Here is a 72,089-nt window from a genome sequence, read left to right as displayed (position 1 = left end):
TGCCTCCACAGTGCTGGGCTACAGGCAGAGGTCGCAAACGGGTTTTGATTCCTTACCCGTACCCGTACCCGGCCGCACCAGGGTCGCAAACGGGTACCCGTACCCTACCCGATACCCGGCTACCTGTACCCGGCCGGGTATCGGGTAGGGTACCCGGCTACCCGTACCCGGCCGGGTATCAGGTAGGGTACGGGTATCGGGTACCCGATTGCGACCTCTGGGATGAAGCCAGGTGTTGCAGGCGCGGGTGGGTTGATTCTAGGAACTTTAATTGTGAGAAGAGACAAGACGTTGGGAAATGAGTGACAAACGGTGACTCACCAGTGACTCACGGCCTGCCCGTACCCGTACCCGGCCGCACCAGGGTCGCAAACGGGTACCCGTACCCGGCCGGGTACGGGTAGCCGGGAATCGGGTAGGGTACGGTTATCGGGTACCCGGTTGCGACCTCTGGCTACAGGCGTGCGCCGCCACTGCCCGGTGAAGCACACAGGGGCACTTCTGATCACTTTGCAAGAGCTGTCATGCACAACCACCACCCCTCTCTCCCCCGACGACGCTCCCCCATGCCCCAGACCGAAGGGCAACACGGACCGACGCGGCTGATGCATTGACGCTTTGGGGCCGTCCATAAATGACGTCACGCACCGAGGGGGGTGTTCGGGGGGTGGGGGGGTCAGACATTTGTGACGATGTGTGACGAGGAGGGGGGGGGTGAGAAATGTGACGTCACATCAAAATGTGCAACTTAAAATAAATATAGACAACACGTTCTACTTAATTAAATATACTTTTTCATAAATGTTTTCTCCTACAACATCAGAGTGCAGCGCCACATTAAATACGCACTACAATAGTTAAAAGCGATTTGAAGCATATTTTATTTGGGGGGGGGGGGGTGCAGAGCTTTGTGACGTCATATTTGAGGGGGGGGGGTTGACTTTTCGTGACGCCGTGTGACGAGGGGGGGGGGGGGTCAAAAATCGTCCAAAATCGCGTGACGTCATTTATGGACGGCCCCTTTCGACACAAGAAAGACATTTATTATGAAGCTCGCAAGTCAACACGAAAATCCTCCCAGGCTCTCTCTGCTCAGGATGACGGCGACCTGAAGTGTTCGACCGCCACCACGTGGTTTAAATATAAACTATTTTTTTTTAAAAATTCGATTTAAAGCTTTCGTGACTTCCAGGGATTAATCTTCTTGGTTCTTTCGGTAAAGTCACGGAGAAGGGAAATAATAAAATAATAAAAAAAAACATAATAAAATACAATTCTCACGAATTTTTGGCTGCTTGCGTTGTGGCCGAAACGCAGTACACAAACAGTACACACACAGTACACACACACAGAACACACACACAGTACACACACGCAGCACACATACGCAGTACACACACACAGCACACACACACAGTACACACACAGTACACACACACAGTACACACAGTACACACACACACGCAGTACACACACACAGTACACACACACGCAGTACACACACAGCACACACACAGTACACACACACAGTACACACACACACGCAGTACACACACAGTACACACACGCAGTACACACACACACACAGTACACACACACAGTACACACACACACAGTACACACACACACACAGTACACACGCACAGTACACACACAGTACACACACACAGTACACACACGCAGTACACACACACAGTACACACACACGCAGTACACACATACGCAGTACACACACAGTACACACACACACAGTACACACGCACACACAGTACACACACACACGCAGCACACACACAGTACACACGCAGTACACACACACACGCAGTACACACACACAGTACACACACACGCAGCACACACACACAGTACGCACGCAGTACACACACACGCAGTACACACACACAGTACACACACACAGTACACACACACAGTACACACACAGTACACACACACAGTACACACACAGTACACACACACAGTACACACACACACAGTACACACACACAGTACACACAGTACACACACGCAGTACACACACAGTACACACACGCAGTACACACACACACAGTACACACACACGCAGTACACACACACACGCAGTACACACACACCCAGTACACACACACACGCAGTACACACACATTCAGTACACACACACACACACACACACGCAGTACACACACACAGTACACACACACAGTACACACACAGTACACACACACAGTACACACACACACACTACACACACAGTACACACACACGCAGTACACACACAGTACACACACGCAGTACACACACACACAGTACACACACACGCAGTACACACACACACGCAGTACACACACACCCAGTACAACACACACGCAGTACACGCACACAGTACACACACACACACGCAGTACACACACACAGTACACACACACAGTACACACACACGCAGTACACGCACACAGTACACACACACACACGCAGTACACACACACAGTACACACACGCAGTACACACACACACGCAGTACACACACACACAGTACACACACACAGTACACACACACACGGTGCATACACGCAGTACACACACACACGGTGCACACAGCACACTGCAGTACACACGCAGTACACACACAGTACACACGCAATACACACACACACGCAGTACACACAGCACACTGCAGTGTCACAGTTTCGCCGAGCGAGTTGTGATCTCGTAGTGCACGCAAGTGCACGCTGTTGCGCCGCTACGTATGCGCTCTTTGTGACGTCATATTGCACGTTGTGACGTCATGCACAGACGACGCTGTTGCGACCGAGCACGCTGCGATGTCACCGAGACCTTGAACTCTCTGCGCTAAAGAACCCGGTTCAATCACGGGCGGCTCAAACCTGGATTCGAACCCAGGTTCGCCTGTTATTCAGGTGTCGTGGGTTCGATCCCGATCCCGACGCCTGTTGCATATTTTAAGTTTGCGTGTCTCTCCCCCGTGGTCCCGTGGATTTAGTTTATCCGGGTCCTCCGGTTTTTCCCTCCACATTTGTGGATTATTTATAGTATTGGGCTGCTATAAATGTTCACGTGATAAGACACTTCTGTGAGCTATCATTTGTGGCCAAATCGCTTAAAAAATATATATATATAATCGAATAGCTCCAATGGGCTTTACCAGGTAATATGTAATATTTTAGAAAACTTTTTTTAAAAACACGCTTTAATGAAATGTACCGTACTCGTCATGGAAGAACTCCACGACTCCAGGAAGTGGCCCCGAAGTTTGCCATAACGTAAGGGACCCGTGGTGATTTACAGCCATCGTGAGTTGAGCATGGACAATTATAATACCCAAGCCGAAACACAACATGTAAAATAATGTTTAAAATATTTTATTTGAATTTCTAATGACAGAATATAGTATTGTCATCAGTATGACATAAGTATACCAGGTTTCCAGTCGATACCACATTGGGAAGTGGGTAAAAATTTAGTTACAAGATTTGAGGATACAACAACGACAAGAGAGTGAGTTAAAAGAAAGCGTGTAAAATGAAAATAGTTTAGTTGCATTTGTCACTGCGATCGTGTTTTTGTTTTGGTTGTTGTTGTAACCCTTTGACCCGCCCCGACTGGACATTTGTGAAAAAATGAGCTTCATAGCTCATCGGATTCCTCTAGTATGAATACATATTCCGTTTCTGATACCTAAACTAACCTGCATCGTGGGTATAACAATAACGGAGGCTTGCGGTGTGACCGTGGTGGACAGTGGTGGAGAATGGTTGACTATATAGCAGTATGCTATTGTTTAAAAAGCATATGGTGATGTATATTCATACATCAACCATCTCAATGCATGCATTCTTGAAATCAAAACCATTTTTTGTGCTCTGTAATGTGGTTTGAAGTGTCAAATACCCCCCCGCCCCACCCGTCCTTCCCCATTCGGCATCCGCCGCCAAATGTGTGGAAACTGTTTAATAAAATATGAATTAAAGCAGTCCACCACAGACGGGACATCATGCCATAAGGAGGGTTTAAGCACAGAAAGGATATGGAGAGCATTTTTTCAAAACGAATCCGCTTCTTCATAGGAAACTGTCAGAATGTTTGATGGAAAGGCTTTCAAAACAAATATCTTGTTTCCTTCATGGAACCTCCTTTGCCAGTACCAAAATATACTAATAGGGTTTTTCACCCTTTTTCTGGCAACAAAACTGACACCTTTTGCAAGGAATCATGCTTACATTAACCACAATACTTGCAGTCAAATGCAAACAAAAAACAATACTCTGGTAATTTATGCATTGTCTTTGAAACGGATTGGTCCACACCAGAGACAGCTTTCCTTAGAGCCTAGTCTCATATGGTGTTCGACCAGATGACGCCAAAAGGACCAATCAGTTTCAAAGACATAGCATAAATTATCATAGCATTGTTTTTTGTTTGCATTTGACTGCAAGTATTGTGGTTAATGTAAGCACGATCCCTTGCAAAAGGTGTCAGTTTTGTTGCCAGAAAAAAAGGGGAAAAACCCTATTACTAAATATCTTGTTGAAAACACTTTATTAAAAAAAAACATTAACTAAGGAATACACACGAAACTAATGTCTGAACCCGTCATCCAAGAATGTTATGCCCAGCCATGTGCCAGTAACACGAACCAAAGTGCTTTCCTGCTCAAATGAGCATCGGGGCAGTGTTGGAAATTCCATCTTCCCATGGTGAGTGCGACTCTATCCGTAGTTGACTTCCCCGCAAAGTAGTGCTCAGTTTTATCGACCCCAAATAAACGATGGGCAGTGCCAACCCTCTCAACCAGGATTTGAACTTACAACCTTCCAATTCGAGCCGCCTAGAAAGTAAAACCAAAATCTCGCCCGTCACAGGTTCTCCCACCAGCCGAGTTTGACCATTTTCGCCCAATGTATTGAGGTGCAGAGTTTCGCCGATCTTGTCGCCCCCGTGGCTCGACTATTTTCGGTCGACCGCGAGATTCCCTGTACAGCACGCATCGTAAAGAAGCAGTGTGCCCGAACAACTCGCGATGCTGCTTCCGTTTGCGGATCGCGGATTTTCCGATTGCAGCTTTTTTCAAGAACGCAACGCCCGCGATGGACAGGGGTTCGGTGTGCAATGCAAACGTATGTTCATTGGCAATGGGGACACTGGCTGTAAAGTAGACTCCACTGATTACTTAGGAATTCACCTTGAGCCTAGAATACATCTAATCCCGCTATCAGTTAAGGGATTACGAAGATTCCAATCATCCACACTTTGATGGGTCCAGTCTCCGTCATGCGTCTCATCCCCAAGACACTGTGCAAGATAATCACAAAAATCCGTAAAAAAAGGTATACCAGTATTAACATTATTTAAAACACTTTAACATCGTTTAACGTGAATTTACTGCGAACACACGGTCACAAAAATGTAGAAACATTAAAGCCCATGTAGGCCAAGTTGTATATCAACTGGGATGCTTTCGTGATGTAATGGTTAACATCTCCGTCATTCCAGATTTCAACTCGAGATCTCGGCGCCGCAGTTAAAACAAAATCGCCAGTTTCTGAATCCCCAAAAACCAGCCAACTCCCCGTCTCTCATCTATCCGCCCAGTCGTGCAAAAAATAAACACAAAACACGAAAGTCGATCGGCAGGTCGGTCTCGTGTCGTGGGGTACAACGTGGGCACTCCCTGCTCCTCCAAGACGTCCGGCCGGCGTGGAAGAGTCGGGCCAAAGCCCTCTCGAGAAGGCTTCTCTCGAGAGTTCCCCCCTACCTACGTCTCTATGTTGAACTTCTTTTGCACCGTAACGTAGCCCAACCGTGCTAATCGGAGGTTCAAGTTCAAGGTCAATTATTAGGTATAGCCCTGTGAGCCATTCGGCTCTCGAATCGGGTGCAACCGCAACAAACAAAAAACCAAAACATGAACAAAAACATCTTAAAGTGAATATGTGACTAAGTGCAAACAGAAAATCCAATAAAAGACAGCAAAATATTGCAGAAAAAAACACCGTACACCAACGCTGTGTGCAAAAATCCCAGTGGGATGCAAGTCAAACAACAACAACCATTAGACAACTTAGATTAAGGCCATCAGTCTTAATTGCAGGGCTGCACCTCTACCGTTATATTCACTGACCCCTTGCAATGGGAATGGGAAATTTCCATCACTGACTACTAAAGGTGTTCTTTTCGTAGCTCTGATTCTGACTTTTGAGGCATCATTGACAACATTGCCTTCGCGACTGTCTGTAGGGGGCAGCCCCTACCCACAGGAGCGAGCGTTAAACATCGCCACGATCTCCCAGGCGAAGTGAACAACTCGGGCACGAGCCAGCCTCTGCCACGTGTGCAAGGCAGACTCGTAACGGGATGCGTTTACGAGATGTGCACTTCAAAGTGTTGTCAGCATAGTCGTCGTCGTCATCATCATCATCGCAGCATAACATGTGACACGCAAAACCGCAGTCGGAATGCCCCGTGTTGATCGTAGCTTAAAAAGCATTGAAGGGTTGATTTTGACATTCCAGTAGCGTAACATTTACATTAGAGCCAGCAGGAGCCAGGACTAAAATTAGAGATGCGTCAATGGCTTGCAGATGGGTGGAGACTGCATGTCTGCCATTTCACACAACACGGTGGTGGGGGGAGGTGGTGGTGGTGGTGGTGGCTCTGCAAATTTCCGTTTATTGTAGACGCGGTACCCATCGGCTGGCCACTCGTTGGCTGTATTCAAACGTGCAGGCCGCGTGGTGCGTCCACGAAGACGGACACGCTTTCTATTAACTCACTTTGTCTGTTGTATCCTCAAATCTTGTAACGCAATTTCAACCCACTTCCCAATGTGGTATCGACTGCAAACTTGGTGCACTTATGTCATACTGACGACAATACTATATTCTATCATTAAAAATAAAAATAAATATATTTTTAAACTATATTTTTTATATGTTATGTTTCGGCTTGGGTCTAATTGTCCACGGTAAACTGACGTTGGCTGTAAATGGCCACGGTCCCTTATGTTATGGCAAGCTTCGGGGCCACTTCCTGGAGTCGTGGAGTTCTGCCATTACTAGCACATTTCAATAAAGCGTGTTTAAAAAAAAGAAAAAAAAAATATTTATTTAATTTGCGCGTTGTCCATTACACACTTCTTCACCAATTGCGAAAATGTCACCCTGCTTACGGAAGGCACCCGTGGGGTTTGTGGGCTTGAACCGGCGGTGACAGATTCTGGTGTTCCTATGGCAGGGATCGGTCTCTCCGTGACTTTTATTTCGTGTTGTGCGCGGTGCATTTAGCGCCACAGCGCGTGGATTAATAGCGTTTGTTTTCATTTGTTTGCTGGTGACTTCGTGTATTTCACATCGGAATCGCCTCCAGTGCTGTTGCTGCTGGCGGCAATAAAAGTTGTTTAAAAGTCAAAAGTTTCCGTCGGATGACGATTATTGACTTCCCCGCAAAAGTGGTGGGATCCATGTTTCTCAAGTCAGTCATCGTCACCATCGAATCCATCTGTCAACTGCACACGAGCTGATGTCACACACACAACGTTAGGCAAATTACCGCCAAGTGGCATCAGCTGTACCCTGGGCCATACCTACAGCTTGAATCATCCGAATCTCAGGAGTTACCCTCGAGCCATTGTGAATGTGACTTATGCGGAAATGTGTGTTGTTCAAACGTTGGTCTTGCTCGTCACAAGCGAACTCACAGGAATCGAACACAACAACCGCGTAAGATGACGAAGGGTGACTGACTCCCGATGCAAGAGAGGTTATCGCCCTTGGGGCACGGACTGGATTTTGATGACTTACAGCCGTGACACGTCCATCGTTATCATAATCGTTCAACAGGATCTATCCGCTGAAGGATGAAGGCCTACCCACCCCCCTCCCTGCAAATCGTTGCTGTATCTGACGATATAGCGACGGATCAGTTCGCCTGGTCCCTGTTGAAGGCGAGGAGCTGATTTCGTCGCTCCATCTCTGCGGTTGACGTCCTTCCAGCTGCCTTCCTTCCTGCCTTTGGCTGCCACTCCTTGGTTGTTCTCGCCCACTGGTCACTTTTGTTGTTGTTGTTGTTGTAATTATCAAAGCAGAATTTGAGTAAGCAAGCAGATTGCATGATTCTGCACCCATCTGATCTCAATGTCATCCGTGTGCATTTTGACTACTCCCAGATGCATCATGTCAGACCCTTACGGGGAAATGCGTATTGGAAAAATCTTGCGCTCCAAAAATAGGATGCTGATGATGATAATAAACATAAGCGTATGTTTGTATACATGGCAGAACGATTAAACCCCTGATAACGAAGTCTCGTGTTTGCGTGCATCTGAATAGAGGCGGATAATTTAATACAATTAATGTTGGGAATAATCGTTCCCTGATATCATTCATCATTCTGTGAATTCACTCTCTCATTTAGCCTCTCTATCTATTTGTACAATTTCCCTCTTCCTCAGCACCCCCTTTGCGGTTTCGGATAATTTGCCCTCTGCTTTTGAGCATTTCCCTCCACATTCAACGAGCCGCCCATCACAATGCTAGGTTATTGTATTCGTATGAAGCGGCGACGGACATTCCTTCACGTTTGCTCCCCCTTGTGAGCATCGGAATCTGTTGTTTTTGAGTGTAATCAGTCTCAGAGTTAGACGTCATGTTAAGTGGTAAGTAGGATTGGGCAGGGCATGTCGCTTATACGTCAGGATGACCGGTGGTCACGCAAAAAGTCGTTCCAAAAAAATATCGTTTTCAATCTAGATTTAAAAGTGCATGGCTACTTACAGCTTATACAGTGGATTTCATCGTTATATCTCAAGGCAATTTGGCATGAATGACAATAGGGGTTGATAGGTGATACGTTGCTAAGGTCAAATGGGAAATGCTTTCTGAAGAACGAATGGGTTATAGACCGGGACTTGCAGATCCCAGCCGAACCGGACTGCCCCCAGACGGCCTTCGTCAGAGAGTTCCACAGTCCAGGTGCCACGGAAGTGAAGTTCCGATCGCCCGTGATGGACCTGCGCTTCGTTCCGGGGGTGAGATAGCAGATCGAAGTCCCGCACCTCCGATAAGCGTGATTGGCTACGTACGGCAGAGGTCGCAATCGGGTACCCGATACCCGTACCCTACCCGATACCCGTACCCTACCCGATACCCGGCTACCCGTACCCGGCCGAGTACGGGTACGGGTACGGATAGGCCGTGAGTCACTGGTGAGTAACCGTTTGTCACTCATTTCCCAACGTCTTGTCTCTTCTCACAATTCAAGTGCCTAGAATCAACCCACCCGCGCCTGCAACATGGCTTCATCCCAGAGGTCGCAATCGGGTACCCGTATCCGTACCCTACCCGATACCCGGCCGGTTACGGGTAGGGTACGGGTACCCGTTTTGGACCCTGGTGTGGCCGGGTACGGGTAAGGAATCAAAACCCGTTTGCGACCTCTGATGTACGGTGTGAAAGAGTGTCCGTCGATCTCAACGTCCTTGTTGGAACGTAGGGACGGCAGCGGCAGCTCCCGAACAAACGGCGGTGCGAGATCATTCAGGGACTTGACTGTGAGAATGGGGGCGGGGGGCGGGGGGGGGACAGGCAGGCTTGAATTCAATGCGAAATTTAACCGGCAGCCCGTGAAGTGATGCGAGCAGAGGGATGTTTTTTTTTTTCTTTTCTTTCTGGACGTGGAGTTCGGGTCAGGACCCGAGCAGCGGCATTCTGAGTGGACTGGAGTCGACAGAGCGCCTTCCTGGAGGTTCCAGATAGCAGCAAAAATGTTGATGAGTGATGAAATAAAAGCGTGAACCAACGTCAATCGCCAGATGTTAACTACCTCGCCTGGTATACAGGAGGCCGTGGGTTCTATCCCGACCCTGACACCTGTATGCTTGGAGTTTGCATGTTTTTTTTCTGTGGTCGCGTGGATTTTTCATCCGGTTTTTCTCTCCACATTTAGAAGCAACATGCTTTTAGAGTATTTTTCTGCTTTAAATTTCCACATGAAACACATTCCTCCTGCGGAGGGAGCTGGTAGTAACGTTGGGTTGCTCGGTCAATGGCCAGGGTCAACGGCGGCGTGGTGTATTCCGCAAATATGCCCGACTGTGAGGGCGGGCACCAGCCGGCGTGAGTAGGTTAAACGTTGATAAGGGCACCACGGGGTGAGCAGCCCCCCCACCCAGCCCCACCCTCACTACCCAGCCCCTCCCCACCAGCCCTGTGGGCTGGTGTAACCGAGAAGTTACTACCAGTATAAGCCAATTCGTTGAGCTATCATTTGTGGCCAGGTCGCTTCTGAAAAAAAGCTATATAGCTCAGTGGGCCTTACCTGGTAAAATAGAACAAAATTACTGAGTTAATTGATAACGGATAGCCGTGACATCTTTGGTCATCATTTTGCCCTTCTGGGGGGTTGGTTAAAATCAGGCTATATACTCACTACATGTAGGTAAATAGAATGTTGAATGTTTTAACCCTCTTGTTTTCTTGCCTGCAAATGAGTGTTGCCCTCGTGTCTTTGGCAACGTTGAATGTAGCGACTCCAACGTCTCTCCAGCCAGTGGATCGCATCCCCTGCAGTTTCATCCGATGCTCCCGCAAGTCAACAAGGCCCTCACGCTGTCTGCGTCATTTCAAGGGCAGTATACCCTGTTGAGATTTAGAAAGATATCTATTACAGTATGGTATTGCATTACCGGATTGATAAATACAACTTTTATTTTTTGTTATCATCCACATTTTTGATTTCTCTTTTATCTCACATTGCCTTCCAATTTGTAATCACACTAAGGCATACGTACTTTTTTGTCGTATGCCCTGTCACTGCACGTGTTGCATCAAGCTACGTGATCAATGCATCTCAAACAACCACTTGCTGATTATACAGCAGGCGCGGTGAATAAATATGCGGAGTCGTTGCAGAAACCTGGCATCTTCCACTCAAAACGATCACAATTGTTTTGCGTGTGGAATGCGTGCAGGAGGTTCCCTGCCGGTCAGATGAATTAATCGTTCGTGAAAGCAGTCTATCGCTCAATCACTTAACAATTTGTCAATGTACAAAAGTGTACTCATACTTCTAGATTTGAAGCTTTCGTGACTGCAAGGATTCATACTCTTAGTTCTTTCGGTAGAGTCACGTAGGTAAAAAATGAAATAAAAATTAATACCAATAAAATAAAAAAATAAAAAATCACGACGTTTCGGAGGCAACACAAGTCTCCGTCATCAGGTGGGACCGTCACACCCAGATTTGCTGCATCAAGTGATAGGTAAAAAAAACATGTTTTTTTCTTTGCTGTCACGAAAGATTCAAATCTAAAGTGTACTCCCCAAACTCTAGGCCGTCCTTGCAGAGCGCCGCCGTTTCTGGGCATCGACAGCAGCGATCATCATCATCATCCAGTCCTCCCGAATGGCGAAACGGAACTACTATAAGTGTTGCTGGTCGCTTGGCGTCCCTCGGGGGCTTTGGTGCACGTGATCGGAAACTGATACGAAAAAAGCGCACGCTTTTATCGTATACACTCACGTGTTGTATACGTATATATATAAACACACACACAGATGCGCTTCTGCGGCCGTCTGGAACGTTTTTTCTCCCCAAATTAGGAAGCCTCTGGAGCTATGCACTGTTAAAACATCTGTATTGATTACTAATTTCTTTCGAATTGATGTTCGTGTTTAGTGTGTTGTCCTTCACCTCCACGCACCAATCCTTTAACTATAATACAATTGTGGTTAAAGGATTGGAAAGTGCCAAAAGTCTATTTGCTGACCAACAGGAAGGGCGTCATTAGTCTTTGAAGGATGATGAAAGCCGCGTAGGCAACAATGGAAGCAAACAATACGGCTTGAAATTAGAAAATTAAGAACGCAGCGCTGGCGGGGGTAGGGGGTGTTAATTCTAGATTTGAAGCTTTCGTGACTGCAAGGATTCATATTCTTAGGTTTTTTCGGTAAAGTCACGTAGGTAAAAAATGTAACCTGAAGACGGAAGCTTGTGTTGCCTCCGAAACGTCGTGATTTTAATTTTAATTTAATTTAACTTTTATTAATTATTTTTTTTACCTACCTGGTGACTTTACCGAAAAAACCTAAGAATAGGGGGGAGGGTGGTTACGAATCCAGACGTCGCCGACCCACTGACGTCTCGCCGTGGTCGGGAATCGAACTCGCCGGCTGTAAGTACAGCAGTGCGCTAACCACTGCCCCACGGCCACCCCCGCGTAATTTGTAAAAAACAAAAAAATTCCACGAGACAACGAGCGGCATGCACAGCAACACAGCTCATTGAGTCCCATTGCCTCATTAGATTGTATCGAGTTACCGTCGCCTAACGAGCGGCGCTCATTCGGTGATGCAACTCGCCACGAGCTCGCGTCCGCTGTGAGCTCACGTGGCAGGGACGCCGCCGAGGCAGGCGAGGCGATGTGCGGCTCGAACGAGCATCGCTCCACGCGGTGTCCAAATCGCCACCGTGCCACAAACCCCCCCCAGAGCCATTGGTGGAAATTTCGCATCGGGGTGTCCGATTCGCTCGGACCGGGTGCATCGCACGAAATCATTGACGGAAGCCTTGTTGACGACGCGTGGCGGGGGGGAGGGGTGATCACGTGACCATACTTCACCACTCTGGTGAAGGTGGGGAGCGCAGACAGACATGGGGAGCATTGTGTATTACAAGATTCGATGAGACTCCAATGCTAGCTGCTCGTCCACAACGTAGCCCTCGCAGTTACCTGTACGGCACTACATCACCTGCGCTATTTGTATTGTATCTGTACAAGGTGGAGCTACAACACCTGGGCTGTTTGTATTGTATCTGTACAAGGTAGAACTACAGCACCTGGGCTGTTTGTATTGTATCTGTACAAGGTGGAACTACATCACCTGGGCTGTTTGTATTGTATCTGTACAAGGTGGAACTACATCACCTGGGCTGTTTGTATTGTATCTGTACAAGGTGGAGCTACAACACCTGGGCTGTTTGTATTGTATCTGTACATGGTAGAACTACAACACCTGGGCTGTTTGTATTGTATCTGTACAAGGTAGAACTACAACACCTGGGCTGTTTGTATTGTATCTGTACAAGGTGGAGCTACAACACCTGGGCTGTTTGTATTGTATCTGTACAAGGTAGAACTACAACACCTGGGCTGTTTGTATTGTATCTGTACAAGGTGGAGCTACATCATCTGGGCTGTTTGTATTGTATCTGTACAAGGTGGAGCTACATCACCTGGGCTGTTTGTATTGTATCTGTACAAGGTAGAACTACAACACCTGGGCTGTTTGTATTGTATCTGTACAAGGTGGAGCTTCAACACCTGGGCTGTTTGTATTGTATATGTACAAGGTAGAACTACAACACCTGGGCTGTTTGTATTGTATCTGTACAAGGTGGAGCTACAGCACCTGGGCTGTTTGTATTGTATCTGTACAAGGTGGAACTACATAACCAACCCAAACACCATCCAGACCCAAGCCTGCTTTGCTTTCGGGATGCGGCGGGTGACTTGCGATTAGGATCCGTAGTCGTGTACTCCTTACTGCCCGGCAGTTAAAGCTTTCTTCTATGACGCGATTAGCATAGTTGGTTACGTACGTTGCCAAAAAAGTCCAACATATACGTGATACACATAACGCAAATACAAATACAAAGATCCCCCGCGTAGCCTTAACAGATTGTGGAGGCAAGTGCTGTTAACGAGTAGCGCCTATGAAGGCCGGGACGAGAGTGGGTGGCCAGCACCACGCCCGGCCGCCTTTGTCTCCCTCGTGGCGATGATTTAAACCACCGCACCAGGTACTCATTCGAGGCTGAGTCGACCTAAAGCAGCCGCTCACGCACCTGGGACAAACACTAGGGCCTCACGCCCGTACACGTGGCGCGCTGCAGCCCTCTTCAGGTGCAAGCAAGGGTGGTACAGTCGGGGTTTTTACAATCGGGTTTAATTGTCTTTTTATATTAAACCCGATCATCTGAGATTGGGAGAAATCCGGTTTAATTGGTTCTAATTGCAGAACCGCACTTCTCAACGACGGGCTTCATCGATTCCAAGCTAAGGAACTCACTGGCGCCCACGATTGTGGATGAGAAGCTCGTGTTCATCAAGACCAACCTGCCCGCCGCATTCTACGACTACCCCGTGCCCGACGCCCCCCCCCCCCCCCGAGTACGATAGCAGCACCGACGAGGAAGCAGCCTAAGCCTTGGATCAGAGTTTCGTATTCATTAAACCAGGTTTTAATTCCCCGAAATCGGGTTTAATTGTATTAAAGAAAAAACCCGATGCCTGCCGCTGGAAAAATCGGGGTTTTTCCACCCATGGGTGCAAGTCACGTGTTGAACTCACGACTCTGGTGCCACGGCCAGTGGCGGGAATGGCATCGCAAAGCGCGCCGTTGCGGCAACGTCACGAGCGTTGGACAGGCAGGGGGAGAGGTCGCGTAGTGGTTAGCGCTACGCTGTGCTATGAACCCGGCGACCCTGGTTCGATTCCCACTCACGGCCAACACCAGTGACGATGATCGGAACCGGTCCTGGGCCTCCCCTAGGTCGACTCAGCCTCAACATGAGTACCTGGTCGCCACGAGGGAGACAAAGGCGGGCGGGCGGGCGTGGTGCTGGCAACCCACCCCCTCGTGTGCCGTGCCGGCCTTCATAGGTGTTCGCTAACAGCACTTGCCCCAACAGTCTGTTACATGCTATACGGGGGATCTTTGTCTTTGCCTTGCCCCCACCCCTCTCTCTAGCGGCCCAAGCTACGAGTTGGGCCCCCTTGACAACCACCACGAGAGACAAATCGAATATTGGGGCCCCCACGTGACCGATTGCCGCACTCCATGAGCTGATAATGTAGTCAACAAGGCCACTGCGAAGCAATGGACTTCAGAGTACCGCCAACGCGATCATTCGCCCGGCAGCAGCGTGTCGGGCATTCAGCACGGGGCCACTACTCACGCTGTTCGCCGGCTCACTCGCCAGCCTCGGCATGAAGCGTGCCTACAGCCCCCACGCGTGACTGGTCATCTCCGCCACCGCTTGGGACAAAAAGGAGGAGGCGTTACACGTTCAATGTGAGAGCCAGAGATTACGTGCGAAAGAGTTGTATGCCTCATGGGATTCCTCCACTATAAATACAGATTCTGATTCTGTTGTGGCGGTACATACAACCCAACACGTGGCTATAAATAAGAATGCTTTATGTACATCTTGATTTGAAGCTTTCGTGACTGCAGGAATCCATACTCTTTGGTTCTTTCGGTAAAGTCACGTAGGTATAAAAATTAAATCAAACAAATCACGACGTTTCGGGCGCAACACAAGCGTCCGTCATCAGGTGCGAAAGCATGGCCTGCTGCAGTCTGCATCATGGCCTGCTGCATCAGCATGGCTTGCTGCATCAGCATGGCATGCTGCATCTGCATTATGGCCTGCTGCATCAGCATCAGCAGCAGGCCAAGCTTTCCCACCTGATGACGGACGCTTGTGTTGCGCCCGAAACGTCGTAATTTATTTTATTTTATTTTTATACCTACGTGACTTTACCGAAAGAACCAACGAGTATGTTATATGTAAAGGTAATAAATAAGACACACTCTCCATCGTCTGATGGACTCAACAAATGATTCACCGCTCGATGCAGGAGTTCCGGGAAGCGTCAATGAATCCATGCGACCTGAGTTCGATTCGCGGTCACGGCTAACATCAGTGGCGAGCGATTCCTGAACCAGTACTGCCACCCCCCCCTCCCCCAGTCCACTTCACTAAGCGGCGCTGACCATCGTGGAGAAGTATGGCCAAACATGCCCCACTTGACCGAGGCCTTAATGCAGTAGTGGGTTTACAAAGGGTTGCGCGTTGTTTTCGTGAAACTTGTTACGATATTTTTCTTGGTTCTTGCGGTAAAGTCACGTAGAAGGGAAATAATAAAATAATAAAAATAAAACATAATATTTTATTATTTTTCTTCTACGTGACTTTACCGAAAGAACCAAGAAGTTGAATCCCTGCAGTCATGAAAGCTTTAAATTGAAACTTGTTACGATCTGTTTAAAGCACCTTCAGAATAGGTCGAATGATACTAATCATAATATACATGCCATCTTCGTGTCTCGCTTTTCATAATTTCCGATCAATTCACAAGCCGTACACGAGACATTCAAATACGTAGGCAATGCTAAATAATTAAAAACAAAAAATAACACGGAGACAACAAAAGACTGAATAAAATTCATAAACAATCAGTTTTTTTTTATATACGCATGCTTCGATGTCCTCCGTCTATGCATTGTTGTAAATGCACTGTAACGCTCTCGTGCCTATGCAGCCCTGCACCGACCAGCATGTTGAAGTATGGCCTCGTAAGCCCCCCAACCCCCGCCACGACTTGCACGGCACTAAGGAGGTGCTCGCGTGGCAGTGGCTTGGTCAACGAGCTGTCAACCAGCCTCGGCAGGCTGCTCCACATGTCTTGTGACGCCCCCCCGCCCCCCACGTTTAATTGTTTACAACGTAATATATTTAAGTCAATAAATGAATACGCAATTATGGGAAAATGGGAAGGGTCAATTAATTAGTGGGGGGGGGGGGGGGGTCACAAGACATCTGAACCACCCTGTGTCCAGGTCGCTTCTGAAAAAGAAGTTAATTACTTAGAAAGATAAAAAAATACATCGTTTAGTTTTATTTATATAATGTTTAATGATTTGTTTATCTATCCGATACCTTGCACCCCTTTCGTATTTTTGCATTGTTTGTTACTTTGACGTTCTGCTCCGTCCCTCCTGCAAATCTTTTGAAAAAGAGCTTCATAGCTCATCGGATTGCTCCGGTGTAAAATCAATGCTCCGAATCTGATTCTGAAGTGGGCAGGTGAAGTGTTTCTTCAGCGAGAGAGAACGACAACAATGGTGTTCACGTGGGACGGAGAGTCACCCCCCCCCCAGTCATTGTCCGGACGTCTGCATTTCACTCCCTCCACCCCCCCCCCCTCTTCTAAATTGGAATCTCGCACCCAGACCCTCACCCGACCCACCCCTGGCTTCGATCAGCCGCGAAGTTTCTGGGCCACAGTCCCGACGTACGTATGTGGAACTTCTTTCGCACCGTACGTAGGCAAACCGTGCTAATCGGAGCTGCGGGGGGGGGGACAACAAACTAAACCACACGCAGAAAAAAAAACGCATCCACAGCACAAACCGTGGCAGCAGCAGCAGCAGATGAGAATTGTACTTCACGACGATGATGATGATGCACAAACGGAATATGAAAAACTCTCCGATCAGTGTGCGGAGACTACGGTCGCCATCCAGAACAGAACCACGTGACACGTTTGACTTAGACTCAATGTCCGATTCACAAATTCGAAGGAGGGAGGGAGGGGGGACAGTATAATAATGTGGTCGCCACGGTGGCGAGATGTTAACTACCTCGCCTGGTATGCAGGAGGTCGTGGGTTCGATACCGACCCTGAAGTCTGCTGCTGTATATTTGGAGTTTGCATGTTCTCTCTCCCCGTGGTTGCGTGGATTTTTCTCCAGGTCCTCCGGATTTCCCCTACACATTTAGAACGAACACATGTCTCGAGTATTTGACTGCTGCGATACATTTACACGTGATGATGATGAGCCACTTCGTTGAGCGATCATTTGTGGCCAGGTCACTTCTGAAAAAGAGCGATATGGCTCAGTGGGCCTTACTTGGTAAAATAAAAAAAAATACTGTTTCGTAGTTTTAATCCTTGACGCACTTATCGAGCTCAACAAACTTGAAAGTAAAAACAAAATCACAGCTTTTGCTCTACATCAACATCAGCCGAAGAAGATGGCCTACAATCTACAGGTGCAATGCAACGACGTTTAATGAAGGTTACCATTCAAAGTGTCAGCATGCAAATTCATCGAACCGGGGTTGTGATCCACTATCCCGTTCATGAACACGAATCGCCAAACCGTTTCGAACTTACAGCTCCTTCCACACGCGGTCCCACGCGCATACCAACTTCGCCGTCCATAGTTCGGTAATCTCACACCAGGGTTGAACATCGGCTATCGTTACTTGTTAATGCTGCGTGCGCGAAACACGACGTGCACGACAGAATGCACGGCTCTGTATCTGTATCACCTGCTTTAGTTGCAGTATTTCCGCTTTTGAATTGTAGTATTAAACAGTGTGATGCAGATGTCATATGGCAAGCAGGTACTGTATATATATAATTGCATACATCTCCGTTATGTGTTTGTAAGTTACGTGCATTATACACCGGTACGGAAGATAGTTTATTAACTGGCACACGTATGTATGTCGGACTTCTTTTGCACCGTACGTAGCCAACCTCGCTAATCGTAAGTGCGGGGGAAGGACAACGAACTAAACACAAAAAGTAGTTGTAAAGAAATGAGTTTTCAATCGAGAATTAAAAGTGCATAGCTTCAGTGGCTTCCGAATATCGGGAGGAGCGTTCCAGACGGCCGCAGAAGCGCATCTGTATGTGTGTTTATATATATACGTATAACATATTCAGTGTTTAGGATAAACGCGTGTGTAATTTTTTTATTATCAGTTTCTGAGCACAGGCACCAAAGCCCACAAGGGCAACATCAACGGATCCAGCAACAAACAGCACAAAGTTGTAATGTATTAACGAGTTAATACGTTTCTTGAATTGAGCATTTGCAACGTTATATGTATACTCGTCCGTGTGTATATATATGTGTGTGTGCGTAGTGGTGGTAGAGAGTGGGTCAAACGCGTACGCCGCGTGCGAAATAGGACACTCCGTAGCCGTGCTATTGCAGATGTGTGTTCATCATCACGATTCACCACGGGCGTGATGGTGACCAGGCACGCAGCTTTGGACTATATACACACACACACATAGTCATATATACACACACATATATATATAGTCCGCGCTAAGTGCCACTCGGGGAGCAATCCATTTAACACAACACAGGAGCCGATACAATTGCTTAAAGTGTCGCTTGATTATAATATACAAACTCGGCGGCTGTCAAATACGCAATGTTTTCGTTTGGTGTAATTAATGTGGGCACTCAGTTCAACGTGTATTCTTATATATATACAGTACACGCTATAAAGCAACAGCATTATCATTTATTTAACGTTAAACAGCAACTGCATAGCGTAGAACTCAAAATAAGAAAAACGCGATTCGTGTTTTAGTATGAATGGGTTATTGGTTACACGTAACTTTCTGTTTGAGAGATATATTGCTGTTCTATGTAATAATTGTAACAATGAGTGTCCATATTAAATAATACCGTTAAAACAAGAATTGGCCAATTCTAGATTTGAAGCTTTCGTGACTGCAAGAATTCATATTCTTAGGTTATACTTTACCGAAAAAAACCTAAGAATAAGAATTGGCCATCCTACTGCTGGATGAAGGCCACAACTTCCTTGCGCCTCTGAGTCGTTCTCTCTCTGTCTTTCTCTGTCTCTCTCTGTCTCTCTCTGTCTCTCTCTCTCTGTCTCTGTTTCTCTCTGTCTCTCTCTCCCTGTCTCTCCCTCGTCTAGAACGCGTGAGCGTCCTCCCCGTGCGACTCGTTGCAAGTCGATATCGTCACTATAACTTGCGCCACGTGCTCATCGGAGGTGAGGGGGGAAGGACAAACGCACCAAACTAAAAAAAGCAGTTCTCAAGAAATGAGTTTACAATCTAGATGATTTAAACGTGCGTAGCTCCGGTGACTTCCTAATATCGTGAGGAAGAGCGTTCCAGACGGCCACAAAAAAGTGCATCTGAAAGCGCTGGTGTAGGGGGTCAAGAGCCAGGACAGACTGGTTCAGACATCTCCGGCCACTCGGTGTTAGCCGTGGTCTGGAATGGAACTCAGCCGGTGGCTGTATTCATAGCGCAGTGCTCCGTAAACCGCTGCACCACCACTCTACCCTGTCATATATGTGTCCTACGCTATAGTTTGTAGTCATTTAGAATTATCGACGGTGCACCGTATAGTACACACACACACACAGGTAGCAATTCAAACGTAACCCACACCTCGTGCGATCGAGGGAACGTCTTGTTTGACTTTACACGGGCTATTGGGAACGGAGAGCATTGAGGATGCGGTGGTGCATCGGACTCTACACCGTCCCTTACCGCACATGGATCTTCGCGTACACGTGCGCGTGCCTTCAGGGTTGCGCCAGTGGTCGGCGCGCCGCGCTACGAACCCGGCCACCTGAGTTCGATGCCCGCGCACGGTCATCACGAGTGACGAATCGGTCCTTGGGCTTCTCGCAGGGCACCACCCGAGTGCCAGGTAAAGATCGCCACTGGGAGACAAAGGCGGTCGGGCGTGGTGCTGGTCACCTACCTCCTGGCGTGCCGTTCCAGCCTTCACAGGCGCTCGTTAACAGCACTTTCCCCAACAGTCAGTTAAGGCTATACGGGGGATATTAGACCTCTACTTGTGCATATATATTCTAAGGAGGTTATACCATCGCCGTGCTGTTAACCTATTTTGCCGAGTGAAATTAAACGCCACTGCACTTGCCCCAAAAGTCTGTTCAGGCTGCACGGGGGATTTTTGTCTCTTTGTTTTTTTCTTCAGCAAACGAGACCAGTTAGTTGTTCTGCTGCCGATATCGTCATTCACCCGTGATTCATCCACTGCTGGGTGGAGGGTCCACCCCACCAATTCGCCGCCATCTCTCACGGCAATGCGATGAACAGGCGAAGCAGGCTCGCGCCCGCCGCACACGGGAGCCGAGTTTTGTTTTTGTTTCATCGCTCCATCTCCTGCGTGGGACGTGCTCTCGGGGACACTGGAAACCCTCCGACAGTGGCTGCCACTCCGTCGCTGTGTCCGCCCGCCCGCCATCCCACCTCGCGACGCGTCCTGCACAAGCCCCGCCACGCTGGCTTTTCTCAACAAGTCGCACACAAGACGAATGGATCATTGAGCGTGGTCGTTGCGCACAAGACAACGATCTCTCATAACGGCCTTTGGCAGACTGTTGGGGCGAGTGCTGTTAGCGAGCACCTATCAAGGAGGCCGACAGGGCCCACGAGTGCGGTGGGGGTGGCAATCTTCACGTCCGGCCGCCTTTGTCTCCCCAATGCTAATGTGTACGGTGATTTTTTCTGGAATTTTTGCTGTTTTTTTATCTTCTTGATTTTCAGTTTGCACATAGTCACATAGTCACTTTAAGATGTTTTCTTGTTCATGTTTTTGTTTGTTGCGGTTGCACCCGATTCAAGAGCCGAATGGCTCACAGGGCTATACCTAATACATGAACTTGAAACTTGATAACTTGTGTATTTCGCACCGCACCAGGTACTTATTGAATGATGAGTCGATCTAGAGGAGGCCCAACCCAGGACAGGTTCAGAAATCCGTCACTCACGCTGACCGTGAGCGGGGATCAAACTCTGCTCAACGGGTTCGTAGCTCCGTGCGCTCACCTCTGCGCCACCACTTCCATAGTGCATACTCACATGACACGCATGCGTACATACACACACACGCACACGTAGGCATGTGGGTTCGTACGCGTGTACGTTTGTATAGAACAACATTGCAAGCCTATGGAACTCATGAAAATCATGTCTAATTTACACCCCTTTTGGCAATAAAATGTTGAACGAAGCAGCTCCCCACTCCCTCCCCCATGCCTCCTCTGTCGTGGGGTCGTTTCACCATACTTCACCACCCTGTTTCGCGAGAGTTTGTTGAAGAGGAGCGGCTGGCCGTGGGAGGGGAAGAGTCGTGGTGGGGTGTGGTGGGTTGGGGGCATGACCGGTCTGGATGTCACTCGCCATTGACGTTACCCGTGGCCGGGAATCGAACTCAGGCATAGCCGAGCTGTGTGTAGCAGAGCGCAGTTGCGCTCGCTAAGCACCGCACCACCGCTCCCCACCCCCCCAACCCCGGCTCAGCCAATTAAGAGCGACACGGACCCGGAGGTTGAACCTCCCTCGCCAGGGGCTCGGAGATCACGAGCCAAGCGGAGGCGGCGACTCGCGGGGCAGAACCCCGTGCGATGGAGACTCGTTCACCCCCATTGGCCACCTTGGCCATACAAAAGACAAAAGACACCTCACCCCGTATAGCCTGTTTAGGCTGTTGGGGCAAGTGCTGCTGGCGAGAAGCTACCTAGCAAGGCAGGCGTGGCGCACGAGCGGGTGGGTGGTCAGCACCAGGCCCCCGGCCGCCTTTGTCTCTCGTGTAGCCATGTTCATACGTGGCACCAGGGTATCCGTTTGAGGCCAAGTCGAGCTCTAGGTTTTGGGTCCCGGGGACTGGTTCAGGTTCTTCGCCACTGTTATTGGTCGTGAGCTAGATGTGAACTCGGGTCGCCGGGTTCGTAGCGCACCATCTACGCGACCGCTCCCCACTCTGTCAGCCCGTGTACAATTGTACACACATGTTATTTAAATTCAAATGTCATCAGTAATTTGTCCATAGTTTGCGCGCACAAGAGTAATAGGAGAATCAAACGAAGCATTTTCTCTGGAATGATATCTGACTCGCAAATCTCACTTATTAAGTGTGTGTTTACGTACACTCTATTACACACAAATTAAGGAAGATATTCTGGACCACTCTTCTCTTTTTTTTACATCAAATGCACAAAATCACAGATGTGTATCTTAAAGGACAGCGTGGATGTAAGTTTAGTTTAAGTTTGCAGCTGCAAAGTGCACGAGTCGCAGATAAAAATGCAAAAGAAACTCTCAATGTTTCTAAACATTAATTATCGTGGGGTAGTATAGATCCTTCCCAAGATACTTTCATAAAATGATGACTATGCACGTTTTTTCTTTCACATATCGTCAATTAACGAATGCGCATGCGATCTAACATCGGCCGCATTTAATTTGTGACCATTGCACAGTGGTTGCGCTGAACAGCAAAGACGACGATCTCCCCGGACAGACTTAGCAAGCTGTTGGGCCGGGCAAGTGCTGTTAGCGAGCACCTATTAACGCGCCTGGACCGACATACGTGAAGGGAGTAGGTGGACATCACCACGCCCCGCCGTCTTTGTCTCCCCAGTGCTCATGTTTACACAAACTGATGTTCAATCTTGATTTGAAGCTTTCGTGAATGCAGGGATCCATGCTCTTTGGTTCTTTCGGTAAAGTCACGTAGTATAAAAATAATAGATCACGACGTTTCGATCGCAACACAAGCAATCGTCATCAGGTGGGACAACCGCAGCAAGAACACACTGCTGAAGTAGGCTCAGCAGTTGTTTCTTGCTGTGGTTGTCCCAAACTGATGTTTGTTGTGCATATATTAAACAAATACAAATATCCCCCCGTGTAGCCTTAACAGACTGTTGGGGCAAGTGCTGTTAGCGAGCCCCTATGAAGGCCGGCACGGCACACGAGGGGGTGGGTGGCCAGCACCACGCCCAGCCGCCTTTGTCTCCCCAGTGCTGATGTTCACACAAACTGATGTTTGTCGTATACACACACACACACACGCGTGCACACGGCGCGTATACGTCAGTCACCGAGGAGATGGAGCGATGAAATCGGCTCGTGGCGTGCAGCAAGCGGAGTATCCCATCGTCGGATTGTGAGAGGCATGGCGATGACTTGGGGCGCGGGAGGGACGTGGGGCGGTGAGGAGAGATTCATCCAGCAGTAAATCGAGCATGGTTGACCATGACACACACACACGTTTACACACACACACGTTTACACATACACACGTTAATCATGTAATGAAACGCGTGCATTTCTAAGTGCGAAATTGCGTAACCCTTCCCCCTTCCCCCCCAAAAAAAAATTCCGCTGTCAATCAAATCCCACGTCCGCCAACCGCGAAGTTTGGGCGGTGTGACTGCAGCGGCGGCCGCACATGAATATTGAATGAATGGGGGGAGCGCGGTCTGTGGTGGTGGGCCAGCGAGGGTATGGGAGGAGGGAGAAGGAGGAGGGTCCGGGGTGGGGGTGTAGGGGGGAGTAAGGGGGAAGTGGGGGAGTAGGCGGCGGGGTAGGGGTGGGTGAGCTAACGACATTCTCTCAAGCGCTATATCAGGTACCCCCGGCAGCCAGGCTTATAGGATATCGTATTAGGGGTTCCTGCACGGCTTGGGAGCGCGCTGCATAGTGCCGTGAGGAGCCCAGTTTATCAAACTGACAGCGCGCGCCGACGCACACCGATTCATCAAGTTAGCAGTTGCGGGCCACTCCAGGATTAGTTTTACCTCCCATCCATGTAGAATTCTCTCACGCAGCGTCAACAAGCAGCAGCAGCAACAGAAGCGATAGCAGCAGCAGCAGCAGCAGGCGAATATAAATCTGCACAGGTGTACATGAGTACAAGACTGGGGGCGAGACAAGCGCAGAGGAGGCCACGCGAAGTCCCCGTGTTGCGCGGAGTGAACCGACAGGAGAGTTGAAGACGTTTGACTTCGGAGGATTAACGCCGCACCACGCGCAACGACGGAGCTGTCAATGGGTAAGGCTGCTGCTTCGCTTGCTGTCCGTCGGCCCGTGTAACCCACGCACGCACCCAGCCGCGAGCGAGAGAGAGAACTACGTACAAACTCGCAACAATGCACACGCGCTGCGAAATACGCGCGCGTAATCGCTCAGCCTCGTGCCGCACGGCTCGATGTCTCGCCACTCGAGATTTTTTTTCCGGCGCTCCGCTGATAGGCTTGCTTGTGCAGGGAATTATCGGCGTGAGCCACCACCAGAGTACAGCCTGTACGCCCCCTCCCAGATCTCAAATTTGCATCACTAGATTAGTTGTTTTCTCTCTCCGTAACGCGGTTAGGCTGGCTTGGTTGTACTGTAATAGGGATTTATCGAAGCACGGCACTAACACGAGAGTACACGCTTACGCCTGTACGTCCTGGCTTCAACTTCTAATCATCTGACAATTGTCAGAACTCTGCTGCTAGGCTGGCTTGGTTGCGCGGGGCATTATCGTTGAAAGGCAATGCCACTTGAATCCACAATAATAATAATACAAATAATACAAATTATTTTGTCAAGGCGCCCTTCCCCCCTCCATCCCAGCTTAAATAGTCGCTCCAAGCCTGGAGTGTGTCATTCAGACTCTGTCTACTCGACAGACCTGCTCTCCACCTGAGGACGGCTGCTTGCGTTGTGGCCGAAACGTCGTGAGAATTATTTTATAATGTTTTATTTTTATTATTTTATTATTTCCATTCTACGTGACTTTACGAAAAGAACCAAGAAGAATATTACTACTATTTATATATTTGATTGCTACGACGTTTGTGATAAATAATACATTTAGATGAGCGAGATGGATGTGGCAAGGCCCAAAATAATAATAATAATGACAACAACAACACGCGTTCCGAACTCTTCTGTGTGAAAGTATCGCGTGCTGCGCGCACTGCCTAATAAAGGTGGTAGGGTCATAAGCATTGGACGGAAACGGCTCGCGTGTCCACCACACATTGTTATTCAATACCAGAACTTATTCTCTCGGCGTATTAAACCAATTTGTTGGCAAGTGGGCCACCAGCGCAAATAATTGAACACACATTCGGAAACAATAATTTGCCATAGATTGGAAATGATCATGTATAATAGGCGAAAATACTCTGCTATGAAATTAGAGTAATATTCGAATACGTCGCCTTTTATATATATACACGCGTGTCAATTTTTTCTTAATTCATGGCAGTGTTATTGAGAAACGTGTTGCGGTTTTGAATCTTATCTATATATTTTCTGGGAAAGCCAAAATCCGGCAGTGGATTTGAAATCGAATATTGCGTTGTCGGCTACGAATACACAGATTTATGATATGTAACTATATAAAACGATATGATTAATTAATAAACACAGAGAACAGTCGAATAGTTTTCTGGTATTCAACGTCCCCCCTGCAGTAATTCCTAATATAGGCTGCGCGTGCTTTGAGCAGTTATTTATTTAGTAATAACTCACATTATATTTATAGGAGAGCAGCGAACAGTAGTGCATGTCTAGGAGTTATTTAACCCCTTTCCTTTTAAGAGATGGTTTAGATTTTCACATCGTCCGGGGTTTGTTTATTCTGACCGGATTTATTTGAAGTGAGTGGCGTTTATTTTACTCGGCAAAATGGGTTAACAGCACGCCAGGGTGTGTACAATTGTTTAACCTCCTCAGTATATATATATAAAGACCCCCCGTATAGCCTTAACAGACTGTAGGGGCAAGTGCTGTTAGCGAGCACCTATGAAGGCCGGAACGGTACACGAGGGGGTGGGGTGGCCAGCACCACGCCCGACCGCCTTTGTCTCCCCAGTGGCGATGTTTACACACCGCGTTCAGATAATCGTCACTGGTGTTAGCCGTGAGCGGGAATCGAACTCGGGTCGCCAGGTTCATAGCGCAGCGCGCTAACCGCTACGCCACCACTCCCCACTGTATATATACACACACACACAAGGACAAAGACCGCACATAGCCCTAACTGACTGTTGGGGAAAGCACTGCTTGTTAGCACGCCGGCAAGGCACACGTGCGTATTTGGTAGCTCGCGATCCCGCTCGGCCGCCTTTGTCTCCCAAGTGGTCATGTTTACACGTCGCACCAAGAACTCATACGAGGCTGAGTCGAGTTAGGGGAGGATCAGGACCAGGTTCGGATAATTAATCGTCCCTGGTGTTGATCGAACTCGGGAAGCCGGGTTTGTAGCGCTGGGCACTAACCACTGCACTACGGCTCCCCACTACACACATATATATACATACACTCCACGGTGTGTGATTTAAATGCGAACGATCTTAATACAATAGCCTGCAACAGTATTTTCAAAGAATTGTATAAAATATATAATTTGGTAGAAATCCCTATAATATTGCTTGGGTGGTCAAGTGCCTTAGCGTGGGGTTACAATTTTTTGTAATAATAACACTTAATTTCTTTAAAAGTTTTAACAAGTGTGGATTTTACTTGCCTAATGGATGTGAATAAAACGGATACTATATAAATCTAAAACTCCTACGCGTATACGTTAACCAATCTGCATTAGTGCGAATACGCATGACAGCAGAATGTACGTTTATTTCAAATGTCGGGTTGTCTGTTGACCGATAATGAGAACGTGGCTTAAGATTTAGAGTTAGACTATCACAGTCATCGATAACACCGCATTAAATAGAATGTACGATAGGCGACGATTCGAGCAATGGGCCTTCTTCATATGGAGAGTTTGTATTTAGTTCATATACAGGGGCTTCGTATGACAAAAATAGTGATCGCGCAAATGTACCCAGTAATTTTCAAGAAAATAAAACCAATGCATTTGATCTTTATGTACCGTGAAGTTAATCTCTCTGCCATGAATAAGGTCCATTGACTGAAACGTCACTTGTTATAATGCAATGTTATTGACGAATCTGTTGAGATTTGTTAAAAATGCGATTCTTGACATTATTCAGAAGTTATCTTAAAATAAAAACATGCGATCCTTATTCCGGGCACCCCTAATAAAAATAATTAAATGCTTATAAATAGTATACAACAAAACAAGGTCCTCCAAAGTATGTTTATTTCGTAATTCATACCGGAAAATGTACTATTAAAAGACAAATACCCCCATAGAGCGTTTACCAGACTATCGGGGAAAGTGCTATTCGTGAGCTACTGTGAAGGCCGAAACAGCACACGAGGAGATGGGTAGCCACCTCCACGCCCTGCCACCTTTGTCTCCCCAGTAGCGATGCTTTAATATCGCACCAGGTACTCATTTGAGGATGCATAGACCGAGCACACTGCCCTACGAACCCGGCGCCCCGAGTTCGATTCCCGCTCACGACCAATAACAGTTGTGAATATTTTAACCGGTCCTGGGCCGCCCTTAGGTCGATTCGGCCTCAAATGAGTACCTGGTGCTGTGTGTAAACATCGCCACTAAGTGAGACAAAGGCGGCCGGGCGTGGTGCTGCTGGCCACCCACCCCCGTATTCCATTCCGGCCTTCATCGGGTGCTCGCTAACAGCACTTGCCCCAACAGTCTGCGAGGGCTATACGGGTGATCTTTGCCTTCGTCCTTGTTTAATGTTATGGTGTGGTGTAAATATATAGCCTACCGTCGAATGTGCGCCCGCATTAGCATCGAGGCACGCGAGCAGGCCAGCGAGTGGTGTTGTCGTTCACGATCAGATATTTCGCGTGAACACCCCAACACCCGACACCTTTAACAGCGGCCGGCTGGTGATGGCAGCAGCAGCGTGGACTTGGAGAGGTCCGGAGTGAACCTGATGGATGATTGCTAATGATGATGATGATGATGATTTCATTCTTTGTGTTATTTTAATACTTTCATTTTTGCGATGGCGACCCATGATGATTATTTAATTTTCACGATGGTTATATTTTATTGTGCTCATATTATAATGGGATAGGTTTAACGTCGCGATAAATGGAGACTTCTTTTTTTTGAAGATTTATTTTGTTCGATACAAATATTTTAACGTTGGTAAATTTGTTCAATATTTTTTTTCATAGTGAATATTATTATTGGTTATTATAATAATGATGATATAGTTTTCGAGTACGTATTTTACTGACAATTTTTAATGTTCGATTATGATTATTATTTTTTACTAATTATCATGACGATTTTATTTTTGACGAACGCATTAATTGTGATTTATGAATATGTATTATTGATCAATTCAACAATTTTGCTAAAAACAAATTACAGTTTTTTTAAAAATATCATAAACCAACCCAATAACTCTCGCCGCGCATCGCCATTATCACCACCACCATCATCACCACCATCGTCACCATCCTCTCCATCATAACCATCATCATCAACATCATCATCATCACCATCATCATCACCATCGTCACCACCACCATCCTCTCCATCATAACCATCATCATCACCATCACCACCACCGTCATCATCATCACCACTATCACCATCAACATCATAATCACCACCACCCTCACCACCATCACCACCACCACCACCATCATCACGCACGCACACAGACCAGTCGTTCGGCGAGGTGAACCAGCTGGGCGGCGTCTTCGTGAACGGGCGACCGCTGCCCAACGCCATCCGCCTGCGCATCGTCGAGATGGCGCAGCTGGGCATCAGGCCGTGCGACATCTCACGCCAGCTGCGCGTGTCCCACGGCTGCGTCTCAAAGATCCTGGCTCGCTACAACGAGACGGGCTCCATCCTGCCAGGAGCCATCGGCGGCAGCAAGCCGCGCGTCACCACCCCCAACGTGGTCAACCACATCCGCACGTACAAGCAGCGAGACCCGGGCATCTTCGCGTGGGAGATCCGCGACAAGCTGCTCGCCGACGGCGTCTGCGACAAGTACAACGTGCCCTCCGTGAGCTCCATCAGCCGCATCCTGCGCAACAAGATCGGCAACCTTGTCGCAGCCGCCCAACGCGGGCAGCTCCTCGCACTACGACGGCCCCAAGCAGCAGCAGGGGCAGTCGACCCCGTCGGGCGCCCTTCCGTACAATCACATTTACGCGTACCCGAGCGCCATGGCTCCCAAGGTGCCCAGCCCCGCCGCGATGCCCGGGGTAGGAGTCGGGGTCGGGATGGGCATGGGCTCCATGTGCATGCCCAGGGCATGGCCCTCGTCGCACTCGGTGAGCGACATCCTGGGATACCGGGCCGCCCTGCAAGGTGAGTCGCGCGCCGCGCCTGTTGCCCGCTGGGTAGCGTGGGCCACGTTCTCACTTCGTGGGACGCACGTGGCTGGTAGCCATGCAGCGGTGGTTATAGCTCATTGGGGGGTGGTGGTGGGGGGGCTAAGCAGAATATTTTTTTCTTGCAGATAAGATAGACAAAAGAGATGAATTGCATTGTTTAATGAAAAATAGCTTGTTATATTCATGAAGATTTAAATTTCAGCTGATATTTCATGCGCTGGCATTTCCTCCCCTCCCAAATGAATGGCGGGGCACCTTGAACTGATTGAGCCCCAAAATGTTTTGCTTCCTTTGCTCATCGCCCCGCTGGTGGGCAACTCCTCGCTATTTATCGACGTTCGCGTCACACTCTACGGCGTGCGAATTCTGTGTTTGATTCACTGACAAGTGGGAGCGTGGGGGGTGTATTTGTAAGCGATTATCGCGAAGTTTGGAACGATGCGAAACTCTAGGTTGGCTCTGCGCTATGAGTGAAACCGATTAAATCCTCCGCGCCGCGAGTTTGATCTGGTTCAAACTCAAAACACGTATTATTGTTCTGCTTAGAAAAGCGTAGACGCGACTATATTTGTGCCACATTTCAGCTTCCTAGAACCTTCTGGAAGATTATTAGTGTCCTTCAGTGGCCATCGTCTTTGTCTTCATTGCTCGCGATCGGTCCCAATCAGTCCGAGTTATCACCGCATAGGCCCCCCTATCAAATAATAAAGCCGTCATCTAGCAGTGGAGTCACACCCGGGCTGGAATGTCAATGCGTCCCTTCCTCTCTCAGACGAGCGCAGAGCCGCGAACGACGATGTCGTGTTCTGAACACGGAGGTGCCAGTCCCCTTCCTCCCCAACACGTCCGCTGTTAACTTCCCACCAAAGTGGTAGTAGGCCTGCTCATTTAGCGACCTTGAACGAGTGATGGTGATGATGATCATCATCACGATCATCATGGGCTTGAGTGTACTTATGACCGGAGGAATTCGTAAAGCGACGGCTGTGATTCGAGCGCTTTGACAACGTAGGCGGCCATTTATTAACGAAAGCACGTGTTGGTTCAATCACACGAGAGCCCCCTTGAGATGAACTCGAGCTCGCAAGCCACGATTGAATGAATACTCATCATACACACGAAGTTCGTTAGATAATACAGCACATAGTGTATCACGCATAGCAGGCACAGACAGGAACATTACGACGAAGAATTAGTGAAAGGCAAGTTCTATTTGTTGGACGCGTAATGAGAAAACGCGAGACTGAATATCGATGTGGATTTGGCTGATACAACGATGGGCACAACAAGGGAATCCGTGGCGACGGCGAATTCAGTTCCGCGAGCGATGTGAATAGTTTGACGAAACTGTGCGTCAGTATCTCACGCAAAGTGTTTTGAGTGAATACCACAGACAAGAGCGAGGTGGACGGAATGCCGTGGGTCGCAGTCGTTTTAGAAAGAATGCGTCTCACACGTACATGAGAGCGAGATGATGATATATTATTGCAATGCACACGGCAAATTAACTGAAACGTGTAAACATATATATATTATTTAAATCCATACCTCCAATATAATCCCTATTTCCCAAACATTTTTTTCGTGTGCAAATATTGTGGCCGCAACAATGTTGTTGGTGTTGTGTGTGGCTTTGGAAGAGCGGCGGGTTGGCTTACACACCCCCCCCCCCCCCCCAGTCACTGGGTATTTTACAAGTCTTTAACGTTGACCGTACACTCGCTGGAAAACTTTGGTTAATGCTTTTATGCACAGCGATTAAGGCGCGATTATAAAAACAAAAACTGGAATTAATAAACAAACGACCACTGGCTTCGTCTCTTCACTTAATACAAAGTTCTGCGCTGTTTATTTTTTGCTCATGGTCTAGGATCCTTCCGGACCAATGTTATTTTCCAGGAGCATTTGTTGTTAAGTATCAAAAACACATATTTACATATATCCTACAACGCCTTTTACGTTTCTTGATCTCATCGGTCGGGGACTTTGAAACTCCCCCCACCCCCCACAAATTTGTACCGCTGCTAAGCCTAACACGTCTCTCACATTTATATATGTGTGTATGTATGTCTAAAGAATATATACAACGCAAAACAACCTTTTGGTTTATGTAGCGGCTTAACTTGCGACGGGCATCTGACGCAAGCCGCTGTACGACGGGAAACAAGCGGGCCGCAGGTATTTATTGACTTTAAAGAGGGAACGAGTGGCAGAGGGTGCGAAGTCAGTGGAGAATAATGATCTTGACACGCATGTGGTTATTCAGTACGGACTACTTGTGTGTGTGGAACAATATGTACGTCGACTCAGTCTCCAATGAGTACCTGGTGTGGTGTGTAAACATCGCCACTAGGGAGACAAAGGCGGCCGGGCGTGGTGCTGGTCACCCCACCCCTACTTGTGTGCCGTGCCGGCCTTCATAGGTGCTCGATAACAGCGCTTGCCCCAACAGTCTGTTGAGGCTATACGGGGGGGGGATCTTTGTCTTTGTGTATATATGAACTCGTTCAGTGTTGCTTAGAAGTGGAACTTTAATAACGATAACAACAACAATGATAATATTAGCGATGTTGTTTTTTGTAAATATCTATCCCAGGGTTTCCCAAACGCCGGTCCGCGTGGCTCACCACCACCACCACCACGCGACGTTGACCATTGTACTCCACGTTACTATTAGCTCGGTCCACGCTGCACGCGCCCGATGGTTGTTAAACCCGGCCCACGTGACGCGCTAAGCCTTTAGCGCTATCCGCGTGCACGTGGAACGCGTGTGCACAGATTTTGATCTTATTTTGAATCGGCTCCATTAACGCAGACAACGCTAATTGCGTAGCGCACTGCGTGCAAGCTGCGCTGGACCGAGTTAACTTGTATTTGAATAGGGATGCAATTGGTGAACGCGGAAATACGTAACGTGGTGGTGAGCCGCAAAGGAATGGAGTTTGGGAAAACCCTGGCCTGTCCCATAGGTGTAATTTCTGTACACAATTGTTATATAAAGGTGCCGAATGTTAGCAGTGCATTTTTTAGATGGAGGTGGTCTCCTAAAGTCGGCATATTAAGCAATTTTACCATCAGTTCAAGCCGCTCTGCGTCATCTCGTTGTGATAATGCATGACCCATGCAGTCGGCTTAATTCCAGCAGTAACATTATAAACAACTTTCTTTAACTGGCCAAATTATAGTAAAAAAAAGGCTATGTGCGTGCGTTACCTGTGCGTAGGAATAATTCTTACGATGTGCGAATTTTGAGAGGGTATGTTTGATAAATAGTATAGTGAGTGTAATAATTGTAAAACATGCTAAATTAGTTTAGGAACAATCCTTGTTTTAAACAAAAGCAATGATATAGTCCGCGAAGTACACATTTAGGTAATGTATATATGATATACCGCTTATATTAATAGAATCAGTTTTCTATTTACGTCTTAATAAGTGATCGCTTAGGTACCCAATTATTAAATGTTGCGCGAATCGCTCTCCAAAAGTGACCGGCGGTGCGCTGAGAGCAGAAATACAACGGCGCATTTGTCCAACGCGTGACAACTTTATTTAATTGGCTGTGTCGGGTGGAGGAGGAGTGTACGACACACACACACACATTTGTAACTCGTACGATTCGACATTCGTAATATTTTCGTCGCGAAAACCTTGGCGTGTTAAATAGTGTAGTACAATATACTCACGAATAGTTACCCCGCCTTGTAACGATACACTTTAGTTTCGTTCTAGCGTACGCCTATTGTTCACATATATAAATGAAGCGTGGGTTACTTTATTGTGGTGGCCCAAGTCGTAAAGCAATGATCCATCGGCGGCAATTTAATATATCACGCTTATAAATTACAGTTGTATTGCTGTTAACGTTAAGTAAAATTGTAAACTCTTACAATCAAAGAATTTTTTTTACGAGGTTAGAAAATGTGACGGTGGTGATACGGCGCTTTTTAGTAGGTCTTCCGTATCATTAAAACATCTAACTGCCTCTTTATACGGGTATAATTGTGGACTCGTTAAACATGATTTTATATGAACGGTAAATATACCAAGTACATACGTAGATAAACATTGTATAATTTACGTGGATCGTTTTGCATGGCCACTATATATTGGTATGTATATATGTATATCCGAGCTTTTCTGGTTGGTAGGTTTAAAAAAACACACACACATGTGAATTGCATGGACAAAAGCTCTCAGCCTAATCCAAACCACCAACCCAAAATAACTGCAAGTGTGACCATGTTTGTACATTTAGAACCACCGTCTCAATGGGTTGAGAAAATGTGGCCATCCCAACAGCAGTGAAAGAAAAGACTCAACTATCGACCAGCTTCATCGTAACTAGAAATCATCAGCACAGAGCACCATCCCGACAAGAAACAGGCAGCGGTGAAACAAAGACACAACTTTCGACCAGTTTTTTCCCCCGCATTACAACTCAGACGCGCAGTGCAGTCATCGTTTACATATTTCAATGATTGACCTCTTCCCTTGCGGGAGTATGCTTGGGGAATCACCAAAGCTCAAATTCTAGATATACAGTCCACGTTAAACACCACGCAACATGATTCCTACGAGAGCAGCTTAAATTTCGATTTCAAGCTTTCGTGACTGCAGGGATTCATCTTCTTGGTTCTTTCGGTAAAAGTCACGTAGAAGGGAAATAATAAAATAATAAAAATAAAAAATAATAAAATTTCGATTTCAAGCTTTCGTGACTGCAGGGATTCATCTTCTTGGTTCTTTCGGTAAAGTCACGTAGAAGGGAAATAATAAAATAATAGAATGTTTAATTTTGTATAATTTTATTATTTCCCTTCTACGTGACTTTACCGAAAGAACCAAGAAGAGAGCAGTTTAGTTTGTGCCGGTTTCGTGGGTGAATATACCAACAATTAGAACGTCACAGACAGTGTCCATGGAGAAGACATAACGAGACATGAGTTTAAGCGATGGTGATGAAGCTTCAAAGACAAATATGCCCCTTGTACTTAAATAACAGACTGCTGGGACACGTGTTGTAGCGAGCCGACACGGCACACGAGGGTGGCCAGCAACCACGCTCGGCCGCCTTTGTCTCCCCAGTGCTGACGTTTTACACATCTGAGTCGACCTCAGGGATGCCGGCCCAGGATCGGTTCAAATATTCGCCTCTTTTTTTTGTTTTATCCGTGAGCAGCAAACGAACCCGGGTCGCCGGTTCCGATGCGCAGTATTGCGTGGGTACGTTGAACCTCGTTCGCACCACCGTACGTTGCCAAACGTGCTAATCGAAGGTGCGGGGGGAGGAAAATGAACGTCTCCTTTCGTACGGCTGCCGATGTAGTCACGTGGTGAAGCCCAGCCGAGCGTCTTCGTTGTGATGTCTCCTTCGGATCTGTGGATCGGGGCATTGAGTCGTTGTACGTTGCATGCAAACAAACTGAAGACGGCCAGCAAACTAAGCACGGCTTCCCACAAGCGAACCACACACCCTCCCCATAGCCGCGGGAGTACGACGTTTGTATCGTTGGAGAGTGAACCCTGGAAGCCTGTGCACGAGCCGACATGGCGGGTACAAGTTGACAGCGAACTTTTACAGGCGTGTCGAACTCTACCTATTCCTAACGACGGTTATCCTTTTGCCAAAATAAGATAAATGATTTTTTTATTTAAAGTTTTCGTGACTGCAGGGATTCATATTCTTGGTTCTTTCGGTAAAGTCACGTAGAAGGGAAATAATAAAATAATATAAATATAAAACAATAAAAATTCTCACGTTTCGACTGCAACACAGGCAATCATCATCAGGCGTGAAATCCACAACACCTGTTGATGATTGCTTGTGTTGCAGGCGAAACGTCGTGAGAATTTTATTGTTTAATATTTTCATTTTATTATTTCCCTTCTACGTGACTTTACCGAAAGAACCAAGAATAAGATAAATAATGTTACATTCCCGTATTTTACTCTCCACATGAAAGAATATACGACTTAAACATATATGTATGCAATTATATACCGTATATATATTACAAAACCCTCCGGTGGCACGGTAACTTGGGAGTGCATCTTGTCAGCAGCATTGGTTGAATAGACGCAACACAATTTGGACCCATGGAGAGATTCGGCGTCTCGTCAGACAGAGGCAGGCGTGCTTTTGTTGGCCCAACACAAGTCCACTGTGCTATGCATGCCGGTTGAACATTTTTCGATTTAAAGCTTTCGTGACTGCAGGGATTTATCTTCTTGGTTCTTTCGGTATATTCACGTAGAAGGGAAATAATAAAATAATTAAAATAAAACATAATAAAATACAATTCTCACGACGTTTCGGCCACAACGCAAGCAGCCGTCCTCAGGTGAAGAACATGTCTGTCGGAAAGACAGACGCATTGGCTGAGAATTGTATTTTATTATGTTAAATTTTTATTATTTTATTATTTCCCTTCTACGTGACTTTACCGAAAGAACCAAGAAGATAGGTTGAACATCTTTCGCACCGTACGTGGACCTGTTTCAACAACTCAGTGTCTCATCATCATCATCAGCTGCAGCAGCAGCCGTCGGGCATGCTTTGCTTCAGCCAATGCTGGTTGAATTGCTCGATATTTGTCGGTGAAAAAAACACACCACGTAGGATAATCATAACTAAAAGACGGGAAACGAGAATGTTGCATTTTAAACGAGTCTGACTTTTTTCTTATTCAAAGCTTTCGTGACTGCAGGGATTCATATTCTTGGTTCTTTCGGTAAAGTCACGTAGAAGGGAAATCCACCTGATGACGATTGCTTGTGTTCCAGTCGAAACGTCGTGAGAATTTTTATTGTTTTATATTTATATTATTTTATTATTTCCCTTCTACGTGACTTTACCGAAAGAACCAAGAATACGAGTCTGACTTTGTGGGACCGTACGAGGAATGAACGCCACACGCACAAGGTGATTGCTAGGAGGCGACAAGTGCGAAGTGCTTAACACCTGTGATAAAGAGCTTCATAGCTCATCGGATTCCTCCAGTGTTAATACACGTTCTGATTCCCATTACGCCTCGCCCGTCACAGCACATTTGTCCATACTGCATTCGTAAGGTGCGTGGACCGATTGATAATAATATTATCAATAATATCAATATCAATTAATAACAATATTAGTATTATCATTGGGCTACTCTTTTTTTTATTTCCAGCCTGCACGCACATTTTCAGTGTGAGCAGTTACTGACCATTTGGCAATTTCTGATTATCATATCCTATGAAGAAGGGGCCATTGTCCGAAACGTCAGCTGTTTTATATATATATTTTTATTTTTAAGAGGTCACGGTGTTGTTTGGCGAATATGTTAAGTTGTTGTTTGTGCACAACTGGAAATCCAGGGGCAGCGCCGAATAATTTGTAAAGTTTTGAAGACGGCGTAGGAGTTCATCTTCTTGGTTCTTTCGGTAAAGTCACGTAGAATGGAAATAATAAAATAAAAAAAATAAAACACAGACTCTGTCCCCTCGACAGACCTGTTCTCCACCTGAGGACGGCTACTTGCATTGTGGCCGAAACGTCGTGAGAATAATTTTATTATGTTTAATTTTTATTATTTTATTATTTCCATTCTACGTAACTTTACCGAAAGAACCAAGAAGATGATTCCCTACAGACACGAAAGCTTTAAATCGAAAGGCGTAGGAGTTGTTTTAGCCTCAGGAGTTCCGAGTGCTCATCGCTTCTGACATTATAACCACCGTCTGGGGTTAAATAGGCATGGAAACCAATCGTTGTGCATTACTTTCACAAGCTAATATGTATTTCACTGTCGTTGTGTCTCGTTAAATATACGTGTGAAATATATATTTTGCTCATTTATATATTCTTTTCTAATATATACATATCTCTATATTAATTACGAATCCATATATTTACACACACACACTTAATAGACGATGTTCGTTTCAGAACAGTAAAGTCGCGCATATTACGCACCACATTTAAAGCGATGTGCATCTGTGCACTACCAGCACTGTGGACCCTGGCCGTAAAAGTTCGATCCCCTGCTCCGGCTAACATCAGTAGCGAGGAGTGATAAATGAACGTATGACTGGACGTCTCTCCACTGACAAAGCGTGGTTCACTGTGATCAACAAAACAAACAAAAAAACCAACCGAACGTGGCCGCCGATAGGGCGCGGACAACAACAAGGCCTTATCGTCCAGCAGTGGATTAGACATCGCAACTTACATCGTGTGCCCCGCGTTGTGCGTGCGCCTGTGCACACAGAGTCGCGACAATTCGCCGACTTTCACGAGACACCCCCTCCACCTTTGTTTGTGACGAGCGCATCGGACGCCAACACGCGCACGTGCGCGCGCGTTACCTTCTGCCGCACGCTCCGTTGTGCAAATACAGCGCCCCAACAAGTCAACATGATAGCGCACGGCTACAATTCACGTTGTGCGCTGTCGCCGCCTCGCTTCGCTACAACGGACTACGAAGTTTGTTTTTCAGGTTCGGCCCTTTGTCGCCATCTCCTCGCTGCTCGATGGAGTTCCACGTACGGTTGTCGGTTCGTTCTGGGCATTGTTTGAGCGCCTCTCCACGTGGAGCGGTGGCGCAAGTGGTTAGCGCGGCGACCCGAGGTCGATTCCATCCCACGATCAACAGCAGTCACGAATATCTGCGACGGTGTTGGGCCTCCCCCTAAGTCGACTCGGCCTCAAACGAGTACCCGATGCGGTGTGCAAACATCAGTTTTGGGGGAAAGCCGGCCGGGTGTGGCGTTAGCCACCAAAGCCCCTCGTGTGCCGTGCCGGCCTTCATAGGCGCTGTTTGCGAATACATCACTTACCCCAACAGTCTGTTAAGGCAATACGGGGGGTCATTGTCGTTTTTCTTTGACCATACTTCACCATGCTGGTCAGTGCTGGTTTGGGGGAAACGCAACTCAGATACGACTCGCCACTGACGCCAGGAATCGAGCTCGGATTGCCGGCTTCACCAAACTCGGACTGCGCTCTAAAATAACTCCGCGGTCAACCGAGTCAATCGTGCGACACTCACCTCCATCAGCAGCATCCTGCACGAGTGGTGGGAAATTCCACATTCGCGTGACGGGCGGGAGGGACGGTCAGTCTACAGGACAAAGAATCAACCGTGGCTTTTCTATCGTATCGGCACCCCGTGGGGAAATGAAGGAATGAGCCCGAGTCCCTGACCGGGAATTGAACCCGAAATCTCATGCCGAGTTGCGAGTCAAGAGCGCCGACCACAGCGCCACACGGCCAGGGTCACTCTGGAGCGGTGGCGCAGTGGTTAGCGCACTCCACCAGGAAGCTAGCGACCTAAATCCGATTCTCGGCCATGGATAGCAATCGGCGATATCTGAACCGGTTGTGGGATCATGCCCCTGCCGCCCCCCGCCCTCTCACCCCGTCTCCCTCCTTCGCCAATCCCCACTGGCCACCGTGGTGAAGTATGGTCAAACAATCCCCTCCGTTAAGCAGCATGGGAATGCCTTAATTAATCGGCGCATTGTGACATGAGCCAGCACGCTTCTGCAACGTCTCAATTGTGAGCGAGGCAGCGTGAGCAGCTTTGCGCCGCTGTTGCCTTATTAAGCATCACTGCGAAGGCCTTCATCCAGCAGCGGAGTGGCGGAGAGGGCGTTGAGACACGCGGCTGCTCCGGTCGCCTCCATCGCGACGCATCGACAGCCACGTGCTCCAGCGAGCACGTGCATCACCCAGCGCAATCTTCTCCAGTCCGTTGAGTAAACGTGATTCATCAAACGCTTGCGCCGCTCGAGCTGGATCTACTGCATTGTGTACAGACGCGCCTTGCGTATGGACACGGGGCTGTCGGCAATGTGCTGTGTGGACGGAGAGATTCAACGCGCTGAGCGCTGGACGCGAATAAGTAACCAGAACGCGACACGCACACGCAACAAAAAAACCGAGCGCAACGCATCGATAGCGTGCCTTGTGGGGAGCACAAAGCCAGCTAAAAAAAAACCGAAGTCGGTAATTGGCATTTCATAAATGGTCTTCTTCCTCAGGGAGAGAGATGAAACAGTAACTCATGGTAGAGATAAACATCTTAAAAGTAGTGGGGGGGATTTCATGCAGATCTCTGTCGGGGGGAAAAAAAACCAGAATAAAATTGCGCACAGCTTTGGATTCATCAGTCCGATTCTGGAGCAGAGGAAGGAGCGGACGTTCCACTTTGAGACGTAAAACTCTGCCCTCCCCCCAGCGTGCAGCGGGGAGAGAAAGATCCCGCACCAGGGCTGTAAATACATTTTATGAATAATAATGAATAATTGTTATTATATCTGTTATATATTAATATTATTGATGCGGTGTGTGTTCTATGTTGCTGCTAAGCCCTGCGTCTTTGCCGTTGACAGTGATTGTTTAATTGCAATGGCAAATGTTAGAAGAGAGGGGAAACGTACAGGGGCATGTGGTGTGTAAACATTTCTTATGGTTAAACATAGAATAACACACACACACACACGGGCCTGTCCAAGAGAAACATAGTTCAGCGATTTAATCTGAAACATTCTAATTTATTAAAACTACCGCTCTTCCGTTCTCAGTAACTTATATGCGCGTGAACCACAGACCCGTTGCTTATCCGTCTGTGAATAACCTAATACCGCAACTACCATAGTCACACCATGGATTAATAGGATTAACCCTATTAATTTACAGCCATTTTCCATTGCGTTGCTGTGAACACCCCCTCGCCGCGACTTAGGAATTTGTTTCGACCATACTTCACCACGCTGGTTCAATGCGTTCTCGTGAAGGTGTGTGTGGGGGGGGGATAGGACAGAATGGGATATAACTCACTCCCGACTGGTGTTAGCCGTGGATATGAATCTAAAACGTCTATGCAAGCGAGTTCAGAGCGCAGTGCGCTAACTGCTGCGCCACCGCTCCACTGATCCACCCCCCCCCCCCCCCCCCAGATTGCTCTCCTTGGCTGCCGTGTGTGCTTTGGAGGAAACGTTTATTTTCATTGAGAGCTTCTGCATTGACAACATTGCCAATGGCTGTCAAAGCACGCACTTATAGTCGGTTATCGCAAGCCTCGTATTGTACCTGCGCTAAGATAATGAACTGGATAACCTATGTGTTTTTTTATATATATTATAATTATGCACGGCAAATTTTAGGAATCGCTCAAATCAATTGTAATCATAGGCACGAGAAGCCGGGGAAACACGGCTCATCGGTTTAGGCGAGTCATTTGAACAATAGCATGCGACTGACTGGGAGTCGGTATGTAAAGCGAGGTAAATCTCACGGTGGGAGAGAGAGAGAGAGATAAGTGGGAAGGCAGGCCATGCTCATCGAGAACTTGCGAAAGAGGCCCGCGGCTCACAGAGAGAATGCGCCCCGAGTGAAAAATTAACACAATTGCCGGCGCATGCCAACTGCTCATACACGCACTCTTACAGCGCAGCACATGCACGTGCCATTCGTAATTTGGCAAATACGTAGGACGCACTCGCACATGCTGTGTAGGCTTTACTAGACAAAGGAAAGTAACACAAAACATATTGAATTCCTTATTTCCGTGGCTGCTTTGGCCGAGGGTTTGAGATTAAACGACCGACATTGTGCATTTGCCAATTTCAAATTAAAGACGCCGCGCTTGCCAAACTCTCCTGCAGAATTTTACTTAAGCCAAACCCGCTCGCCTCCCTCCCCCACCACCTCTTATCTAGTCTCGCCCTCGTGAGCGTCACAGAGACGTGGCGCCTCTCGCAACTCTACCCATAGCGCCACAGACAACCAGCCACGGCGTAGGATGCAGATATGGGCCCATGGGATTTTGTTTGTTTGTTTTAGTTCTGAAGCAACTACGACTTAATTCGTTTCGGGTATATCATCATGTACCTTCGTTGCTGGCCCCCTTTGGCGTTTTTTGGCCTCGGTGCATGTTGGTTAATAAACACGCGTTCTAAACATACCCCGCGTAGACTAAATTGGCGCAGTCCAACTCATCAATTATCCCACATGTGGTTACTCTTCTTCCGATGTGGGTCGTTCCATTTGGCTCGTAGGGGTGCTGTCCCTGACTACTGATAGACGGCAAGAGGAGTGGTGGGGGGGGGGGGGGTGAGATTTCCCGTGTACTGGTGGCGGTCGTATTTGTAGATCTCTCGTTTTACACCAAGACGAGTATGTTCTCGCAGCGAAATATTTGTTGTGTATAAATAGAAGCCGACAGAACACGCCTGCGTATATATATCAACGACGATGCAGCTTTGGTTAAAACAACGCGTGGTCGTTTGGAGGTGGAACAGCTGATTAAAATCGATTAGCAATATGAGCTATATTGAGCATTACTGAATGAAAATACGAACAAAAATTACGTTTTAGGCAATGCGCATCACCACCATCATCATAATCGACTAGAGCAGTGGTTCTTTCTAGATTTGAAGCTTTCGTGACTGCAAAGATTCATACTCTTAGTTTTTTCGGTAAAGTCACGTAGGTAAATTTTTTTATTAAAATTAATACAAATAATAAAAAATCACGACGTGGTTCTTTACTGCAGCCCTGCACCCCTTTGGTTCTCAATCTTAAAAAAAATGTATCATGTTAATAAATACATCCATCGGTTTGAAACATACATACATAGGTTTGAAACAAACTATCTGTACTCACGTGGCCATGCTGAATTTGTGTTTCGATTATTTACCTTCTAAACAAAAAATCTGATCACGCCTCGAACCCCCAGAACGAGCGTCTCGCACCCCCAGGGGGGGGGGGGCGTTGGGGGTGAGTGCACCCCAGGTTAAGATCCGCCGAACTCGGGTCGATTCACTGCAGGATGAACGCCTCGCCACGCCGTCCATATCCCTCGAGGTCCTTGCGATGACCGTCATCTCCGTCTCACTCCACTGCGGCAGCGGTGGGGTCGGGTTCTCAGACTCGCCGTCTCATTTTTTTGTTGCTGCTCCATCCACCCACCAGCCCCTCTCTCGTCCGTGGGACCGTCGCTGTCTTCCAGCGATGCGCTCTTACAAAAAGAGGCCCACTTGCTTTTCCCGAGACAACGCTACGAAATTTGATTTACGTTTGTTCCATGATCCACGCGTTCCTTTATTCCGTGTCTCGGCTTAGTCCCAAGCGTGCACCCTTATTCTGGCATGCCCTTCAACGTTCATTTCATTTTCTTCCACGGTGTTCCGTGTTTGGCATCCACGTGTCAGAGCTGGTAAACGCGCACTCGTTGGACACTTTCCTTTTCAGGCCGCACTAGTGTGCTGATTTTAATGGTTGCGTTTCGATTTGCAAAAGCGTTGCAAATCAAAATGCGACTTTTGTTTTCGTCTCTTTTTTATATTCAACACTTTCGATTGAGATTTATCTTCAATTCGTTTTTTTTTCAACATACACATTGTTGTGTTGTGTCCCCACCCCCTCCAATCGGGTCTCTCCAAATACGAGTTTACAACATTTCAGGCATCGTGTAGACACATAATTACCAATGGCATTCTGAAACAATGAAACACGACAGGAGGCATTCAAACCCCTGTTGCTTAGCTCCGGAAAAAAACCGGCATTACATTAAATATATTTTTTAAACACATAAGCGCCCTGAGAACGATTGTTTAAGAGCACTTCATAAATGTAAAGAACTATTATAATATATTAACTGCGTATGGCCTCCCTCAGTCAATTTCATAAAGTGTGCTGCGTGTGCACAGTAGATGTGAGTGGAATTTAGCCTAAGCAGACTCGTCATGGAATATTATATTTGTTCAATTCTCTCATCAAGGCTATTAATTCCACCAACATAACAACACACGTGGCATGTTCAGATTCACGGAATGGAGTTCCAGACTGAATCTCGCCGAGTGTTAAGAGTCACGCTCACGCAACGCTCTACGTCAAGCACGCAAACAAAAACCACGACCCCAACCGTGTATCGATTTCAATGCGCGCACAGTTCTATTTATTGCCAATCGACTTGCTCGATATAACCAGCGTCTCCACCCCACACACATCGTGCGCGGCGTCGTAAGGGAGTCATTGAACGATGCACTTCACCGCGCCGGTGAGCGAAAGCGGAGGGGGAGGGGCATAGACGTTCGTGCAGAGTACAGAGCAACATTGAACGTTGCTGTACTGCCGCCTGGATCGTGGAGTACCTCTTTGAAGCACTATCCAGGCACACACCCGCTTAGCTTTCGAGATCGGACGAGATCTGATGCATTGATTTTACCATAGGCAAGTGTAAATTCACACTTTCTCGTTATATTGTTATATACAACACGTTATATTGTTATATATTGTTACGTGTTTATAAAGATAATATATTCAGACACCGACTCACCCGGTGACTCAGTTGACACATATACAGTCGTTTTGCAATATTGCAAGGTTGACGTCTTATCCATTTACAGACACGCGCTTTTGAATGTCACTGACATCCACATCAGTGCGTGGCGGTGTGTGTAGTCTGTGTACGTGAAAGAGAGAAACAAAACTGAAACAAAGCAATGGAAAGACAAAGGCGGTCGGGCACAGTGCTGCCCCTCCCCTCCCCCCACCTTGCCCCGCTTCCGCGCCGCACCTCCGATTAGCACGGTTGGCTACGTACGGCGCGAAAGAAGTTCCACATACGTGCCGGCCCATAGCAGGTGGTCGCGAGGAACACGTGCCCCCACGATCAGCAAGATCCACACGGCGACTCGTGGTGTGGGAGAGAGAGAGAGACGGAGCGGTGGAGAGACAATGGCGCGTTAGCTAAGGCATTGGCTAAGGCATTGGCTAAGGCATTGGCTAAGGCGTTGGCTAAGGCATTGGCTAAGGCGTTGGCTAAGGTGTTGGCTAAGGCGTTGGCTAAGGCGTTGGCTAAGGCATTGGCTAAGGCGTTGGCTAAGGCATTGGCTAAGGCGTTGGCTAAGGCGTTGGCTAAGGCATTGACTAAGACATTAGCTAAGGCATTGGCTAAGGCGTTGGCTAAGGCGTTGGCTAAGGGGGTGGCTAAGGCATTGGCTAAGGCGTTGGCTAAGGCATTGGCTAAGGTGTTGGCTAAGGCATTGGCTAAGGCGTTGGCTAAGGCATTGGCTAAGGTGTTGGCTAAGGCATTGGCTAAGGTGTTGGCTAAGGCGTTGGCTAAGGCATTGGCTAAGGCGTTGGCTAAGGCATTGGCTAAGGTGTTGGCTAAGACGTTGGCTAAGGCGTTGGCTAAGGCGTTGGCTAAGGCGTTGGCTAAGGCGTTGGCTAAGGGGGTGGCTAAGGCATTGGCTAAGGCGTTGGCTAAGGCATTGGCTAAGGTGTTGGCTAAGGCATTGGCTAAGGTGTTGGCTAAGGCGTTGGCTAAGGCATTGGCTAAGGCGTTGGCTAAGGCATTGGCTAAGGTGTTGGCTAAGGCGTTGGCTAAGGCGTTGGCTAAGGCGTTGGCTAAGGCGTTGGCTAAGGCATTGGCTAAGGCATTGGCTAAGGCGTTGGCTAAGGCATTGGCTAAGGCGTTGGCTAAGGCATTGGCTAAGGCATTGGCTAAGGCGTTGGCTAAGGCGTTGGCTAAGGCATTGGCTAAGGCATTGGCTAAGGCATTGGCTAAGGCGTTGGCTAAGGCATTGGCTAAGGCGTTGGCTAAGGTGTTGGCAAAGGCATTGGCTAAGGCGTTGGCTAAGACGTTGGCTAAGGCATTGGCTAAGGCGTTGGCTAAGGTGTTGGCTAAGGCATTGGCTAAGGTGTTGGCTAAGGCGTTGGCTAAGGCGTTGGCTAAGGCATTGGCTAAGACATTGGCTAAGGCATTGGCTAAGGCATTGGCTAAGGTGTTGGCTAAGGCGTTGGCTAAGGCGTTGGCTAAGGTGTTGGCTAAGGCGTTGGCTAAGGCATTGGCTAAGGCATTGGCTAAGGCGTTGGCTAAGGTGTTGGCTAAGACGTTGGCTAAGGCATTGGCTAAGGCATTGGCTAAGGCGTTGGCTAAGGTGTTGGCTAAGGCGTTGGCTAAGGCATTGGCTAAGGCGTTGGCTAAGGCGTTGGCTAAGACATTGGCTAAGGCGTTGGCTAAGGCGTTGGCTAAGGCATTGGCTAAGACGTTGGCTAAGACGTTGGCTAAGGGGTTATCTAAGGGGTTGGCTAAGGCTTACTAAGACTTACTTAGCCGCCCAGCCACGCGAGAGCACCGCTCGACATCGTAGTCGTCGTAGTAGAATGCGTCACGCAAGGCTGCGAGCCATTACTGGCAAGTTCGTGTCCCTGGTACCGTAGGGGCCACAGCTACAAGCTGCATATTGTCCAAGATTAATGATCAATATTGGCAGACATGGTCTACCCACTGCCCGATGAAGACTTAGCTTCTTCCCCCCCAAAAAAAACCGTCGCAATATCTCGCGGTATCGCGATGGATCGATTCATTCACTTCGGGTTATTGTGGCTTAAAGTAAAAACCCAATCGGCTACAGATGCTCATTTTTCGATGGGGACCCGGTTACAGAAACCCTGATTACAGCAGCAGCAACAATAACATTAAAACCACCACGAACAAAACACTGCAACAACCAACTGGAAATGGTACAAGCACCGATTTGCAAGATCGTGCGTCATCAGCAGGGCACACACAACTCACACGACCACGGGGTTGACTGGAGGCACCCCTGATACAATGTACAGCTGTGTACAGCGATGAATGAACGAAAGCGTAAACCCGCGCAGGTGGCGGTGTGTACACATCTCCACTGGTGGGAAGACAAAGGCGGCCGGGCGCGGTTGCTGAGCACGCCGCCACCCCTCGTGTGTTGCGTTGCGGCTTTAATAGGTGCTCGCAAACAGATTGACATGCACCTCGATGATTCGTTTCATACTAAATAGGGGATGTGTGTGTGCGGTGTGTGTGCTGCGCTATGAACCCGACGACCTGGTTTCGATTCCCGCTAACGGCCAACACCCACTGACGATTATCTGAACCGGTCCTGGGCCTCCTCTAGGTCGACTCAGCCTCAAATGAGTATCTGGTGCAATGTGTAAACATCGCCACTGGGGAGACAAAGGCGGCCGGGCGTGGTGCTGGCCACCCACCCCCTCGTGTGCCGTGCCGGCCTTTATAGGTGCTCGCTAACAGCACTTGCCCCGACAGTCTGTTAAGGCTATACGGGGGGGGGGGATCTTTGTCTTTGTTTTGTGTAAAGCAATCTTTAACGACAGTGTTTGCATGCTTGTTAAGTATGCTGAACTTCTTTCGCACCGTACGTAGCCAACCGTGCCTGTCGGAGGTGCGGCTTGGGTCTCTCCGACGTCCACTCAGCCTGAAAACAAAACACACTGCTTTACCTTCGGCGTGTCAAAAATGTGTGCTTGAATCGCCAAGCCTCACACGCTCAGTCTTCTTTCTTACACTTGCACGTACAGCCCTCCCACGTCTCTCCACTGCTGGATGAGGTGGGAGGGGGCTCCTAGCGCCGTGTCGTTCGTGGGGGGTTGTTTGACCATACTTCACCACGCTGGCCAGTGCGGGCGGCGAAAGGGGACGGAACCAATATCCAATATCACTCGCCAGCTGACGTTAGCCGGGAATCAAAACTCGGTCGGCTATAAGGTTCATAGCGGAGTGCGCTAACCACATGCGCCATCACTCAACTCCAATCTTTGTACATACATTGCATCAATACGTCAAAGTGTCCCCACGCTAAAACGAGCAGGAGACAATGCTCATTTCCGTGTTTGGAGCCGTGATTCGACTTTTCTGTGACGGGAGCCGGTCCATCCATAAGGCGGCCACTGTTGATTTACCCACAGATTGGTATCCCCAACGGGGATGCGAACTAGTCCCACCTCCCGACCAAATTAGTCGAGCGCTCTCAACGGTAGCGGCGCCCCAGTCCGCGGGCACGTGACACTTGTAGGATGGCAGCTCCCTGCTGCTGCGGCTGACGATGCACGGATGGGAGATGGTTGGCAGCGCTGCGTAGGGCGGTCAAGTCACGGTCGGAATGTCGCGAATTCTCAAGTTCCAGCCGAGCTCCAACTCGTTGTCCTCTACGCACCCCAGTAGCCCGTGATTGTCGCTCTTTTATTCTCATTTCCCTTCCCTTCCTAGCCGGTCCGTGCTGTCCGCTCCCCTTGCCCCTGCACAAGTCCACGTCTGGACACCTTCACCATCTTCTTCCCGGCCTCTGACTGACCAAATGTCCACCCTCTGATAGAAATAATGTATTTCTCTACGGCGATTAGAGATGCGGATACATCCGCAATGTTGTGATGTGTCGTCACCCCAGCCTTCCTTCCCTCTGGAGTTGATAAAATGAGTTTATTACTGTTGGAAGATTGGCAGCGGTTGCCCTATGGCCTTACTTTTCCCCCACCATAGGAACGTGGAATTTCCACAATCTGGTGGCGAGTGCCCCTTTTCGTTCGATTTCTTTGCGGAATACACAGCAATGCCTCGTCGCCAACAATTGCGCCCACCATTACCATCATCAATTGACTGCTTGATGTAAATATTCCACCTGCACGCGAGCCGATTGCATCGCTCTATGGGCTCGGTAAGGCGTCTTCTCTGGCGCACAACAACAATACTAATCTTGTTGGTTCTTGATATCGCTGGATATCACTGTGAGCTGCAGTGTTGTTGCCTTGCAGCGTTTCAAACCAAACCAAACGACCTTCCGCTTCTTCTTCTTCTTGGTTCTTTCGGTAAAGTCACGTAGAATGGAAATAATAAATAATAAAATTAAAACATAATAAAATAATTCTCACGACGTTTCGGCCACAACGCAAGCAGCCGTCCTCAAGTGAAGAACAGGTCTTGCGTTGTGGCCGAAACGTCGTGAGATTTATTTTATTATGTTTTATTTTATTATTTTATTATTTCCCTTCTACGTGACTTTACCGAAAGAACCAAGAAGATTAATCCCTGCTGTCACGAAAGCTTTAAATCGAAACAATACTAATAGTACACGGCCTTCATTTACTCCGGAGAGCATCGCTGAGTCTCAGGACTCTTTAGTCAAAAGGGTCCTGGCAATGGGATATGTTGATATTCTTGGTTATTTCGGTAAAGTCACGGAGATAGAAGACACAAATCTAACATATAAGCAAAAAAGCCGCAACGTTTCGATCGCAACACAAGCGGTCTTCTTCAGATGCATCGCTTGTGTTCCGATCGAAACGTCGTGGCTTTTTTGCTTTTAATTTAGATTTTTTTTTCTATCTCCGTGACTTTACCGAAAGAACCAAAAATATGAATTCCTGCGGTCACGAAAGTTTTAAGTCGGGATTTGTTGAGTCTGCTCCACGTGAATTCGCGACGAGTGCTTGGCCGTGTGTGGGGCGAACGGGAGAACACGTGACGATGGTGCACGCATCGCGTGTACCCTGGCCGTGCGAGTGGGGGAGTGTGAGCAAAGACTCGGCACAGATTGACTTCAGGATCTGCTTTTATCCCAGCCTATGCTCTACTGCCATCAACGCATCGCTGTGCGACCGTTCCGCATACACGTATGAACGCTTTTTCTCTTGTGTTTGCCAGTTAATGCAATTATATTCAGGGCCTGACCTCAGGACAAAATAAACTTAACGTACGATTTACAATGTCAATAGACTAGCAGGGCGAAGGCCTCCCCCACGCCGTGTCGATTATGGGGTGGGGGGGGGGTCATTTGACCATACTTCACCACGATGGTCAGTGGGGATCGGTGAAGCGGAGGGAGCAAGAGGGGCAGAGGAGGGAGATACATTGCCGGTTCAGATAAAGCGAGCCACCGATGTTAGTCGTGGCGCATGGAATCGGAAGACGCAGCTGACTGGGTGCAAGGCGCGGCACGCACGTGTCCAGCCAGGCCTTTGCATCAAGTCGTGTGCGACTTTCCTATTCCGATTTGAAAAAAAACAAAACATAAATTTATTGAATTTAGAATGTTTCACGTCGGAATGTGTTTTTTTGTTGTGTGTGGTTAAGGGGGAGAGTATACATTACACAATACATTTTTTGTCATTTGTATCACCAATTGATGTCGGGTTGACCATACTTCACCACTCTGGTGGTCAGTGCGAGTCGTTGAAGGCGGGGGGGGGGGGGTAAGACCCCCAGAACCGGGTCACAGAGATCACTCATCACCGACACTTCACCTATGAAGGCAAAGGTGCAGCCCTGCAATGCCTTGCTCACGCCACTGTTGGGAGGAAGGGACGCTCCTAGAGGAAGCTCTTGAAATCCCTTCCAACGATGGCTTTTTGGCCTACTCTTCCATGTTGACCTGACAAGACCTTTTGGAAGAAATCAACATCTGAATATGTATTCATACTGGAGGAATCCGATGAGCCATGAAGCTCTTTTGCACGCATGTCCAGTAGAGGGTGAGAATACTCACACTTTACCCCGCCCAATCGACTAACCGTGGTGTAGGTACACCCCACTGTTATAATGCTGCGCAGGCAGAGGTTGGGGGGTGAATCAGGGGTGTGTTAACGATTCAATAAACGACCTAATTATTTCAATTGCCGCCGCCGGGATAGCTAACAGTTCAGATCAGTCTATTTGGAAACACCCTGTGAGCTAATAGGCTCTTAAGTCGGGTTTCGTCAATAACAGGGTGACCCTCTTGATTCGCAAGTCCATCATCGTGCTATCCATCATGCATCGCACCACGACGTCACCCCCTAACCGTTGCCCTTGTGTCTCGTGGCCCAACAGCGCACGCACTCGCGATGGGAGACAGCTGCGCCTACCCAAGTAAGTTGACCGCGACAGCCTCTCGGGGGGGGGGGGGACCTTCATCCAGCAGTGGATTGACTGCCGATGACGCCGCGGTGGCGAGATGCGAACCGCCTCGCCTCGTACGCAGGAGGGTGTGGGTTCGATCCCGACCCTGACGCCTGCTGCTGCATATTTGGAGTTTGCGGTGTCTCTCTCTCTCTCCCCGTGGTCGCGTGGATTTTTCTCCGGGTCCTCCGGGTTTTCCCCTCCACGTTTAGAATCAACGTGCGTGTAAATGTCCACTTCGTTGAGCTATCATTTGTGATCGCCATGTCGCTTCTGAAACAAAGAGCCACATCGCTCAGTCAGTGGGCCCTACCTGGTAAAACCACAAAAAAAATTGGTTAATAGTTGTCATAGTTTAGTTTGCTGATGGCCGATCGTTGTCTCCCGGTAACCCCCCACCCCCCCCCCCCCCCCCCACAGCGCACGGGCTCGCGATGGGGGACGGCGGTGCCTACTCGGGCAAGGTGCACGAGGAGTGGGGCTCGGCCATGAGCAGGGCGAGTTTCCAGGCGGCCACGCAAGGAGTCAACGGCATGGAGAAGCAGCAAAGTCCCGGGGAGCCCGAGCACAAGTACTCGCAGGTACGCGGCCACGCACGAGCAGAGCGCGCGTGCGTTACCTGTGCGCACCCTCCTCCATCGTGTACTTCACAGACACCTCGACACAGACACCTCGACACTGCACTGCCTCCTCCTCCTCTACCATTCACAGTTCGACTCGAGGGCTCTTTTTCCAGTATCGAGATGTTAAATGATAAAAATGCTTCTTGCGTAAATACAGGTGCTCTTTTTTTCACCACGAGTCTGTGAGGCTTCGATTAGCACAGTTGGCTACACGGACAGCGTGAACGAAGTTCAAGATATTTGATGGCTTGTAATTGGTGTCTATTTGGTGACTGAACATTGATCCACACAGTACGCTCCACATTCTCCTCCTCTGCACACAGAAGCAACCTCCTTTATAAAGACACAGACACCCCTATCGCCTTTTAACAGACTGTTGGGGAAAGTGCTGTTAGCGATCGCCGAATGAAGGCGAGGCACGGCACGCAAGGCAATTGGAGGTGGCCAACAACACTGCAGGCCGCCTTTGTCTGCCCAGTGCTGATTTTTACGCACCACACCAGCTAGTGACTTAAGGCTGAGTCGACCTACGGGAGGCCCCGGGACCGGGTTCAGATGTATTCGTTACCGATGTTGACCGTGGTGAGCGGGAATCATTTCAGTTTTCAGTTTAATTTATTACGTATAGCCCTGTGAGCCATTCGGCTCTTGAATCGGGTGCAACCGCAACAAACAAAAAACTAAAACATGAACAAGAAAACATCTTAAAGTGACTATGCGCAAACAGAAAAATCCAGGAAAAAACTGCAAAGTCTTCCAGAAAATAATCACCGTACACCAACGCTGTGCAAAAATCCCAGTGGGATGCAAGTCGTCAAACAGCAACCACAAAACAACTTTAAAACTCGGGTTCGCCGGGTTCGTAGCGCGGTGCGTTAACTCTCACGCCACCAGCTCCCGCACACACGCACGCACACAGAACCAACAAGGGGCATTAGCGAGACACTCGCAATGTTGACCGACGCGTGCAGAGCGCGTTGGTGAAGTTGTTGACAGACACTGGAAGGTGGTGATTGATTGGTTGGTGGTTGTGAGTGGTGTGCCTATGCACTTGCCGCTACAGTATGTTAAGGCTATATGGGGGAACTTTGTCTTTCCTTTGTTGTGCCGATGCATTCTGGTGCCCACTCTAAGTAGCAGCACGTCAATCAATCGATTACCGTTATATCGATTATGATCGCGATAGGATTACAATGGTCTTCTCGTAGTGATGTGTTGTGCTGCATGCGGTGGTGAGATGTTCATTGCCTCGCCTGGTATATAGGAGAGCGTAGGTTTTATCTCGACCCTGACGCCTGCATATTTGGAGTTTGCGTGTTTCTCTCCCCTGGTCGCGTGGAATTTTCTCCGGGTCCTCCGAATTGTTCTCTCCACATTTCGAGCGCCACTTTGTTGAGCCGTCAATTGAGGCCAGGTCGCTTCCGAAAAATATCTATACAGCTCAGTGGGCCTCACCTGGTAAAATTAAAAAAGTTAAGAGAGTTTAGAGTGGGGGAATGTGCATTTGTTTTCACTTTCAATGGAAAAAAAAGAATCGGTTGCATAAGTTAAATACATTTATATTGTCTGCACTTGCCTCTCTAGGTTTATTAAATACGGTCGTTGTGCTGGTGTGAAACTCCCGAAGTGTGTTGCTGAAACCGCAGCTGTAATTTCATCAACGGTTTATCAACATTGCCATAGACATCTCCGCCTACAAATTGAACAAAAACATACAGCTGAATTTAATGGCATATGCCCACACACTCACACAACAACCGCCATTCGCCACGAAGTGGCGGTGACGTCACCACGACGCTTGTGCCAGGCCATGTGCATCTTGAGGCCACGTGAAGTGTCGAACGCCCGCTGGCAGGAGGTCACGGGGCAGACCCAGGTGCCACGGGTCGACTGACTGAGATGACCGAGATGACTGGCTGATGCACCACCTGTGCCCACTACTGTACCAACTTGCTGTGCTTTAGCTACCCGGCGCTCCGCTCGTTGTTGCGAGCGTCGCTCCTCCGCCCTCCATTGTTGTTGGAGGGCGACTGCCTCCAACTGCCCAGTAGCGTCCTTCACCAACCTCCTCCACAGAGGCCGATCTTGACACCGCTGGTACTAGTCATCGGCAAGTCCACTCAGCTCCATGTACTCCTGTACCACATCACTCCATATCTTCTCTAGCCCGTGCCACGCCCGTTTAGCCCCCTCGATCCGGCCGAACAAAAGCTGTTTAGGCATGCGGTGGCTGGGCATGCGGGCTACATGACCTAGCCAACGCAGCCTTGCCTGCCGGAGGAGCTCACCGATGGGACCTTGCACGCACAAAGATAAAGTTCCCCCGTATAGCCTTAACAGACTGTAGGGGCAAGTGCTGTTAGCGAGCACCTATGAAGGCCGGAACGGTATACGAACGAGGGGGTGGGTGGCCAGCACCACGCCCGACCGCCTTTGTCTCCTCAGTGGCAATATTTACACACCGCACTAGGTACGCACACCAGGTACGCACACACACACACACGTGTAATCTCTACAAGCGAAAAAACTCCGCGTCGTCGGAGTTCCGCGTTGCGTGCCGACCGATGCCCCCCTACAGCTGCGCCCCTCCCTGGGGGCTGCGTCTGTGCAGTGGGGATGCGTCCCGTGTGTGTCGAGTTGCTGCCTGCCTGCTGTTGAGCGCACATTGTCAACAGTCTGCGTGCAGTGGTCCGCTATGAACCCTGGCGACTCGGGTTCGATTCCCACTCACGGGTCAACACCAGTGACGATTCTCTGGTCCTAGGTCTTCCCTAGGTCGACTCAGCCTCAAATGAGGACCTCGTGTGGTGTGTTAAAATTGCCACTTGGGTGCTGGCCACCCTCCCCCTCGTGTGCCGCACCGGCCTTCATAGGTGCTCGACAATAGCACTTGCTCCTACAGTCTGTTGAGGCTATGCGGATGAGCTTTGTCTTTGTTACACATCCTTAGCAATCGACCGCTGGATGAAGGCAACCCCCGATTTTTTTGGGAGAGATATTGGACTACAACTTCACGATGGTGGTCAGTGTGTGTGTGTGTGCGTCGGAAGAGCGACGCTCACAACAACGAGCGGAGCGCCGGGTGGCTAAAGCACAGCAAGTTGGTACAGTAGGGGGCACAGGTGGTGCATCAGCCAGTCATCTCGGTCATCTCAGTCAGTCGACCCGTGGCACCTGGGTCTGCCCCGTGACCTCCTGCCAGCGGGCGTTCGACAATTCACCTGGTCTCAAGGTGCACATGGCCTGGCACAAGCGTCGTGGTGACCTCACCGCCACTTAGTGGCGAATGGCGGTTGTTGTTGGCGTAAACGGGGATGCTCTGTTGGGGTAGTGGGTGGGTGAAGAATCTCAGACAGGAAACCAGCGGGCGGGTCCCGATGCCGCTCGCCTCGAGTGTTAACCGTGTGCCGTGCAGATCGATGGGCTCATCGCTCGGTGCGTGACAGTGGGGGGGCAGGTGGCGATGTTGCCCAAAGTGGGGAATGGAACTCGGATGGAGCTGGGTTCGTCAGCCCAGCGCGAGCATCGCATGCAAGCGTGCGATGCTCTGATGTCACATTTCGTCGAATAATTAACGAACGAACGAGAGATACAGACGCATAGAGATGATTGTCATAACTGTCAAATTGTGGATCAGAACGAGCGACAATTCATCGATTACACTTTGCGGGGAGCGGACGAGGAGGAGGAGGGTTGCATGACGCAAATGTAACAATTGCTTCTCTATGACGACATGTCCTATGACGACATGTCCTATGAGGACATAATCCCGCGTGCTCCTGAGCGATGGTCCCGGAGCCAGTGTGATACATTCCACATGCCTATGCCGTGGAGCTGTCACGAGACACGCAGCACGCTTACTCGTCACCTCCCGCAAAGCGATGCGTGTTGATATTCATGACTTAGCAGCCGAGCACCACACCAGGCACTAAACGAACAGATGCAACGACTGTTAAAGCCAGGGGTCCCCAACCCCCGGGCCGCAGACCGGTCCGTGGCCTGTTAGGAACCGGGCCGCACAGCAGCAGGAGGTGAGAGCGGCGAGTCCGCGCGTGGCCCGTCAATTATTTTATTATTTACCACTTACGTCTGCGCCTCTTTCCCGCACTGCGCACTCGTCTCAGTCACAGTGTTGGTAAGCCCACAAGCTCTAACCCCTAGTAGCCAACATGAGTAGAAAACAACCGTCGCTGGAGAGCTTCTTTGAAAAGGGGGAAAGACCCAATGATGAACCACCCCACCCCCCGGTCCGTGAAAAAAATTGTCTTCCACGTAACCGATCCCTGGTGCCAAAACGGTTGGGGACCGCTGGTTTCAGCTACAGTGGCTCGACGAGGCTACGCGGAGAGAGACGTCTTCATCACCATCCAAATATAAAATGTCCTTTATACTGCGTCGCCTTCACAGACAGTTGGGGCAAGTGCTGTTGGCGAGCACTTTTGAAGGCTGGCACGGGACACGAGAGGGTGGTTGGTCAACACCGCGCCCGGTCGCCTTTGTCTCCCCAGTGTTGATGTTCACACACCGCCAAGGCTGAGTCGACCCAACGGGAGGCACGGGACCGGTTCAAATTGTCGCCACTGTTATTGGTCGTGAGCGGGAATCGGAACTGGGGGGGTCGCCGCTGCGTTATCGTAGACACACACACAGAGAGAGGGAGAGAGAGAGCCATGCTGCATCCCACACTTCTTAACGCAAAATTTAACGCGGACAAAAACACGTTTGGCAATTTCCTACGCAGCACTCACCGCGTGATAAACATGAGGTTGACCTTTCACCACCACCACCACCACCCACCCACAGCATGATAACCACGAGGTTAACCATTAAACATGACCCCACACAGCATGAATGATAACCACGTGGTTAACCATTAAACACGACCCCCACAGCATGATAACCACGTGGTTAACCTTTCACCAGCACCACTCACCGCATGATAACCACGTGGTTAACCTTTCACCACCATCACCCACCGTATGATAACCACGTGGTTAACCACTTACCACCACCCACCGCATGATAACCACGTGGTTAACCATTCACCACCACCACCCACCGCATGATAACCACGTGGTTAACCATTCACCACCACCACCCACCAATAAATATAATTCTGGGCTTACCACCACCTCGTGGGACTTCGACCATCGCCATCCTGGGAAATAACTCACCCTCGCCGGAGGGAGAGAAGTTTCCACCACTGGTTATCCATCTCAGGACCCCCTTAACAGAGATGCGGGTCTCTCCATTGCTCACTGAGAGACACACATACAGTATATATGTATTTGGACTTAATTTACATTTACTACACGCACTTACATCCCCGAATGCAAGTGTACGTTGCAGGCACGCGGCTATTGTTCCAGCCGTTATCCAAGCGTCTTCCCATTGTTCTCCAGTATTCCCATTGTTCTACAGTATGTCCATTGTTCTCCAGTATTCCCATTGTTCTACAGTATGTCTATTGTTCTCCAGTATTCCCATTGTTCTAAAGTATGTCCATTGTTCTCCAGTATTACCATTGTGCTACAGTATGTCCATTGTTCTACAGTATGTCCATTGTTCTCCAGTATTCCCATTGTGCTACAGTATGTCCATTGTTCAACAGTATGTCCATTGTTCTCCAGTATTCCCATCATTCTCCAGTACCCCGTTGTTCTACAGTATTCCCATTGCTCCAACTGCAGTTCAATACAAAACACGTGCATGCATTTGGGGGGTGGAGGGGGTGTCATACAGACAATGCCGCGTTATCCTAGTAGCAAAAGTAGCTACACATGCTACGGGCCCCGCACTTTCCAGGGCCCCGCGCTAAATGCTTTCAAGCTATCAATTCCCGTTCAGTGACTTTGCACTTGCTCTATTACGATAGTACTATACCGCCTTCAACTTTTATGAACGACTGGGTGTTTAGGGTTAGCGATGTGTCGTATTATCTGGCTGCATATCAAATGGCAAAATCCAATTACTTTACTATGCAAGTAAATAAATCTGTGTTTTAATATTTACGTGTTTTTTTTTACGTAAGGGCCCCTTAAGAACATATGCTACAGGCTCCCCGCACTCGCTGAATCCGGCACTGCATACAGAGCGTTGCCACGTCCACTGTCGGCACTCCGCGCCTCCTCCCGCCTCGCAGCTTCTGGCGCTCAGTCGCGGTGCCCGGCAGGGAGCACGCGCAGGACGACGGGACCCACAGGCTGCCCTGGTCTGGCCTGGCTCCCTGTCAACATTGACGCGAGCCCGCGGAGTTTATTGAGATATGGAGAGAGACGTTTAACTCGCAAGGAAGTGGAGGGTTGGGGGGGCGAAAGTGAGTTACAAAGTGCATCTCTTACGTGCACAGTGCACTGTCTCTGTGTGTATGTGGGGGGGGGGGGGTGTTTGCTCCTTCCATACAAAGCATTCGCAAATATCCACGTTGTGCACTACGATCGGTGGTGTACTAACGACTCCTGCCGCAGGTCGCGTGAGCTAGGCGCGCCGACTCTGAACGTGAACACAAAAATGCGCCCTCGTGGTTGTCACGAGGGAGCCCGTTCCGCTTGCAACGTGTCCCCTGATGGATGGGCCGCGTTGCCCCGCTGTACGTGGAGCGATCACCCCACACACACCACCACCACCCCCCCGTTCCCTCCCACGCGGTGTTCCGCCACCTGTGACCAAGTGTGGAAGATGGTTATTCTTTGGTTTTTTCGGTAAAGTCACGTATAAAAATAAAATAATAAATTAAATAATAGCATACGACGTTTCGATTGCTATCGTATGCTATTATTTAATTTATTATTTTATTTTTATACGTGACTTTACCGAAAAAACCAAAGAATAATTCCTGCAGTCACGAAAGCTCCAAAATTAAGATTGTGGGAGATGGGTTGGCCACCCACTTTCTCCTTCTGCGGAGAAATCTCGGAGCCAGCAGACGCAGTCGGTCATCTCCTCCTCACTCTCTCCCCTCTTCCTCCTTTCACGTCAGCCGCGGCACGAAGCGTCGCCCGCCCGCTATTGTCTACCCCACGGCACAACTCTGCCCGCGAGGAGCGATGAGCGTGAACCTACGACTGAGCACGCACGAAAAATGCTGCTATGCAGAAGGGGCATTTCCCGAAACGTCGCCTATCATGTGTATTTCGTTTTACCTGTTAGGGCAGTGTTTTTGACGAATATCACGATTTTTTTTATTTTTTGTTTGTTAAGCAACTCAACGTGTTTAATAACCGTGCCGTCGAGATGGGTTCAAGTGGAACGAGGCGGCGGGGGGAGGGGGTGAGAGACGCAATCCCCCCCCATCCCCCCCATCCCCCCCATCCCACCCCCTCCCCCCACCCCCTCCTTTGTTCCTTGGCACCTCGTAATCAACGCTTGCCTCGAGAACGGACGCGAACACGTGCTTGCGATTAGCTGCGCGCGATGCAGCCCGGCGTTGTGGAGCGGGGGGGGGGGGGGTCACGGTGTTTGCGGGGGTATTGTTGAGAGCAGCACCCCCTTGTCCACGCGGCACGTTCATGATCCGATCGATTGTCATGACACCACTGGGGCGGAGAAAACGACGCGACATCCATTTCACAGAGAGCCCGCGGCTGAACGAGATCTCTGAACAAAAGCCACGGGGTTAGCATGCTCCAAACTTTATTAATTCTAATTTCATTTTTTACCTACGTGACTTTATCGAAAGAACTAAGAGTATGCTCCAAACTCGCTTTTTTGTTGTTGCGGTGGTCATCGCCAGCAGTGGTCCTGAGCTCGTTGTGGAAATTCCACGTTACGATGGCAAGAACCGTGTAACCCATAAAACGGTCACTGCCCACCAAGCCTTGCAAGTGCAGTCGGTACAATTAGGTGGTGCATAGATTAAACGTTTTCTGGAAGAAAGATCAACCTCGGAGAGAATTTTAATTCACAAACTAACAATTAATCGCCATATTTCTTAAACAACCATGGTATTGTATATCTCGTATTTAATGTATTCGCGTGTGTCCATGCATATCTGTTTGTATAGTACGCGAAATAATTGCTTTGGTAGAAACCTAACCTCAATAAAAATGCCAGAAAGGGGGAATGGATAAATATAGTAAGCTGCCTTTCCTACGTCTCCTTCTCTCGATATCAATTCGGTAAATCTTCTATTTCGGACCCAAATCGTACAATAGGGCCGCACCTCTGGGCCACGTGCAATGCTTGAGGCACTCACCATGACGTCGTCGCTACACGATCACAAGACGCGTGCCCGAAATGCGATTAGAGCGAGAGCCACTGCCAACTCCACAGGGAACCAATTAACAGGGCACGGCGCGTCATGCAGCGTGAACAGGAGGCGTTAGCCACGCGTGGAAGGAGGATTGTAAACCCACGGGGTGCCACGGTGGCTAGGAGATGTTAGCTACCTGGGCTCGTATACAGGCCGTCGTGGGTTGGATCCCGACCCTGGCGTCTGCTGCTGTATACTTGGAGTCTGCGTGTGTATCTCTTTCTCTCTCGTCATCATCATCATCACGGTGGCTATGAGATGTTTGCTACCTCGCCTTGTATACAGGAGGTCGTGGGTTCCATCCCGACCCTGGCGTCTGTTGCTGTATGTTTGGAATTTGCGTCTCTCTCTCTCTCTCATCATCATCACGGTGGCTAGGAGATGTTAGCTACCTCGCCTCGTATACAGCAGGTCGTGGGTTCGATCCCGACCCTGGTGCCTGCTGCTGTATACTTTGAGTCTGCGTGTGTATCTATCTCTCATCATCATTTTGGTGGCTATGAGATATTAGCTACCTGGGCTTGTATACAGGAGGTCGTGGGTTCGATCCCGACCCTGGCGTCTGCTGCTGTATACTTGGAGTCTGCGTGTGTATCTCTTTCTCTCTCGTCATCATCATCATCACGGTGGCTAGGAGATGTTTGCTACCTCGCCTTGTTACAGGAGGTCGTGGGTTCCATCCCGACCCTGGCGTCTGTTGCTGTATGTTTGGAATTTGCGTGTCTCTCTCTCTCTCATCATCACGGTGGCTAGGTGATGTGAGCTACCTTGCCTCGTATACAGGAGGTCGTGGGTTCGATCCCGACCCTGGCGCCTGATGTTGTTTATTTGGAGTTTGCGTGTGTTTTTCTCTCTCCCTGCGACCGCGTGTTTTTTTCTTTCGGCCCCTTCGGGGTTTCCCGCCACATTTAGTATCAACGTGCGTTTAGAGTATTTAGCCGCTTTAAAGTTCCACATAAGCCACTTCGTTGAGGTATCGTTTTTGGAAAAGAGCTATTTAGGTCAGTGGGCCTTACCTGGTAAGATAAAAAATTATAGTTTAGTTTAGTGTGCCACGTGCACTCGATTAGTCCGACATGGTGAGGATAATACAAGGACAAGGAGCAGACAAAGCTAACTTTTGTTATTCTTAGCACATTCAGGATTTGTTTAAAGTCCACGTGGCGTCTTGTTCGAATGAGCAATTCATGTGGCGCTCACCTCGTGTTTACATCCCTGAGTCGGGAGTGGTGGAAATTCCTTTGGTGGGGGGTGAGCTTCTCCATAAAGACAATCAATGCTTTAATATCCCACAAAGCGGTACTATACATTGCAGTGCTGGTGATAATTACATTGAAGATAGGTATATATCGATTTTTTTTGCACGTGACTTAAACGTTCGTTGCACACGTATGGCCATGCACTTTACACGAGGGTGAATATTGTAGAGGTCTTCACAGGATTGGGAATTTCGACGCCTTACACTTATAAACGCAGCCACTGTAATGCGTGATTCTAGATTTGAAGTTTTTGTGACTGCAAGGATCCATACTCTTTGTTTTTTTCGGTGAAGTCACGTAGGTGAAAACAAAATAAAATAAAATAAAAATTTTAAAAATACATGTTTTTAGTTTTTTATTTGTATTTTATTTTGTTTTCACCTACGTGACTTTCCCGAAAAAAACAAGGAGTCTGTAATGCGTGACTCAAGGGACGCAGTGATGCCCACGGCCTGGTTGGTAGCAGTGGAACAGCGACCACCGGCACTGCACCGTAGAGACGCGGCCGCACGAGTTCCGAGTCCCGGCTACGGCCAATTAATGATCAGCGTGACAAGTGGCATCACGCAACCCGTTCGCCAAAATGTTCATGTAACACTGGTCAACACACTTTTTCTGGCATAAGGTATTCCAACGGTTTTAATGTGATTTTGGGGTGCTGATTCCAAATCTGGCATCAGTTTTTGTCTATCACATCAGGTTTTTGAGATATCAAATATTGCATTTTCAATAAAAACTGCAGAAGAAAAATATTAAATAAATGTGGATATCTACATAAAATGATATTATAAACACACTATCCTAAAAAATACAGCACCATATTTTAACACTAAAACAGTCGCTGACTCGCAACAACTTGCAATCATAAGTGACAGAGTTAATTTCGGGTAAAATCAATGAAAATGGGGTATGCCGATAGCATAAAAATGAGATGTGATAGAGCAAATCTGAGATCAGATTTAGAATCAGCACCCAGAAATTTGTCTAAAACAGCTGCAAAAAAGTCCAGGCCAGAAAAAAAAGTTATTTTTTTGTTGGCCAGTGTAATGATTATCACTAACGCGCATTGATACATTCGAATGTGTTGCTCGTGCCGAGTAAACTCGCGTGCAATCTGCGGCCCCTTTGTCAATCCATTGTCACGGCGGAGTTGTCCGTCTTGGCGGCTGGACCATGCTTCTTATTAGGGGAGCGGTGGTGTAGCGGTTAGCGCGCTGCGCTATGAACCTGGCGACCCGGGTTCGATTCCCGCTCACGGCCAACACCCAGTGACGATTATTTGAACCGGTCCTGGGCCTCCCCTAGGTCGACTCAGCCTCAAATGAGTATCCCGGTGCGATGTGTAAACATCGCCACTGGGGAGACAAAGGCGGTCGGGCGTGGTGCTGGCCATCCACCCCTTCGTGTACCTTCATAGGTGCTACTCGCTAATCACACCTGGCCCTACAGTCTGTTAAGGCTATACGGGGGATCTTTGTCTTTGTCATACTTTTACTCTGTCGCTGGCCCGTGTGGTTTGGTGAAAGAAAAAAAGTGCAAGGCGGGTTCAGGTATCACATTGGCAACGGCCGTGAACACGTGGTCGGTGAAGCGAACTCGGTTCGCCGGGGTTTGTAGTCGCAGTGCGCAAACCACTGCGGGATCTGTGAGTGAGAGAGATCTTCTCAGCTCCGATAAGATTAGTCCGGGGTCAACACAGATTCTGAATCGCGCGATCCTCGAGAAAATAGTGTAATCGCACACGGGGCGACACAACGAAGGGGGGGGGGAGCGGGAGAGTGGTGCACGGAGCGGGAAGGGCGCACATCGCACGGGGACAGCCAAAGAAGTGGAGATGGAACATTGGACGCGGGGTGGACTGCATAAGTACAGAACCCTCGTGGGACAGACGTCAGCATCCACGATGCCTTAACTCCAGTGTCCCCCGCCGACACAGGCCCAAGTACCGACTCACCCCCCCCCCCCCCAAGTTGTCGACATTTCTCACGAACGAGCCTTCACGATGTATAATTAATAATCCATCTAGCGCCCCTTGCACACCAGCTGATTCTATCGCTCCATCTCTGCGACTGAACGTGACCAGCCGGACTAAATCAATGGCGCGTTGATCGCGCTCCCTCTCTCGTTGGACATCTGCGCAGGGAAGAGCCTCATAGCTCATCGGATTCACTCATGGTCTAAATAAAGTTTCCGATCATTCACAGTCGGGGCTTTGTTGGGGGCGCGTGCGGTCGCGCGCGCGTGGGGCTTTGTTCCGTGTATTAGGGAGGCCCCGGCGAGTCAACGGAGTGACGCAATGGCTTAATGAGATCCAGAGCGCACACGCACACGCGCGCACGCACGCGCTTTCGCTCTGGCCGTTAACAAGCTCTCTCTCCTCTGCTGCGTTACGGCACCACGCCGTTTGGGCGGCTGGAGCGAAGGCTTTGAAATGGGGTCACTCTCTCGCTCCCTCCCTCGCTCCCTGCCGCTGTAATTTCCAATGGGAGATGACGCTCAAGCCCCGGTTCCCTTTAGCGCACTTAGCCTCCACGTGTGACCGCAGCGTTACGCGTAGGGGGGACAAACGGGGGGGGGGGGGGGGGGTCCACTTTTACGCAAAGCGAGTTTCGTGGGCTCACGTCATCGCGCGCGGTTGTCGCTGTGTCCATGTCCACCGCCGCCGACAGGCACCGGGCAGCGAAGCGCGGCGCGCAGGAAGCACAGAGGGAGGGCGCCACGCGAGGCTGGGAGCTCCAGCGAGCGGCCAGAGAGACACAAACACGTTGGCCACTTGGTCAGTAAGGGGCGATGAAGACGGGGGGAGGGGCTGGGGGGGGTGATGAAGACGGGGGGAGGGGCTGGGGGGGGGGGGTGATGAAGATGGGGGGAGGGGCTGGGGGGGGGGTCGATGAAGACGGGGGGAGGGGCTGGGGGGGATTGATGAAGATGGGGGGAGGGGCTGGGGGGGGGTTGATGAAGACGGGGGGAGGGGCTGGGGGGTTGATGAAGATGGGGGGAGGGGCGGGGGGGTTGATGAAGACGGGCGGAGGGGTGGGGGGGTTGATGAAGACGGGGGGGAGGGGCTGGGGGGGTTGATGAAGACGGGGGGAGGGGCTGGGGGGGTTGATGAAGATGGGGGGAGGGGCGGGGGGGGTTATGTTAGACAGGGGGAGGGGCGGGGGGGGTTGATGAAGACGGGGGGAGGGGCTGGGGGGGTTTTGAAGACGGGGGGAGGGGCTGGGGGGGGTTGATGAAGATGGGGGGAGGGGCGGGGGGGGTTATGTTAGACAGGGGGAGGGGCGGGGGGGGTTGATGAAGACGGGGGGAGGGGCTGGGGGGGTTTTGAAGACGGGGGGAGGGGCTGGGGGGGGGTTGATGAAGACGGGGGGAGGGGTGGGGGGGTATATACGCGGGATCATAGAAGTACAGTACAAACATTGGTTGTACTGCACTGCAGTCTTTTGCCCACGATGTAGCCGGTGCAGTCGCCGATGCACGGCGGCCCTGCGTACAATCACTACCCAGGCTTAAAACGGAGCTCTCCTTGCAAGTTGATCATCTGAAAAGGCGCGTCCATCACGAGTGGGCTTTTGGCAGGACGCGTCGCATCGATGATCGTAGCGGAAGTGTCAGCCAATGAGTGACGTGGCGTCCGAGAGGACCCTGGTACTGTGAAGGTGGTGGCGATTTGGGGAGGCCGTCATCCAGCAGTGGATCGAACATGCCCTGCTGGTGACGAGTGCGGTAGCAATAGAAGAACATTTTTTTCGATTTAAAGCTTTCGTGAATGCAGGGATTCATATTATTGGTTCTTTCGGTAAAGTCATGTAGAAGGGAAATAATAAAATAATAACAATAAAACACTTTATTTTATTATTTCCCTTCTACGTGATTTTACCGAAAGAACCAATAATAAGAACTTCGCATGTTTGTCTGTAGAAGTTGCGCGCGGGGCGATTGTGAGTTTCGGTTAGAAGGGGGTGTGGGGTGGGGGGAGTTGTTTCTGGACCTCGTTAAATCGAGGCCCTATGCTGTCCTTGTTCTCGTAAAGTTCACGGAGTCCCGAACGCGGCGCTTGCAAAAAGAACGGCGGGAGCTTCTTTTTTATCGCGTGTTTTTGTGTTTTGTGCACGACTGAAGATTCTCGCATCAATCAACAACGGCGATGCGTGGCACGCGGCAGGAGATTTAAACACGTGAATCTGTACACACACTGCATTGGGAGCTTTTAGGTGACGACGCACTGACCGTCTTGTCAAGTTTTCAAGTTGCATTTATTCGGTATAGCCCTGTGAGCCATGCTGCTCTTGAGTCGGGTGCAATCGCAACAAACAGAATATGAGCAGAGAACATCTTAAAGCGACGACGCGCAACAGAAACATTCTGGATAAACCAGCAAATCTTCCAGGAAAAAAAACACCGTATTACAACGCTGTGTGCAAAAATCCCAGTGTGATGCAAGTCAAACAACAACAACAACAACCATATGACAACTTCGATTCAAGCTATCAGGCCAACTCCGCACTTCCGCAAGAAACATGGCTTAACCATGTTTTCGAAATCACCAAAATAAAGTAATCATAGGAACTTTGATTCACATTTAACAATAAACGATACACACAACATGTACGACCAAACCTGCAGTCATATCCGGCAATCACTGGATGACGATGACTTAGCGTTTGGTGGCTGATTCATCGGGTCACCATGATGGCAGATTAATCACATGTCCGTGACCTATCATCGTTCCATGATGATGGTGATGACGAAATCGAACGACGTTAATTCGCCAATGAAAAGATGTTGTCCGATTTGCTAAACGGATGATGAAGCTCAAGTGAAATCTTCATGACTTTTTCTAATTACAATATTGTGACAATGGATTAAACCTTGGATCACCTGCTATTCAAAAGACGATGACATGGCTCAATGAAGACAATGATAATGGCCACTCCGCCTGAGACCCTCTCCACAACAAAGACAAAAGGGCCCACGTGTAGCAGACACATGCCGTTGTTGGGACAAGTGCTGCTAGCGAGCACCGATGAAAATAAAAACTTTTTTAAAAACACGCTTTAATGAAATGTACCGTACGAGTAATGGCAGAACTCCACGACTCCAAGAAGTGGGCCCGGGGCTTGCCATAACGTAAGGGGCCGTAGTGATTTACAACCAACTTCAGTTGAGCGTGGACAATTAGACCCAAGGCGAAACATAACATGTAAAAAAGATGGTTTAAACATTTTTTTTATTTTTAATGATAGAATATAGTATTGTCATCAGTATGACATAATTATACCATATTTGCAGTCGATACCACATTGGGAAGTGGGTTAAAATTGAGTTACAAGATTTGAGGATACGACAACAACAACAGACAGAGTGAGTTAAATAAAAGCGTGTAAAAAGAAAAGCCGGCACGACGGCGTGGTTTGGAGAGCATACACACTCGAGCGCCTAATGTTAACGTTTCAATGCCGAGCATACCTAGGGGAGGACCAAGACAGGTTCAGTTATCACCATCGCTGATGTTTCCAATTGGCCGGTAATCGAATCCTGGTCTCGCCAGGTTCGTAGCGTGGTACGCGAGGTGCTTCGTTCCTGGATGATCCCCGCAGCTTTCGCCTGTATGCCCAAAAATTTATTATCTGTCAACTCCCTCCCAAAGACAGATTCCCCTGGTCGGTGTAGCCTTCAAGAGACTGGTGGGGCAAGTGCTGTTTGCCAGAACCTAGGAAGGCCGGCACGGCACCACGAGGCGGTGGGTGGCCAGCACCACGCCCGGTGCTGATGTTTTCACACCGTGCCAAGTACTTCATTTGACGCCGAGTCAACCTAGTAGAGCCCCAGGACCGGTTCAAATGTCCGTCACATTGTCTCGTGGGCAGGTTTCGAACTTCTGTTCGCCCGGTGCCGAGCGCAGTTTGGCTAACCACTGCGCCACCGCTCCCCACACACAGAGACGCGTGCGTAAATCTCAATCTCCCCCGTGTCCGTGTTCTCTGTCGCCCTTTCTGCCTCCCTCCCTCCCTTACCCCCCTCCTCTCTCTCTCTCGTTAAACCCCCCAGGCGCACGCGTCTCTGCCGGCCGTGAGCAGCTTCGTGTCTGCGGCTCAGGGCGTCCGCGCCTACGGGAACCCGCAGACTCAGGTGCCCGCGGGCGCCTACGTGCAGTACGCGGGCCACCCTGGCGCCGGCTTCTTGCCCGAGGCGGCGGCGGGCTGGCAGGCTGCCCAGAGCAGCGGTGGGGCAGCGGCGGCAGGAGTAGCCGGTGGGCCTGCCCTCTCTGCCCTTCATCACGTGGCCGCCGAGCTGCCCTCTCCTGCACGCTACAAGACCGCGCCGGCCCGTGACGGTAGGCAGCTGTTGAAATACGCCAGGGTTAGCGTATAATAATAATCATCTTAATAATAGAGAGAGAGACACACACACACATGGTATAGGGTAGATAGACATCGTAAAGAGACGGATAGACACCGGTGCCACGCGAGCGAGTGAGGGAGGGAGCGAGCCATGGCCATCCCCACGTGTATCATAGCAATTGTGTAATGATGATGATGATGGTGGTAATGATATTGTTAATAACGTCAATTTTAGTAAAAAAAAAAGAAAGTGCGCTTATGTAAAAAAAATGTGTTAGAAATATATATGTACGCTGTATCACTGATGTATATCTATATATACAATACAGTGTACATGTATAGTGGCGTGTATGTGTCAACATATGTACTCTGTAATTGAGATATATGTAAAAACATACAGTAGTGTGGTGTTTTTTTAAGAAACTTTATACATATTTTTTTGTTGGTGTAAAAAAAGAAAAATTGCCCAAATGTTGTACGTGTTGTTCACTTTATAAGGGCTAAGCATTAGCCGCAGTTGTGTTGTTGTGGGTTTTTTGTTGTTGTCTTAAAGAGTGAATGGACGGAAGTTTTAGACATTTTAATCATGGAATGAAACAAAAAAATCATTGTGCTGTTTTGACATTTCCCTGTCCTTGAGCAAATCTGCCCACCTTGACTACCTACCCACCTACCCATATACCCACTTACTCCCCAACCACCTACCACACGTACCCACCTACCCACCAAAGTCCCTATTAACTCACCCACCCACCCACCTACTAACTCACCGTGCCTAGTCACCTACTCATCTAACTATCCACTTACCCACCCACCCACCTACCAACTCACCATGCCTACAGTCACCTACCCACCAAACTACCCACCCACCCACTTACCCACCCACTTACTCACCCACCTTGCCTAGTCACCAACCCACCAAACTACCCACCCACTTACCCACCCACCTACCAACTCACCTTGCCTCCACAGTCACATACCCACCTAACTATCCACCCACCCACTTACTCACCCACCTACCTACCAACTCATCTTGCCTACACAGTCACCTACCCACCAAACTACCCACCCACTTACCCACCTACCTACCTATCAACTCACCTCGTCTAGTCACCTACCCACCAAACTACCCACCCACTTATCCACCCACTTACCCACCCACTTACTCACCCACCTTGCCTAGTCACCTACCCACCAAACTATCCACCCACCCACTTACCCACCCACCTACCTACCAACTCACCTCGCTTAGTCACCTACCCACCTAACGACCCACCCACCCACTTACCCACCCACCTACCCAACGAAGTCCCTATTCACTGACCCATCTACTTATTTACTTACCCACCTACATAATCACCTTGCCCTAGCCTCCTACCCACCTAGCTTCTTGGTATGCAAACTCGTGTGCATTTGGGACTGGAAACTTAGGCTACCGTAAATAATGGAGGAGCAATGCCCGTACCATATTGGTTCAGGTTATTTATACCGCAGATGATGATGATGATGACCTGGCGTTAAATAGAGCATCGTTTATTGAAATTGCATTTGTGACGTTTTGCTTTCGTTTGTACAAAAGTAAAAAAAAACCCTCCGTATTTGAGTTGATTAAATATGTTGACTTCAACTCGCATTGACAGCGTGAATTCTTGTTTGGTTTGCATCTGAAACTCGTTCTTAATTGCTCCACGTAATTAATCACGGTGGACATTAACTGCCCGTAACAACGCATGCGATATTGATACGCACACGATGTCGTTTTCTCCGGATGTTTAAGACGCTCCGGGAAGTAAGACGGTCTACCACAACTAAATGCGTGACCAGATCTGGTCTCGCACGCACAGCGCTTACCGGAATTATATGTAAAAGACGCAACACACACACACCTCAACTTTTAGCTATGAAATAGAGGACATGGAAAACAAGTGCATCTTAAATCCAGAGAATGCGGTATACACACACACACAATACACAGTACAGTACAATTTTAGCAGGCTACATTACACACAGCATCATAACTCAGAAATGCACATGCCAGCAACAACAATCGTTGAATTCCCATTGAAACTCCCGATGAAGAATGGCATCCATCCATTCATTCCGAACACATTAATCGCGCGCAATGAAAAGGCCACGTTCAGCGAAACACTTGCGTAGACGGCATTTCACGAGGACATTGAGTGAACGCGCTGCCCAGACCCGTCGCGTTCGTGAGAGGCGGGGACGGGGACATCAACTCCGCCACCTACCCACAGACACCCCCAGTATAGGGTGATCCGTGTATAGATACCCCACTACGTTTTTTTTTCTTCTTGGTTCTTTCGGTAAAGTCACGTAGAAGGGAAATAATAAAATAATAAAAATTAAACATAATAAAATACAATTCTCACGACGTTTCGGCTACTACGCAAGCAGCCGTCCTCAGGTAAAGAATGACGGTTGCTTGCGTTGTAGCCGAAACGTCGTGAAAATTATTTTATTATGTTTTATTATTTTATTATTTCCCTTCTACGTGACTTTACCGAAAGAACCAAGAAGATGAATCCCTGCAGTCACGAAAGCTTTAAATCGAAACCCCACTACGTTGTTCAGCACCCTCCCCCCCCAGCCCCACCCACACTGCCGCCTCATTCTCCACTCAGCAGCTGATCGAACGTTGTGAGTGCAATTGGCCCCGCATCGTTGCAGAGTTGCATTGCGAATGGCGAGGAGGCCGAACGAGCCATTCACATGAAACCGTTGCCTTTTTAAAATCCTTCATATTTAGTTCGCTTGCTTGCTTAGGACCGTGCAAATCTTTCGGTCGTTTTTAACCCACTTCCCGTGATCCAATCGAGCTGAGATTTTCCACATAGACTCGTTGTGCGTGACAATTAATGTTCGTGAAATTTTTTTTCCAAAATTTTACACTTTTTAGGACAAAAAATTTATATTTAATTACCAATTGCTTAATGGTGCCATGCAATCATCTGACCCATAGGTGGCAGCCATCTCAAGCCAGAGGACGAGAGGACTCTAGCCGCCACGCATATAAAGGATTTATAGTGAAAAACTTTGTTTTTACGGGTTATACTTTTTCTCTTGTTATTGTAAATGGGGTATCTGTAAATGGATCGCACTTTTACGCGACTGTATTTTGGTCGGAGTAAACCATGATTGGTACACAAACGACGGATTTCACAATGAGGCTTTTATTAGTTTGTTTAAATGTAAAAAAACAATAACATTTCGGTTAAACCTATTTTGTCGATTGTTTTAAGTTGAGCAGAGTATTTGATGATGCTGTGAAATGCTGGGCATCTACGAAAAAGAGCTTTATAGCTAATCGGATTCCTCCAGTCAAAATAAATATTACTCTTTGGTTCTTTCGGTAAAGTCAGAAATCGTCCAAAATCGCGTGACGTCATTTATGGCCGGCCCCTAAGCGACGTCGTGATGCGATGCGCTTGCAACGCTCGATTGCGAACCATAATAATTGTCAATTTGAACGGAACAATTGAAGGGATGGAAATCGAGGCATCGGGTTTGAGAGGCGTGGGCTTTAGAGGGGTGTGGGGTTGGGAGGTGGGGGTAGTAGAGAATGGGGGGGGGGGGAGAGTTTAGTGAGCAATTAGTTTGCATGCAGCGCGAACGTCACGCCTTATATATTTATCCAATATTCTGTATTGCAGCGGAAGATCCGAGGGAAAGTAGTCCCGCGAGTAAATCATCGCACAGCGCCCACAGCACGCAAGGCCTGGCCACTGCTTCCTCGTCGTGAAAACAAAATAGTGCGTGGATTGATGCATGCGTCGAGCGAGAGAGGCTGCAAGGCGGATACTAATTTATACGGGACGGAATTGACTTTCTTGAAGATTAAAACCAACAAAAAAAATGTGACGACGATACCTCGTTCAACAGTTCTGGATTTGAAGCTTTCGTGACTGCACGGATTCATATTCTTAGGTTTTTTTCGTTAAAGTCACGTAGGTAAAAAATAAAAATTATTAAAAGTAAAATAAAAAAAGTAAAAAATCACGACGTTTCGGAGGCAACACAAGCTTCCGTCTTCAGGTGAAACCGTCACAGCACGATAGCTGTATCAAGTAAGAGAAATTCCAAGAACACAGTATTTGTATATATACTGGTTGAGGGTGGGAGGAGCCAAGGTAGGCTCTGAATATTATTGTTGTGACGTTCGGTGCGGATGAAACACGCTGTTAGGAATGGGCCTTTGTTGTGTAAACTAGGTGCGGATGATGTACTTTTATTAATTTAATTTTTTTACCTACGTGACTTTACCGAAAAAAAACCAAAGAATATGAATACTCGCCCAATAGCACCGCGTGTCATTGGCGATTGCCCCTTTGCTGTGGCTGTCCCAGGGTGTTGGGGAGGATGACGAGGAGCTAGAATCTATCATTGGGTTCTCGTGGATCACATCCTCTTCCGGCGTCGTGGTTCACAACATTGCAGACGACAAGACAAATGACACGGACGTTATGTTACATTTTTTAAAATATATTGTACATATCCTGAACCATATCTGGAAAGTGGAAAACAATGTGAAATTTGTTTTAAAGTTACCATTTCACGTGTACATTTTAAAGACACGTTCGGAGCACGAAAATCGCGTGAAATGTTTCAATCTTTTAATTGTACATTTTGAGATACTCATGTTGTATCCACAGATATGCATTCATACGCGTGTGACGAGTAGGGGAATATATTTTTTCCTTTATAAATTGTTCCCGGTCACGCCTTTAGGTTCTGATGTAAACTCAAACTAATTGTAACATTTCATAAACATTTTACAGCTCTCTATAAATAACACGCCGACTAAATGCTGTGTGCTTGTATGTATGTATATATACGTGATGCCATGGTTGTAAAATGCTCTGATTTCCTGACATTTCGTGATCACGAGGGCGACACTGTCGCTATGATCGGGTTAAACATTGCAACAGCAAGCGTGGACCTAAATAAGTCAAATTACCAGGGTCCTGCAAGGTTAACCTGCGCTGTTTACTCGTGAAAAAAAAAGACATTCGAAAGTAAAAAAAAATGAATGAGACTCTCCTTACATCCCATGTCTCACCTCTGACACACGCGCATGTAAACACATCGTGCCAGAGAAACGAATTGCATTATTTCGAGCAGGTAAGCTATACACAACAATTTCAGGACAATCTGCATTCACATCCTGATCACTTTTTTTACGACGTCTTTCCACCTTAGACATCTTTACACAACTGAAACACAGTTTGTT

The 72,089-nt window shown here is 48.5% G+C and overlaps 1 protein-coding gene across 1 annotated transcript; it reads left to right on the top strand.

Moving 5' to 3' along the window:
* Nucleotides 1-24,035: 24,035 nt before the first annotated feature.
* PAX9 (paired box 9) lies at nucleotides 24,036-70,733 on the top strand. Its single transcript, XM_061579135.1, is given in 7 exon segments — nucleotides 24,036-24,455; nucleotides 28,973-29,388; nucleotides 29,390-29,633; nucleotides 50,296-50,334; nucleotides 50,785-50,945; nucleotides 66,549-66,834; nucleotides 70,513-70,733. Coding segments are annotated over 7 exon segments (1,239 nt in total). The 5' UTR covers nucleotides 24,036-24,451; the 3' UTR covers nucleotides 70,602-70,733.
* Nucleotides 70,734-72,089: the final 1,356 nt, after the last annotated feature.

The sequence above is a fragment of the Lethenteron reissneri genome, chromosome 8 (assembly GCF_015708825.2).
Source record: "Lethenteron reissneri isolate LAM-NWPU_2019-01 chromosome 8, ASM1570882v1, whole genome shotgun sequence".
In the NCBI taxonomy this organism is placed as follows: domain Eukaryota; kingdom Metazoa; phylum Chordata; class Hyperoartia; order Petromyzontiformes; family Petromyzontidae; genus Lethenteron; species Lethenteron reissneri.
The sequence above is the reverse complement of the archived record's forward strand: the minus strand, read 5'-3'. Positions and strand labels throughout refer to the sequence as shown.